The 70,506-nt window shown below is 53.8% G+C and overlaps 3 protein-coding genes across 3 annotated transcripts; 2 read left to right on the top strand and 1 right to left on the bottom strand.

Annotated features, from left to right (window-relative positions):
• Positions 1-25,746: 25,746 nt before the first annotated feature.
• LOC311187723 (protein EOLA1-like) lies at positions 25,747-27,596 on the top strand (the record flags this gene model as incomplete). The annotated part of the gene is made up of 3 exons (XM_084259047.1): positions 25,747-25,999; positions 26,751-26,976; positions 27,290-27,596. The coding sequence occupies 3 exons, from the start codon at positions 25,747-25,749 to the stop codon at positions 27,594-27,596; spliced, it is 786 nt and encodes a 261-aa protein (XP_084115173.1).
• A 596-nt stretch (positions 27,597-28,192) lies between these two features.
• Positions 28,193-29,370, bottom strand: LOC311187722 (heat shock transcription factor, X-linked member 3-like; the record flags this gene model as incomplete). Its single annotated transcript, XM_084259046.1, has 2 exons — positions 28,193-28,783; positions 28,903-29,370. The coding sequence occupies 2 exons, from the start codon at positions 29,368-29,370 to the stop codon at positions 28,193-28,195; spliced, it is 1,059 nt and encodes a 352-aa protein (XP_084115172.1).
• A 15,581-nt stretch (positions 29,371-44,951) lies between these two features.
• Positions 44,952-55,151, top strand: LOC311187721 (melanoma-associated antigen 10-like; the record flags this gene model as incomplete). Its single annotated transcript, XM_084259045.1, has 2 exons — positions 44,952-46,123; positions 54,785-55,151. 2 exons carry the CDS (start codon positions 44,952-44,954, stop codon positions 55,149-55,151), a joined length of 1,539 nt encoding a protein of 512 aa, XP_084115171.1.
• Positions 55,152-70,506: the final 15,355 nt, after the last annotated feature.

Below are 70,506 nucleotides of genomic sequence, written 5' to 3'. Positions count from 1 at the left end.
AATGTAGAAATCTTAGCTGGCTGGGTGAGGAAAATGAAAATCAGCTTTGTTTGTGATAGACACAGATTTGGCTACGTGGAAGTGTGTCTGCTTTCAAGATGAAGCCTCTGTCAAAAAGGCCAAAAGACAAAAATACTCCTTTGGTAGTGCAATTAAACAGGAAATTAACCAAGAGTGGTAATTGGTAGCGCTCATAATCTGCAAGAAGTTGGGTGTGGGACAGCTAGGCAAATGAAGTCAGCAGCACTCAGCAACTGCTCCCTTACTCCCTCCTTTGGAAAATGGGTGGCCAGCCTGTGGTGAGCTATAATTAAGGCCATTTTTTTTTTTTACAATTAAGGGCTATTTTTTAAATCTTCGAGTCTGCCGCAGCCCTTAAGTCTCGTGTCTCACTCCGGCAGGACTGAGGGGGCGGGAGCAACAGCAGAGGCCCTCCGCCCTACCGCGGCCCTCAGCTCAGGTGCCTTGTGTGACTTTGGCAGAGGACTGAAGGTCGCGGGCTTGCTGGTGGGGCCTATCAGCAGGCCTCTGCCTCGCTTCTTGTCTGGAAGTGATTGCACCTGCACTGGCCAAGGAGCGCAAGCTCCTATATTCTCCATTTGCTTTGTGCCATTTCTGCAAATGCCTGATGGCACCCAGACTGGCTTCCATGCCCCTGGCCCTGACAGGCTGGGTAAAGGAATTGACAACGGTTTGATTTGGACTTTCAGGCTTTCCACAGGTCCTCCTCAAATGTTGTGTTCAAGGGTGTACTCATTCCCCTCAAGTCAAGGCAAGCTAGGGGCCGCAGAACTCGTTTCTATGATTTAGAACTCACACTTGATGGGCCAACAAGCTCGCTTTCCCTCCTCCATCCTCATTTTGTATCTGAAAAAACTGAGGCTCGGAAAGTTACAATGGTTCACCTAATGTTTCGTGGCCAATTAGTGCCTGAGTACCAAGGAAAACCCAAGTGTTTGCCCCCGTCCGCCCTCACCAGTATTCTACACATCACCCCTCAACTGTGCCTGCTCGCCCGTGTCCAAGCAGTGAGCCGTTTGCAGTGATTTGCTGGTGTAAAGAGAAATCTCTGAGGTTAGAAGTGAATGTGTGCTCGGGTTCGCACAGAAGGGGCTGGGTAGCAAGCTGCCCAGCCTGCCCTGCAGCCAGACCAACACCCACCAGCTTAAGGACACCCACCAGCACCCACCAGCATTAAGAGCGACACTGAGGTGCCACAGAGAGGTGGGAACCATGGCCCAAGAGGGTTTGACGGGCTCACACTTGGACTATGTCCCATCGTGCCTTGCGTCCAGTACCCCTAACTCTGGCCCTCTTCCCTGTGGTCTGGCTCATGACCTAACACACCTTGGCTGCCCACTTGGCTCTTTCATAGACTCTTGCTTTTCCTCCCAACTTTCTTGATACCATATTCGCTTGTTTTTGACTCTTCTACCCCTACTGCTGCCCCACCCAACCCTGCCATCCCAGGAAGTGAAGGCCACATAGGCAGGCCCTCCTTCTCTCTTGGTCCACAAGTTCCTGCAAAAGGAGAACGGGGCAGAGAGTGAGGTGGGGCAGGCAAGAGTATTTAACCACTCTTTTCCCCAAAATATCAGCTAGAAGTTTCTCCCAAGAGCCCCTTGGCATGGCTCCAGTGCAGTGAAAAAAGATCGCCAAAGCTGACCCAAGGATTTGCAAAGATCATGAAGGGCCTACTGAATGAAAAGATGAAATTAAAGCTACCATATGATCCAGCAGTTTCACTCCTGGTTATATAATCCAAAGAAAACAAACATGAAAAACTTGAAAAAATGTCCGCACCCCCATGTTCACGGCAGCATTATCACTCGCACTAGCCAAGCTGTGGAAACAACCTGTGTGCATCGATGCATGAAAGGGTAGAGCTGCGGTAGATACAGAATGGAGTATTATTCAGCCATGCAAAACCAAGGAAATCCTACCATTTACAATCACATGGTTGGACTTGGAAGACAATATGCTAAGTAAAATAAGTCGGAGAAAGACAAATACTGACTGTATGGTCTCACTTACATGTGGAATCTCAAAAATAACTCATTAGACTTATGGTGACCACATGTGTAGGGGAGGGGGAGGGGGATTGGAGGAAGGTGGTGAAAAGGTACAAACTTCTTATGAGGTAAATAAGCACGAGGGATGTAACGTACAACAGAGGACTCCGGCTACCGCTGCTGTGGGGCAGATAGGAAAGTTGTTGAGAGCAAACCCTCAGAGTTCTCATCACAAGGAGAAAACTTGTCCTTTTCTTTCCACTGTGTCCATATGAGCAAATGGGTAGTGGCTGGACCTGCTGTGTCATCGTGTCACGATGTGTGGCAGCCACGTCACGCGCATGCCTTCAACGTATGCAGGGATGGGCGCCAACTATTTCCCAGTAAAAGTGGAAAAATACATAAAAATATGAACAACTCAGACTATTGGTAACTGTGACAATTCAGTCAGGATCTGGCATATTTTACCTTTACCAACTCAAAACAGCAACCACAGGTTTCTGAGTAAATGAAGTGTCTCAACATGAGCTCTTAAGGGAGCGTTTAACCCAGTTCACAGAACAACCCGTTTCCTAGTTCTCTGACAGCGTTCATTTGTGTATACACAATCAGTATGCTGATTTTAGAAGATTGTTACCTGCTCATCAGCACATACTCCATCAAGGTCTCTACTGGACGGTATTTTGTTAGCTGTTTATAATAACATTTCTGTTTGCAATCAATCACTTTAAAGTAACCTCTAATTTGGATTTGTCACACATCAGAGTGTCTATCCCCCACCCCCGTCTATGTTAGACAGGCCTGGTTACACCCCACAGGCACACTTAACATCCACCGAGTTCCCACTAAATAGCAGTTAAAAAATGTGTCTAAGGGCCCTACGCACGGACACCTGCAGCAGTTTGCCTGATTATTAGGGGGTTAATAAACCAAGACTTCATGTAGGACCCCAAATGCCCAGGATCTCAAGAGATTTTAAAGGAAAAGAAACAACCCAGCACTTGTATTCTTTGACCAAAAATTAAAAAATCTTAGTAAAGGATTTCAGGAAAGGGGTAGAGTATCCTAGTAATCCAAGCGTTGAGTCATGAAACCAGCTCAGTGCATCCGGCAACTCCTCCCCTCGCAACAAAATCCTCAGCACAAGTCTAGCAACCCGGCGTCTGCTCAGAGACCTCCAGAGCCTCAGAGTCTCCCATCTCCCAAAGCCCTGCCCTGCACCCAGCAGCTCAAGGCATGAGACAATGTTTCCTTGCACTGGGCCAACCCCCACCCCCCACAATTCCTACATATCCGGCCAAGATTCGGGTTGGGGGGTAAGAAGTCGAAAGTTTTTATGGTCCTCTAGAAGCACTTTTCACAAACATGTTCTCACTGGACCGTCTCAATAACCCCATGAGGCAGTTATTTCTAGTCCCCTCATTTAGAGATGAAGCCACGGAGGCTAAAAGGCTCAGCTACTGCTCAAGGAGGCAGCTCAGCCAAGCGGCAGAGGCAGGGTTGCAACTCAGGTTCCCAAACTTGGGTTTTTATGCCAGCATCACCTTCCACCCTGTCTTGCTGACATGTTGAAAATATTTCTTAAAAATAAGCTACTTTTGCCTCCCCATGAGGACACCCTTGAAGGTAGCATGATTGAAGGTGCCTAATAACACTCTCCCAGAGCTATTTCTGCTACTCAGATAACTTCAGCACCCTCCCCACCCGCCATTCACCCCTCCCCCCAACACGGAGGGACCCAGATGTGTATCTCCAGCCAAGACACTTATCCTAAGTTCCAGAACAAAACAGCTCCCCTCCTATCTGAATGTCCCACAGTTCCTCAAATTCAGCAGGTTCCAAGTTGAATTTATCAATGGGTCAATTGGTCTCCATTCTCTGCCCACCCTCCATTCCTGATCTTGGTTAGAAATATCACCCTCTACCTGGGCAGCCATGCCAGAGGCCTGGAGAATCATTCTAGACACTTCTCCTTCCCTCACTCAGCCCCCCCCATCATAAAAATTTTATCACTTTGAAATCTTTTTTGACCTGCCTTTCGCTCTACATTCCTTCTGCTATTGTCTTATTTCAGCCACAGAGAAATTTCATTGAGACAGATCTAACAGGCTGCTGCCGCCCTCTCTGTGTCCAGTAGCATCCCTCTCGAGTCAACCTGCCTCCAGACAGATCGCCAGGGGAGTGATCCAGTGTGATAAGCCTATGTCTCTCCCTGCAAAAGGGCTCCTCCAGCCCCGCTGCCCAAGAAAACACTGGAGGCAGAGGTGGTAGAGGCACAGGTGGTTTGGGGGAGGGTGAGTAGAACACATGTGCATATGGAAAAGCAAAAATGTAACCCCAAAATTAAAATATTTTTTTAAAGCAGTGTGTGGGTGGGGCATCATTATCATGCTTAAGTTCCCCAGGTGACTTGAATTAGTGGCATACAAGGCAATGCTGTATGCCAAGAGGGTGTCACCCTCTTGATAGGACTCCTGCCCACCTCTCCAATCACCATTCCTGCCACTTCGCCTTGGCAATGACCATTCCCCAAACCCTAGAAATGCCATTCTGGCTCGCACTTGAGGCTGACCTCGTTGCCCAGAAAGTTCTTTCTGCCCTTAGCCAACTTCCACTGAACCTTCAAATCTTAATTAAGTGCCACTTCTTTCAGATACTTTTAGTGACCTCATCAGACTGGGTTAGGGGCCTGCTTCTGTGGCCCTGCAGCACCACATGCAGTTCTCTAGCACAGCAGCTGGTGGACTGTGCTGAAATTAGGTGCTTGAGTATCTGACTCCCTGACAAGCTTTTAAGCATCTCAAAACCAAGGAACATGTTTATTCATCACTGGCAAGTGCCTCTCAAATAACAGGTGCTCAGTAAATGTTGGCCTGAAGAGAGCCTTATTCCAGCTCCAGGCTCTACATTGAGTAATGGCAGATATGAATTTTAGGAAACTCACTTCACTTGCTTGGGCCTCATTTCCCACATCCGTAAAAACAGGATAGCGAGTCCCCGTTTGCTGGTACAGCAAACATGTGCCTGTGCAAGCACTGGGGGTCGTGAGGAATCACAAAGATACTTCTGCAATTTGAGTGTTGGCTTAGTCTTTCTGAACTCTAGAAACAACAACTTAATGCCACAAAACAAAGGCTACTAAGCTTGAGTCTCCGTTAGCGTGGCCATGGAAGCAGAGCCAGGGGACCACTTAGCCCATAGGGACGTGCACAGGACGCATCAGGATGGGAGGTATATACTGGAAAACATAACAGTGAAAACGCGCTCTAACGGGGCCACTGCTAACCTCCCAAGGGCATGGGCTTCACAACTGAGCATCACTGAGGCCCAATCCTGTGCTCAGGTTTCCAGGGTTAAGGGCCCGGAGCCGGCTGCACCAGGTGAGGCCAGACTTAACAACCTGACTTCTTAAGACTCACCCAAGTCTTTCCGAAGCCTGCCTACTCAGGAGAGGACTGGGTTCCCTGAGGTTTTCCCCTGAGGATGTCACTCCCAGGGGTGGCAGTCTTAACCTTCAGTTCCGCAGAGACCAGGGAAACCAAATTGATTTGCTGGCCCTGAGGAACTGCATGCTTGTCCCAAAGGGGACCATAAACTCCCCAAAGTCCTTGGACTAGAGTTTCTTGGGTCTGTTCTAAGCTCCCACTCTCTCCCATTGAGCTGTTCATCTTCTAAGGGAAAGACTCAGTCCAGATTGCTTCTCAGAACCCCAAGGCCTGCAGGTATCTAGCAATGACATTGTGGGACAGAGTGCCCATTCCCCTAAAGGAAGCTTATCTCTCATTAGTCCAGAAATAACTTCTAGAGTGGTGGAGCCCTCAAAAGTTGAGCCAAGAGCCAGGCAAAAGGGATGAAAGCAATTCTTCTATGTACCCCCTCCCCCCAAAGTATAAGTCCACATTCACTGAAGCAGGTTCTTATAGACCCTTCCCTCTGGATACCAGCCTGGTGATGATACCTGCCTCCAGGAGATCCCAGAATTTGAGGTCTTTGAGTAGGAAAGACAATAAGAGCTGACATCTGCGTCATGTTATTCACACTCAAGGCCACAGAGAGTTACACTCCAGGTCCCATGAAACATCTTATTCATTCAATAAATATTCACTGAGGGGCCTCCCCGGTGGCGCAGCGGTTGAGCGCTGGGTTGCAAAGCTGCCCGCAGCCTCTGCAGTGCCGGTTCGATCCCCGGCTGCTCCCCGGCCACCGGAGGAGGGTCCCACATGGTGCGCAGACCTCTCCTGCCGCCCGCTGCTCCCCTCAGCAGTGTCCTTCGGTCCTTCTGCCTGTTCTGCTCCCCGCTCTGGCTCTGGTGAATTCTCTCACCCTCCCGCGCTTCTGACTGTACCCAGTGCTTGTATAAATAAATAAATCTTTTAAAAATAAATAAATAAATAAATATTCACCGAGCACCTATGAGGTGGGAAATTGTGGGGGGGAAATCAGCCACAATCTATCCTTGGAAAGCTTAGCAGGGAAGACAGATTAAATAAAGGAGTTGCAATATGATGTTGTATGAAGTACAGAAGAATCCCAGAATGGGATATAGTTCATTATGTATCAGCCTCAGAGAAGGCTTTCTCGAGGAGGCGACATGTGGCAAGTGGTTTTAAGAATGAAGGCAGACAAGGCAGGAAGTGGAGTCTGAGCAGAGGGAACATGTTACACGTCCCCAAAGAATACTGCTGGGCCTGAGATAAGATGGGGTGGGGAATAACGAGAAATGAAACTAACACGGCAGGTAGGAAGCACCCTTCCATACCAGGCCGAGGAGCGGAAACTGCAGCCTTTACAAAAGTGAGGCGTCACCAGGCAGACTCTAAACAGTTTCCTGTTTTTATTTTCTTGTTATTGTTGATCGTGTTTTTGCTTGTTCTATGCAGTGAAGCAGCCTGACTAACTTGGAAAATCACTTGGTGCTGGAGGCCCGTGGAAGGGAGTGAGGGAGCACTGTGAGAGATGAGGGACAGGAAGATAAGATTGAAGGTCAGCGAATTACTCTCAACGAGAGAGAACAAAACCTTGAACGAAGACTAGAGTAGGGGTGAAAGAGCAGACTCAAGAGAATTCCAGGCCAGAGTAGACTATGTGGATTTGGGGGAGGAGAGAGGAGGAATGAGGCCGGAGTTCTGGTCTTCAAATCACAGGTGGACACTGTCGACTTCGCCTGGAAACATGAGAGGCACCGCTGGGATGGCAAGAACTCGCTTTGGCCACACTGCGTCTGAGAAGTCTGAGGATGGCTGGGTTGATGTGTCTGAAGTTCTCAAGAAATGTCAGGACTAGAAATACGTATCTGGGAGTTGTAAGTACGTGAGTGATAGTTTGAAACTCGGGCCTCCATGAAGAGAACTGCAGCATAAGGCATATATTGCTGCAGAAGAGGATGGTCAAGAAAGAGTCAGGTCATTTGGGAATGGAGAATGACTGCTAATGGCCATGAGTTTCTTCGGGGGGAGTGAGAACGTTCTCACATTCACTGTGGTGATTGTGGTGCTAGTTGCACAGCCCCGTGAGTACACCAGGAGGCACTGTAAATGTCTCAGTAAACCTTGAAAAATGCTAATGAATTTGAAAATCACAATCAAAGGAGTGAATTTCTAGGAAACCTAGCAAACTGGAATCACAAAGAAGTAGAAAACATGGGAAAAACCTGTGCTGCTTAAAAACATTTCCTCCGCTGACAAACGAGTTTTATGAGCAACTTCTTTCCAACTGAGAGGGAAAAGATAATTTCCATGCTCTAAAAGTGGCTTCCAGGATAAAGGAAAAGAAAGCAATAATTCCCTTTGCTTTTACAAAAGTAAAGTTACCCTGTTCACAAAAGCCGATGTCCACATACATACACCCAGAGAAAGCAAGCTGACAACTAACGTAACTAGAAACTATTTCCAAATATGTTACCAATATAGATGCAAAAAAATCTACATAAAATGTAGAAAGAAAATGTAGAAAAGCTGACATAACAAAAATACTACTCTGAAAGCAAAGGGATTACTCCAGGAGAGCGATTTAATATTAGGAAACCTAGACATATAGTTCATAACGATTATTCAAAGGACAAAGTCTGCATGAGTGCAAAAAAATGAATATCTTAAATTTATTTTTAAAGTTCTTAAGAAAATAAGAACAATATCAACATCAGAACAGAAAATTGGGCAAAGTACGAGTAAAGAAGAAACATGTTCGGCTTCGCTAGTAATCAAATAAATGTAAATTTAAAGATATACTAATTCTATACAGTCAAATTAACCAAAAAAAACCCTCAGAAATATCAAGAATTCTGACCAAAAGTACCCACCAAAAGCCTGAAAATTGTGCATACATGTGGAACCAACATTTGCACACCGAGGAATTAATTCAAAGGAAGCAACCAAAGATTTTTACATTGACCCAGTCACAGAACATGTACCTCTGCATTATTTACAGTAGAAAAAAAAAACAGAAATAAATGCACAACGGCAGAGTTGGTCAACTAAATCATGGTACTTTTATACAATGGAATGCTCTGCAACCACTCAAGGTGGAGAATAATGAACTCAAAAGAATATTCAGAGTACATTAAGTAAAAAGCTTATGAAAGAGTATGTGGAATATAAAGAAAAGACTGAATGGCTGTAAATGGTGAGAATGTGGGTGACTTTTACCTTCTCCTTTTTGTACGTCTGTGTTTTCTACGTGGTACATAATAGACGTATATTCCTTCACTAGAGAAAGAATACAAGAGTGCCTGATCCTACTCATACTCCCCACCCGAGGAATTTCATTTCAAGAAATGTATCCTGATAATCAGACAGTCACATCAAGATTTATGCACAGGAACACACCTCATTATAATAGCAACAAGAGTAGCCCAACTAAATGTCTAGCTGTGGGGATTATAAAGCACGCTAGGGCTATAGGAGGGAATACTGGCCACTGTTAAAAATCATGAAGTAGAAGAATATTTAAATACAATGAAAATGCAGGGAAAAGGGCAGACTGCAAAATATGAAATACAACACAAAGCTGATTTTTTTTTAAAAACTAGGTAACAAACGACTGGAAGAAACTGCACCCCAATAAACAACACCAGTTCCCTCGAAGAGGTGGGACTATAGGTGATTAGTTTATTTTCATCTGTCTGCATTTGACACTTTTTCTACAATGTCGTTTTAAACCCCAGAAAAAAATTACGTTTGCATTGAAGGAGCAAAGACAGAGAAAAAGTAGAAAAACATGGTAGTCGGCTCTGTGGGCGTCACACTGTGAGGTGTTTGGGCAGAGCACGCGGACAGCACATGACTGAGCCCAGGCATTGCTCCTGCGTGCAGGGGAAGAACATAGATTAAAGCAAATGAGAAAGGAGGCGAAGTATTAATACGCTGTGCGTGCAAGTTTTTAAAGTATGAACACAGAAGGCTGGAAACCGATATATCAGATGTTTGAGGATGGTTATTTCCCGTTGTCAGGGACATGGGCGATGGCTACTCTGGAGGGTGTGATTTTCTATTATTTTATTTTCCAAAAATAAACAATAAGATAACAAAACCAAATGAGAGAGCTACAGATCTTTTCCACTCGCTGGTCTGGAGCGGTGGACACATTGATCTTCTATTTCTGAGGCCGTGGGACCGCCCAGTCAGGAAGGCAGCATTTCTAGTCTCTGGGGCTGGACAGAGGGTGCTCCCAGTGAAGTAACACAACCACACCAGGCTTTCGCCCCTCACATGCTGGGGATCCCCCATCCTAGGCCAACAGCCCCAGAATCATGGGCCTCTAAGCCCTCAGACCTTCAAAGCATTCACCCCACTGCCACGACCCTCTACACCAGCTCTTAGGCCCCGTGCCCCACCCCGCGCTGTGACTCCTGGAGGGCTCGCACCTGCACAGGACAGATGTCTGGCTAACATCTGCGAAACTCGGAAAGGCAGGCAGTCTGAGACAGCACCTCGGCGCGCAGCTTGGAGTCAGGGCCAGGATACCGCCTACCCAGACGCAGATCACCTCACAGGGAAAGGACACAGCCCCCCCCTCCCATCACCACCACCACCACCACCACCACCACCACCACCACCACCACCACCACCACCGCTTGGCCTCTTCAGCAGTGTGCCGGGCTATGGCCTTCTCACGGGTAAGAATGCCACCTAGTGGAATGGGGCCGGCATGGGCAGGGATGGAAGCAGGTCAAAAGGGAAATAGATGGTTTAAACAAAATGTCTTTGAAATGAAAATATACAAATCACAGTAAGTGGAAAGCAGGGAGCAGGTGACCTGTCTGGTCAGTGTGTGAACCTATCCCGACGCCCTAGGTCTCCTTCCTTCAGACAGGAGGAGCACGTCCCATCTCTAGAGGTGCGGCATGAGGTTCAGGGTATCCACTCAGGTTCCTATGGATGCTCCCCAACTTTACAATTAGTCTACTGCTTTTCAGCGTTATTTCACTTAGCTGGGGGCGGGATGATGGAATTTGTCTACCATCAGCGTATCCCAGGAGGGGCTGGGAGGAAATATGGTCAGACACCAGCGCCGGAGCTCTGGTGGAGGGCGACTGAGGCAGGTGCACATGTGCAGGGGTGAAGCTGTACCCCCCAAGTCATACAATTATCTAAACAACTGACAAATCAATAAAACTTGATTTAAAAAGGATATGAAGGGAGAAATCCCCTTTGCTAAAATCTCATATAATGGAAGATATGGAAAAATAACTCCTTTCCATTAAAACAAACTAATCTTTTAAATATTTGCTGGTGTCCTTAGTTTGACTGGCGTTCACAGAAAAAAACTTTTACATGCAGAAAAATTTGCAGACCGAAACTGCATATTTCCCCCATCAAATACAAGCCAAACAGTGGCTGTCAAGCTGAGCACAGGGAAATCCCTTCACTTCCTCTAAATCTGAATGGAATGAGGCCTCACTGCTCAACTCACACATAACAAGTCTGAAGCACGTGTGGGTTAAATACCTCAGACTTGTTCTGTGTGAAGTGATAGCCTCTCTTTCTACACAATCAATAGGAGGCGGTGGGTCTACACTGGGAGCTTCCTAGAACATGCAGCCCTCTGATGCAAGAGCGCTCCACACAGCTTGAGAAGCCCGTTCTCAACAAGTACCTTTGAAAGACAGGCAAAGGATCTATTTTTTCTTTTAAGTTGAGCCAGGAGAAATCTTAGCAGCCTAACTAGAAAGTCTGTGGAATTCAAAATGTAACACCTCACCCACTTCTAAACACTAGAGAACCAGAGCACACGACGACGCTGGAGCACCTCCATAGGCCTTTCACCCTGACGGTGGCAAGTTTCTGACTGAACCGTCTTCATTTTTCCCAATTTGGCCAAACCTACATATTCTAGTCACATTCCAACCCCTGTGGAAGTGTTCGTGGACCCATTTCCAACCACAATCCCCTCCTTGGGTTGGATGAATTTGCTAGAAAGGCTCACAGAACTCAGGAAACCCATTCTCTCACTAGGTGACGGATCTATCATAGATGATACTGAAGGATACAAACCAACAGCCAGATGAAGAGATACACAGGGCAAGATCCCAAGCAAAGGAGCATCTGATGCCTGGAGGTGGGGCCCAGCATGGTGAAACAGGACTGTGTTCTGGTCCCCAATCTGGAAACTCTCCAAACCCAACTCCTCAGGGGGCTTATGGAGGCTTCATGCCACAGCCATGACTGACACACTCATTGGCCGTTGGTGATTGATTCAACCTCCAGCCCCTCTCCCCTGCCTGGAAATTAGGGTGGGTGGGATTCAAAGCCCATCTCCCTATTCTTGGTCGGTTTCCCTGGCAACCAGCCCCCACCCCTTCTCTGCCTTTCAAAAGTCACCTTTGTGAACATCAGCTCCGCTGGGGTGGAAAGGCACTTGTGATGGATAACCTGACCCCCGCTTCACCCTTCTGGCTGGGAAGTGATTTCAGGGACTGAGGACAGAGAGCAAATATTACAACACAATATTTCACCCATTTAAAAAACCGTCAATACTTTCAATGTACCTACTGAATATAGTTAACCTCAGCATATTGTTCAAGGTCCTCAAAAATATGGCTCCAAACTACCTCACCAAGCATATTTGACGTAATTCTCCATCATGAGTCTATGCTTTACTGTCATGTGTGTGACTCCCAACTGCTGTAAACAGTCCTTCTAGAAGAGACATCTCTTCAGAGGGGCCATCACATGTAATGCTGCCTTTGGAAATACAGATCCATGGAAGACAAATGCTCAGCTGATGTCTCTCAGCACCTGCCCTGGGTTACACTGGTCCTTGTTCCAGTACTGACTTGTCCACTGCTGCCCAAAGACGTTTGGAGTTTTGAAATTTCATTGCTTCTATTTGTTTTTGTTTTTTTTTTGTATTATTTTTGCATAATTCACCTGCTCCAATGCCCTAAATAGTATAAATAATTAAAGTCAATTAAACTGAATTTGAGGCATTTTGAAACTCTACGAGACACTGTGAAATGTCTCAAAATCAGAATTGAGATTCACTGTCCTGGGAAATATACTTGCCTACTGCATGTTTTGTTGTTTCCACCTGCAAAACAAGATAATGTTGCTTTACTCTCTCTGAAGTCTTTCAGTCTGGATATGATGAGAGTACATTGTAGAGTTTAGTTTTCCCCAGGATGACGGAGTCATATATAATCCAGACAAAACAATTTAACCAAATTCCAAAATCCCCATATGATAATAAAATGCTAAATGTTACCAAAGCAATGAGGCAGTATCACATTTGTCGATAACACAAACATATAAAATTCTTTCAGGTTGCAGACAGACGTACATGCTACTGAACTTACACTCAGAGACCACATGCTTGGGAAGGTGTGTGTCCAACATCCAAACAGATTTGCCCTTGGGAAGGAAGGCCTTCGGGCTTTAACTTCTGTGAGCAGAGGAGTTCCTTCTGAGGGAGGGATGAGAATTCAGGACTTTGAGAAGACAACTCTTCTCAATCTCTACTTGGTTCTCTGGCGAAGTGTTTCTTTCTGCAGAGAGATTAGAAATGAAGCACCGGGAGGAGAGGCTGGGAAGTAAACAAAATGCTCCCTTTCCAGGATCTGGGAGATGTCTCGTCAGCATATGTGCTGACAAAGGAAGGTAAAAACTATCTCCAATCTCTGAAAGAGCTCTGCAGGCAGAAGCAAAAAGGTATCTGTCTGGGACACTGAAAAGAATTTTACTGCATTGGATGAAATGTAGAAGTAAACCTCTTCCAGCCCTTGGTACCCCAGGAGCACTAAGGGGGTGGGGGGTGAAACAATGATGACACCAGTCCCTGACTCATTTATTGCACTTTAAAATGTATAAATGATTTTCTCCCCTATTATTGCAGTAGACCGGTGCAACAGTCTTTTGAAATTGATGTTAAGGATGATTTTAGAGATGAGGAAATTTAGGCACGAGAGGCGAGTCAGTGGCCCATGCTGTGTGAAAAGCTGGTAAAGAGTAGAACTAAGACCCAAACATCCCTTTCATGACAGTACAGGGGCCATGAACAGAAGATAGTTTTCAGTTTTTCTGCAACCCTATCACCCTTTCTGAAAGGCTTCCAGGATGAAGACCTTGCAGAAGATACAATCCATCTTCTCTAGAAACTTTCCGTACAGCTGTGGCATATATACGGTCAAGGATATCTAAGACATTGTGGCAGGAAGCGTGATAATTAGCAGAGTAAATTCCACTCTCAAGGGAGTTCCTCTTCCCTGGTCAAGTCCTTCACACAGAGCTCTCTATTTCTAAAGAGACACATTGCACCTGTGATCTGTTGTGCGTACCTATGTCTGAGTCCTTAAAATATGAGGAGATGATTATTTGTGTTTTACTAGAATAATTACACACTGAAAAGAAATAATTTTGAGTAGCAGCACTATTATGGGATTTATAATGACCAGAGAGAGGCACTGCCTTGTTCATTCACACCCTAAAAGTGCAGAAGTTAGGACTGAAATCTCTTTGCATTTGTCAATGAAAAACAAGCTTTCTAGTCCAATTAATCTGGTTCTAGCCTAGATAATTCCTCACCTTTTCTACACTAAAACAAAGCTGAGGGAGAGGATGTAATAATCTAAATCTTCCTCAGTCTCAGCCAATTTTGTTCCTCTTTGAGAGTGTTTCTTCCTGGGGAGCAGTGATGAATATCTCTGAAAAGGAATCTCCTAAGTGTCTCCCTTCATCAATTTCTGCAGTTCATGAAGAAGATATTTAGTTTGCAAATATTTAATGTATAGGACTTTTGATTATGAATAGGATGGAGTAGCTTGTAGCAGACTAATACTTCCACTTAGAATAACTAGGAAAGTGAGATAAACACTTTAAAACATGTGTTTAAAGGCACTAGAGCAATGATGAGGCAACCCAAACTTTGGGAGTAAAAGGTGGTGACACTCTACAGCCATTCTTTTCCTCAGGATGTTTGTTGATTGAGACAAATGGGTGGGACTATAAGTAAGGGCCTGGACTGAGATCTTCTACTAAGTGGAGAGACACCTGAATAACTTTGGGTGGTCTCTTGAAGACAGGAAACAATTAGAGACATGAAGACCTAGAATTCTGGTGAGAAGAATGAAAGGAACTGAGGCCAAAATTTTTCTGGTTTTTCCCTCAGGGTATTTACGAGTTCTTAAACTGCATTAGTCAAACAACTAAGAAGATGACTGTCAAACTACAATTTTATACGTAGCAAAAATACCTTTTAAAAAAGGAAAGCAAGCGTTTAGGGAGAAAGTGGTAGCAGTGGCCTCACTTCTTGAATTGCTCTAAATCACCCATGTAAACCACCCAGACTAGTAAAATGAAAGCACATAGATAACATTTACCACAAAACTAGGTGACAGGATATCCCAGTGAAACCCAGAAGGTGACTGGGTGGAGACAATCCATAAACAGCCACCAGACACTGCAGCATCAGCATCTACTAAGAAGCAGCAGAAGGAATAAATGGGAGTCTCTGAAATGCTTAAAAATAAGAGTACTCCAAAAGCATCAACGTGTATTCACAGCAAAGCACAGCAGAATGTTTGAGAACAACGGTCTCAAGAAAGAAGCATGTGAGTAATTATCAGCGTCTAAAGATCTGAGCGGTATGGACTTGAGGAAACCTAAAAGATGGTCAGCCAACAGAGAGCTTCCGCTCTGGAATGCACTAAGCTGGAAAAAATCATCTCCGTAGTTAACACAAACACACAAAGAAAACAATTTCAAATTCATGAACTGTTTTCTAATCTTATTGGAGAGCTAAGGTTACAGAGCAACAAACTGGCCCCAAATCTGAGGAGATGCAGTCTTTGCAGGAGAGGACATGTGAGCACTCACTTATTTGAGATAGGGTTACCAATAACCTGTAAGAAGAAATATGATTCAGCTATAAATATGACGAATTGGTGAGGTAACATGTTAGACTCACAGGGCAGCGTGAAGGCTCTGAGGGTCAGAAACCAGGACAGTCTGTCCCTTTTGCAGGATCTGTCTCTGTGAGCCCTACTGGGTGCTTTCAGAAAGGACAATAGATTAGACAGAAATAGATCCACATGAAGATGTGCCATCAATCTAAAGCATGACCCATGAAAGCAAAAATTAGCAAGTGGAACCTCATCAAATCGAAAATCTTTTGCTCTCTGAAAGACTGTAGGGAGATCAAAAGAAATATTATAGACTGGGAGAACTTTTTGTATATTTTATATCCCATGAAAGACATGTCCTAAAATAAAGAACTCTGAAAACTGAACATTTAAAAAAGCCCGACAACAGAAAAACTCCAATCAATCCCATTAGGATAGGGGCAAAAGAGATGAGGAGCTATTTAACCTAAGGATACACAAATGTAAATAAGCACATGAAAAGATAGGGAACTTCATTAACTGTCAAGGAAATGCAGGTTCAAACCACAGTGAGATACTCCCACAAGTCTATCAAAGTGACTAAAACAAAAATTTGTGACAACACCAAATGCTAGCGAGGATGCCAAGAAAATAGATACTTAACACATTCATGTTTGAGACATAAACTACTATGGCCATTCTGAAAAACAGACAATTTCTTCAAAACCAAACATGGACTTACTGTGCGACATAGCGATTGCTTTCTTGGGCATTTATCCCAGAGAAATGAAAACTTGCGTTAGTACAGAAACCTCTACGTGAATGGCACAGCAGTTTAATTCATAATAGTCCAAATCTTGAAACTACCAAAATGTGTGAAGGGATAAACATTCAGGGAAGCTGAGAGAAGCGCACTGGAACCGCCTGTAGATTTCTTTGCGACTTCTTCTGAATCTACTGATACAATCATTTCAAAATAAAAAGATTGTTTTAAATATCAATAAAAACAAACACCCCAAGTTTTAAATGGGCAAAAGATGCAACCTTTTGCATCTTTTGGTGAGAAAACTCACCAAAGCAGTTATATGAATGGCAAATCAACATATGGGAAGAGGCTCGAAATCATGACTCACTCACAGAAATACTCACAGAAATACCAGTTAGACAGAAATACCAGTTAGAAATACCAGAAAGACTCACAGAAATACCAGTTAGACAGAAATACCAGTTAGAAATACCAGAAAGACTCACAGAAATACCAGTTAAAGCGACACTGAGGTACTGCCCCCCACCCCAGGGCCTAAAGACAGAACAAAACAAAAAGCAAGTCGCAGTAGCACATGCTGGCAAGGATGTGGGGTCTGAACCGCTACTAAAAGGCTGGTGGGGTTGCAAAATGGGAGAGCCACTCGGCAAATTCTGGCAGGTTCATGAGGAAAGAGGAAGTGCTAGCAGTGACAGCAACATGGAAGGAGCTGGAGGAAGCGATGTGTAGTGAAGCCAGTCCGAGTGATAAGGACAAATATTGGATGTTTGCTCAGCTTATGATCTGCCAAAGCAAAATACTTATAAACACCAGCAGACACTAAGAAATGAAGTGAGGCTTCTGAGGTCAACAGGGAGTCGGGACAGAGAAATGGTCCAAAGGGGCACAAGGATATTGGGGAGGGGGAGAGAAATAGGGATCTTTCTCAAGTATAAGAAAAATAGTATGGAATGCACGACACAAAACCAAGAGAATTAAATTTTTTTTTAATAGAGGCATGTTTTATTTATTTATTTGTTTGTTTGTTTATACAAGCACTGGGCACAGTCAGAAGCGCGGGAGGGTGAGAGAGTTCACCAGAGCCAGAGCGGGAGGCAGAGCAGGCAGAAGGACTGAAGTACACTGCTGAGGGGAGCAGCGGGCGGCAGGAGAGGTCTGCGCGCCACGTGGGACCCTCCTCCGGTGGCCGGGGAGCAGCCGGAAGGGAATGAACCAGCACCGCAGAGGCCGCGGGCAGCTTCGCAACCCAGCGCTCAACCGCTGCGCCACCGGGGAGGCCCAAGAGAATTAAATTTTAAGGGCTAAAAGAGGAATAAAATGGGGTATGTGAAGCAAAAATAAATGAAAGAACAAGGAAGTTTGGCAGGTTCTCATAACCCAGCAATCCCACTCCTGGATATTTACTCCAAAGAAATGAAAGCCCATGTTCACACAAAAACTTGTATTCAAACATTTATAACAACTTTATTGACAACAGACAAAACTGGACACCACCAAATGCCTCACAACTGCGGAATTAATAAGCAAAGACAGTACAACCACAGAAATGGACCCCACTCAGCAATGAAGAGGAGGGAACTACTAACACACAGCCAGCACAAGGAAGAATCTCCAAGGTGTTTTGGTAAAAGAAGCCAGATCCAAAAGACTGCATAACATACTGATTCCATTCTCTTGACAATCTGGACAAGGTGAAAGTATAGGGAAGGAGATCGGATCAGAGTGCCGGGCTTGAGGAAGGGGGCAGGCAGGCTGGAGGGTGAGCAGATTCTCCCCTGTCTTGCCTGCGCTGGGTATACAGCTCTGTGCATTAGCTGAATCACGAAACTGTATACCACAGATGCTTGCTCTCTGGTAAATAAATAAACTAACACCCCCAAGTAAGATCCCCCTACACGCCCACATAAGTGACAGTTGGTGCTGTGAAGGATGAGACTAGAACTCACACACTGAGGGTGTGAGTTACAATCACTTTGGAAAATTATTTGGCAATATCTGCTAAAATTAAACAAGCACATCCTGTAAGTCATCAATTCCACCTCTGACATACATGCAACTAAAACACGTATTTACTAAAGAGCAAACACAAGGGTGTTCATAGCAGCTTTTTTTGTAGTAGCAAAAACCTGGAAGGCAAGCCAGTACCCACATGCAGCGGGATGACAAATCAATCAGGGTATAGGCATAGCATGGGACGCGGAAGGCAACAAAAACAAAGGAAATCATGTCCCCCTGAGAACATGGATGAATCTCACAAACATAAGTCTACAAACCCAGGCATAATAAGAGAACATAATGTAGGATTCCACTTATGCAAAGTGGTTAAAGATGTTACAAGTGAAAATAGTGCTTACCTTGGGCAGAAGTAGAGACTCGGAGGGGATCACAAAGGCCTTCAAACAATATTCTACTTCTTATAAGAGCTGATTCATTAATATGTTCTGTTAATATTTGTGCATTTTTTCCTGTTTGCAAATTATACTTCCATTTTACAAGTTTTTAAAACAGAATATCTAGCCATATATTTGCATAGACAGATAGATAGATAATTTCAGTTCCTTTTCTTCTTAAAATTTAGGTTTGCTGATCCAAGATTCTCTGATTCCAAGGGGGGGTCTGAGAACTGTACCTGAAAACCTTTGTTCCTAATTGGACAGAAGGATGGAAGCAACTCACACCCGAGATGATACACATCCTCAACTCAACTAGGGCTGTGTGACTCCAACATTTCTAGAATGACAAAGTCAGGGAACATTAGAGAGCGAGGGCCTCTAAAGAGCATGGAGTTGAGCCCTTTGTTTTATAAAAGGGGAAATGTGCCCCAGAAGGGAAAGGACTTATCCAAGGTTACCCATCTACTGAAAGAAGGAATTAGAACTTCAGTTTTCTAAGTATCACCCAGCATATGTCCAATGCGTCAGAATAATCACTTACAAATCATCACAACACCTATGAAACAGGGGGCAAAGAACATTAAATTGGGCGGTGGAAGGCCTGGATCCCAACCTGGCCACCTATGTCGGATTTCCCTCCTTGGGTTCTAGTTTCCTCGCCTGTGAAATATAGGGTGACAATAACAAATTCAACAAGAGGGTAGGAAGTCTTGGAACCAAGTCAGAGGCAGACCTGGGTTTTCTGGCTTATAACACTTGGGACCCTCCTTGAGGATAAGAACACAAAATTGGGAGCCAAAGTAAATACGTATTAAAAATGCAAAGTACAACAGAACACACATTTGAAGAAGCAGCCAAACGTTACATAGCTCAAATTCCGAAAAAAATACCGCAATCAGTAAAGCCACTTTCAATTCACGAAGTGCCTGGCGCACTGCTGTAATGTGTTATTCCTACTCTTCTTGTCTGTTACAGCCCGAGGGTCCCGGGAATCAGCGCGGGCAGCACAGAGCTGGGCTCTCAGCTATGAGGGATGACAGCAACTCAGCCAGGACACACGGGTGGTGACTAGGAGGAGACAGGCGGGGCCTGGAAGAATCCCTGTGCAGACTTCCTGCTGCTCTCTCCTCAGGAGAGAACGCCTGCTTGTCTAGTTTGCATACCTGATGCATGCCCAGAAGACGGTCCTGCAGACTAGCTTCCGGCTCCTTAAATTGTGAACCTGAGTTGTCCTCCACTTCCGGCATGGAGCGCCAGAGGACACCGCAACAGCACAATGGCCCCTCCAGCCTCACGCCTCTTGTCCGTATACCAGTGCCTTGGCACAGGAAGCGTGCGCACTCCCGGAAGTGAGCGCAAAAACAGGGAAGCTGGCAAGGAACTGACCATGCATGGAATTGTTGGCAGCCCCTAAAATACATCTCTCCAAATGCAAACTAAAGGCACCCCAGTTTAACGTCCCCTTAGCCAGAGTGCCAAAAGCCCGTGACCGCTGCACTGCCGCCACAACCCAGAGCAAGAGTGATGGAGAGAGCAGAGTGGAGAGACGGGTGTCCTGAACCAACCAAGATATCGTCTGTAGAATTTACAAATTATACGACTAGCAAAAGCCATAATGCTGGGGCTCCTTCCACCGGCCTGTGTGAGCCAGTGACCTTGAATCTTAATCTTAAACTTCATTAGTTTCACTGTGCATCTGTGTCTGGTTTAGAGAATTCCAGAAGAGAAACCAAACACTGATAAAAGGTTGGGGATCCAGTTAATAGGGCAGACAGGAGGAGATGCACAGCAGAAGCCAGTAAGGACACCGAGACGAGTGCCAAATAGTGCAAAGTGGCCAGGAACAAGGAGAGGGCTGTGGCCTAGGCGTGGAAAGACGACCTGAGCTGGGACACGACACAGGGGGAGCAGACAGTGGGGTGGTGAAGGGTAGAAGCGAGACGTGCGGTGGTAAACATGACGTAGCACATACAGATGTGGACTTATAATGCTGACTGTTGACTCAGCATTCTATATATCTATATCTATCAAGAAATTTATAAATCTGAAACTTGAATGTCATAAAGTAATATTACAACTTTTTTTTTTAAATAAATGAACGCAAGCAAACAAATAAAATCCATACTGACCACTCCAGCTACTGGTTTCCTTGTCTCGGCTGGTCTTCTGGAGGCACACGGGAGTCCCAGCAAGGAATGCAGAAGGGAGGGTGCTCTATGAGCACTGAACTTGGGGCACCTGACTCAGCACTGGCCACAAGGCTGGAGGTCATTTACATGACGGCTTCTTCCTAGGTGCCACGGGGCTAAAGTTATCAAGAAAGCACATGATGCCAGAAGCACCTAGAGCTATCCACCATTCTAAACCCTCACGGAGACTCAGAACATGGAGACAGGCCTTGGCCAGCGTCTGAAAGCAGATCACGTGTTTCTGCCAGAAGCTCCCTTGAAAAACTGCCCATGAACTCACGTAGTGAGGACTCTGTAGGATCCACACTGTCCCCACACCAAAGTGCAGCTCTTCCTAATTGCGTAGATAACTCAACAGCTCCTTAGGGCACATCGCGCTCTTTACAAAATAGTTTACAGATGCTTCGTACACTCAGAGTTGGGAGGGAAACAAATACTTGTTGACTCTTTCATGTTCCAGAAAGTTAGTTTCCACATCAAGACTTTGCCCTCAGTAAAAATTCTTTCGACACAAAATTTCAATTTCAGAGTATCTGCAAATAAAGACAAAATCAAGGGCTGTGAAAGGTGACTGGTAGTCGGTGATCAGACTCGTGCTTTTCCCTTACCAGCCACGGAGCAGCCACGTCACCACCACCAGGAGCTGGTGATAAAGGCAGAGTCTCGGTGGCTCCCCAGAAATCCAGAACCAGAGAATGCACCTGACAAGATCACTGAGGGACCTGGAAGCACATTCCAGATTGAGAAACATTGCTTGAATTCACTGGTTTTCAAACTGTGTTCTGTGGTGAGCTTTCTGGACCTCTATGAGGAAGGGGCCAAGAAAATTTGGGGAGGGGTGTGGGGAGCAGACCTTGCCTTCAGGAGGCATGCTGCTTTTGATGTGGTTTACATTTGAACCTCCAGACAGACTAATGGCTCAATGGCCACAAAGAACCATGATTCTAGATAAACCACTACATTTTTACATGGCACGAGAGAGATCCTCCAAAGAACAGAAGAGGTTTTACCATGATCACATCTCATTCCCTGAGTATTGATAGAAAACTGAAATTTACAAAGATTGGGAATCAAGAAGATTCTTCAGAGTCAGCATTGCTAGAACATTCTCCGACCTCCAAATGCAGAAGCACAGAGCTGAGCCCCACCAGAAGGAGGCCGCTGAGCAAGGACGTGCTCTGCAACGGCCCTGTGATGCCAGTGGCACTTATACCCCCAGCTTACAAGAGAGGAGACAGACACACCGAGCCAGTCAATGCCAAGGGCACACAGAGAAGAGCTGACGGGAACCCAAGCACCCCCGGCCTCCTCACCCAGGCTCTGGGTGCTCATCCCACAAGCTCGCAGTCTCTGCTCGCCAGCCCCATTGTGTGCCCTATGCCCCGGCCCAGCCTGCCAGCTCCCTGGAATCCGTCCACTCAGAGAAGGGGTTGCTTCCACCCTCAGGGCCTGCTGCATGCAAATGACAGGCTCCCAGGCCAGTGCCAGGACGCCCCAAGGGGCCCTGCAGGAGGAAGACACCAACTGCGCATGTTAACAGGCTCCCTCTTGACGAGCAGGAGCATCAGGACCTGGGTTGGCTTCACTATGCATCCCCACCCATCTGCCAGCCCTTTGCCTCGGGAGGCTTGAAAGACCAAGAAGGCAGGAAGGGTCAGGGCAAGGAGAGAGAGAAGAGGGACTTTGCAGGGTATGGGCCTGTTAGGCCTAGCACCTCTTTTCATGCGCCCCCACGCTGCTTGCAGCTTTCTGCCTTGGAAGGTACCCCCTGATCAGGCCTGTGATGCCCACCACCCCGAATTAAAGGGGAAGCTGCACGAGTGGCCAGCAGATGGCGCCGGTACGCGCCGCAGACACAGAGCGGCCCCTCAGCTCCAGCATCTGCCCAGCGGGTGCCACATGCCCAGGCCGCCCTTCCTAGTCCTCCCATCTCCTGGTCTTCCCCACCTGCCCGCCTCCTTCAGGGCAGCTTGTCCACAGGCGTGCGCGGGAGTCACTGCCACACGCCTCCTGTCCCTGGACGCTCCCGGGGCTTGGCCACCGGGGAGCCCACCTGCAAAGCCACTTCCTCCAGGGGTCGGGCCGGAGTCAGCTGACTCTCCCCAGGGCCACTATCCCGACTCCCCACAAGACCCGAGCTGCCATCCTCCGTCCAGCGCCCTTCTCAAGGCCCAGGAGGGGACCCTCAGCACCAGCCTGGAGAACCAGGCGGCCTCCAGCGAAAGGCCTGCGGTGCAGGACAGTCAGGAAAGGACCAACCAAACCCAGGAAGACCAACCAAACCCAGGAGGCAATGCGCGCTTCTCAGGAAGAGAAGCAAGAGTTTGCCTGTAAAATCGGCCTCCTGAAACTCCAGGGCAGGTCTGGGCGGCCACAACCCCTGCCCAGCCCACTCCTGGGGCAGCCCCTGCCTCTGCCCTGCTGGGCACCACCTCCTCTGCCAGCCTCTGCCAACCTCATCTGCCAGCCTCCTCTGCCAGCCTCCACTCCCAGCCTCCTCTGCCAGCCTCCACTCCCAGCCTACACTTCCAGCCTCCTCTCCCAACCTCCTCACTGCGCACAGGCACCTGCTCCCGCCTCAGCACTTCTCTGGGTTCCCTGAATGGGTCTGGCCCTGTCAGGCCTCGCTCCTCCCACTGCTGCCTGAGGAGACCCTTCTTACGTTCAGACCCACCTCACAGGACCCCTGGCCCTCAAGCCGCCCAGCCCCTCGGCCCATCAGCGTCCCTTACTGCCCACCTGGACCTTACCTCCTATGCCACGGTTCAGCCCCGCGGTTTCCAGCTCCTCCAGAAGATGAACTGCCGGCCCTGAGCACTGTGAGGTGCGCGTGCCCTCCAGGGGCCTCTGACAGGCCTGGCGCCCCTGACTGGACCGGCCTGGCCTGATGATGCTCCTGGACCCAGCTCTTCTTGCTTCCTGACCGCTCCCTTAGGGCACTTCTCCCCCTCGGCCCCCACACACCAAGCTCCCCCTCCAGTTTGCTTCCCAGAGGACCCAAGCTGCGGTGGCTTCGGGGCGTCAGGAGCAGGCGGTAGATGGGCCTGGGCAGCGCTGGGCCTGGCTACCCCGTGGGGAACCAGGGCCTTCCCGAGGACCAGGGTGGCAGGTATTCCCGGGCCTAGGCCCCAGCCCCTGTGCCAGAAGGGTCCGGGTGGACCTCCCGGGGCTGGTGGACGGGCAGCCCTCTCAGGCCGGGGGTGAGAGCTGCTGGGCGAGCCTTGCGGAAATGACCACACAGGGCACTGGGAAGGGAAGGGGAGTCACTGCCTTGCCTAGGTGACCTGCAGGGCAGGGTGGGGCGAATGCAGGCTGATTAACAAAGTGAAAACCAAGGGGACCCTACTGTCCTCGGTGACTGACGAGTAGCCTCACTGAGGCAGTGGACCAGGGTCACAGGCAGGATTTCCCGGGGTGGCTAAAGCAGAAACACCCTGAGAGCTCAAGCAGGGCGGGCCTGTCGCACCCACATCAGAAGCCCAGCGCGGAGAGCCTGCTCCGCGGAAACAAGGAGGAGACACAGGGAGAGGGCCTGGGCACCACGGACTCCTCAGACAGGTCTCCACCCTCTGACGCAGCAGCAGCCGCCCAGGCGCCCCAGGGAGACCCAGAGCGCCCAGGCCCTGCCACTGGGGAGCAAGGCACCCCCCAGCTGCACTCCCAGCCTGGAGGCCGGGTAACCCCTTCCTGCTTTACCGCCCCTCCCAAAACTGAAACCAGGCTCCGCCACAGCCCCGCCCCCAGCCAGCTCAGAAGCTGCCCCGAGCCCGCCCCCAGCTCCTCTGAGCCTCTGGCGCTCCTGCCCCAGCCCGCGCCGAGCTGCTCCAAGATTCCCCTGGCCACGCCCCAGCGGGCGCCCCGCCCCGCCCCCAGAGCGCCCAGCCCCGCCCCCGACCGCCTCACAGCCCCGCCTCCTCGCCGAAGCTCCGCCCACGCTCGCCCCGCCCTCCCGGGTCCCGCTCCTGGCCGGGCCCTGGCACCCTCGCCCCACCCCGTCAGGGTCGTTGCCCCTCAGCCTCTGCCAGGGCAACCCAGTCGCTTCTCCCGGGGGTGTCGCTTCTCCCGCGTGCGGGGTGACGTCATCACGTGGCTGCGTAGCCGCCGGGCGCCTACCCGCGCAGCCGCCCAGCCGGCACGGTGGGGGTACGCCCCGCCCGCGCCGCGCCAGGTAGGGGCGTCCGTCTGTCCCTCCGTCCGTCCGTCCTTCCGGGCCGCGCGGCCGCCGCAGTGCTGAGGTGGCCGGAGCCTGGGCCTCGGCCCGCCCGCGTCCCGGGGCGGCGGCGCCAGGGCACACAGGCCTCGGCCGGGGGCGCCGTCCCCACGCCCACCTCTGGGCTCGCTGGGGCCGGGCAGGAGTGGCCGCGCGGGCCGCAGACGGGGCACCGCAGCCTGGGGACCGGCCTGTCTGCGGCCGCCGCTGCGCAGGCTCAGCGCCGCCCCGCGCCCGCCCGGGGAGGCGGGAGGTGATCCCGGAGCCAGCGTCCTGCTCCTCTCCCCTCTCCAGCCTGGGGTCGGCCCCGCTGCCTGCGGACCATGGAGAGCGGCGCCGGGCGAGGGCTGGGGGGGGCGGGCGCCACAGGGGCCCTGGAGGTCAAGGGGGGTCCCAGGGCCAGTCTGGGACCCTCCGAGCCTTCTTGGTGGCGCCTCAGGGAGCTGACATGGGGCCGGGGAGGAAGCCGAGCCCAGGATGTCCCTGTTGTGCCCGCAGACTGGGCTGGACAGCCGGGGCTCCCTCCTCCGCCGGCCTGGGGTTCGTGGCCTCTGTGGTCCCACGAACCCCAGGCTGTGCCGCCCGCGCCCTTCTCCAGCTGCCGCACCCCCTGGCGAGCTCCCCCAGATTCCTAGAGAGGACGGAGTCAGCCCTGCGGCCAGCCCGGTCCACGGCGCTTGCCCCCTGACAGCCTGGTGACAGCGGAGCGGCCAGTGTGGCTCCCTCCACTGCCCAGGCCAGCGGGGTGTCCGGCACAGGGCCTGTCAGGCCCACGGGCCGGGAGCTGGGGGCCGCCGACAGGGGCGCGTTCGGGACCCTGTTGCTGTTCCCTAGGCCACGTGAGGCCCCCCGGAGCCAGCGGGGATGAAGTTCCACTGCCTGTCCTTCCGGCAGCCCTACGCGGGCTTCGTCCTCAATGGGGTCAAGACCCTGGAGACGCGCTGGCGTCCCCTGCTGAGCGGCCATGAGAACGGTACCATCGCCATCCACATTGCCCGCAGGGACTGGGCAGACACTGCCTGGAGGGAGCTGCTGCTGGAGAGGCTGGGGATGACCCCCGCTCAGGTGCAGGACTTGCTTCGGGAAGGAGACAAGTTTGGCCGCGGAGTCATAGCTGGCAAGTGGCCCTCTGCCCAGCCCTGCCCACCCCTGCAGGGCCACCCCAGGGCCCTACTCCGGAGTTTGGTGGCCCCTGGTCTTTGGCGCGGGCGGGGCGGGGCTTCCTTGAGAGCAGCTTCCAAGGAGTAGCCAGGGGCCCTGAGGGTGAGGGTGGAGGCCAACATTTCCTTGTTGGGCCTCAGGTCCCCCTTGTGATCTGAGGGGCGGGGACCGTTCACGCTGCATCTGTGCGTGCATGTGGGCTCCACCGTGTGCGTGTGTGTGCCACAGGCCGTGAGGGAGCACAGGCACGGCGCGGGGTTGGCTAGGGTGGCCTCTGACTCAGCCACCTGGCTGGCTTCACCTTGTCTGCCCGCCCTCCTGCCCGCGGGTCCTGGGAAGGCCCCCGGGGCCTTGGTGGAGGAGGTCTCTGTCAGTTCTGTCACCTGGGAAGTGCTGGGGGACAGCACGGCTCCCGGTGGTGGGAACCTCCGCCTGTGCCTGCTGCCCTCACCTGGCCTGACTTGCACCCGCCCGGGCCCAGGGTGGGTCGTGGAGGACAAGACCCTCTGCTCTTCTGTCTCGCCACCAGCCCGGCCTCGCACACGCCCCATCCCCTGGGAAAGGCTCACTGACAGGGACCACCATCACCCCGTGTCCCTCTGCTGGCCGCCTCTGGGTCCCCAGTGTGGTGACTTTGCAGCCCCTGGTTGGGGGGCTTGGTTTTCTGGGCGGGACAAACATGTGTGCGCCTCTGTCTTCGTGTGCAGGGCTCGTCGATGTCGGGGAGACTTGGCTGTGCCCAGAAAACTTGGCTCCCCCTGAGCTGCGGGAGCTGGAGAGTCAGGCCGTCCTGAGCGGCCTGGGGCAGAAGTACCTGACGGCGCTTTCCAACCCCCGTTGGTTGCTGGAGCCCATCCCGAGGCCCGGCGGGAAGGGCGTCTTCCAGGTGGACGTCCCCGAGCACCTGGTCCCTGCTGGCCGCCGGGGTGGGAGGCCTGAGGAGAGGGCTCCTGAGAGGAAGCGACAGAGACTCAGCGGTCAAGCTGTCTCCGTCAAGCGACAGAGACCCAGCCACCCGCCGTCGTTCTGAACCGTCTCCCGGCTGCAGAGAGCGCCCCGAGTGCTGGTCACGAGCCCAGCCCTGCACGGGGAGCAGGGCAGGGGACTGGGGAGCGGGCCCCCGGGTGAGCACCTTCCTGCGTCGTTGCCTGAGCTTCCCGGCCTGGGGCCTTTAGGAAGAGGCAGGACCAGTCCTCGTCCGGTGTGGCCAGCAACTCTGGTCCCCGTCTCCGGGTGGTACCGACAGAGGCGTCTGGGAGAACTCCCAGGGCCTCCGAGCGGCGGCAGAGGACCTGGCGGAGAGACTGGCAGCGCCGCTGAGCCAGGGCCTGAGAGGGACGGCCTGCATGGCCTCCTTCCTGATGGCATCAGGGACGTCAGCCTTGGAGCCAGAGCCCCCCTCCGTCCTCCTGACGCCGCTGTCGTCGGTGTGCCCTGCTTCCCGAAGCCTGAGTGTCCAGTGCGTCACACAGCAGCTTCCCGTCCGCGGACAGGCCCCTCAGTACAACCCTGAGGTCCTTCCAGAGCCCGGTTTCTCCTGGTGCCGCCTCTGAGCACGATGGGCTTTCCCCCAGATGTTGCTGGTAGGGCTTTGCCCCAGATGTTGCAGTCTTCCGGGCAGGCGCAGTGGGCCTGCCTCCCACGCAGAAGGGAGACGCCACTTGGAGGCCGGCCTGCTCGCCAGCCCCAAGGTCTGGGGCTCGGGGTTCTGGACACCGCGGGGTGGCAAGTTCCTGGTGTCCTGTCCGCTCCCCCCCCCGCCCCCGGCAGATGCTGCCGCTTGAGCATCTGTGAATGTGGAGCACCAACCCCCAGCTCAGGAGCCAGGCTGCTCTGTTCAGTCAGCAGCCACAGCTCGGGGCCCGACCTCCTGGGCTGGCCTCCCTCCTCCCCGGCCAGACCCTGGGCCCGGGGCACGCGCCACCACCGCTCCAGCAAAGGACAGAGGGGCCGGCAGGTGTGTTGGGCCCGGCGCCGCCTCCCGGCCATCCCGGGCTGGGGCGTGTGTCGTAGGAGCTGAGACAGGCACAGACTCGCAGTCCTGCTGAATTTCTTTATTTCCTCCCTCAGACTTGCATTTCTTTATTAAAACTGAAAAGCTGCACCGTTACTGAGCGGCCGCCTGTACCGGTCAGCGGAGGCCGGGAGATCAGGGGTGCGGGTTGTCCTTGAACTGCTCGCAGAGCGTGCACTTGTAATCCGAGGGGCCCTCCTGCTCATCTTCCCCGTCGGGGTCCTCGTCGGGGGCCATGGCTGACAGCGCAGCCAGCAGGATGGAACAGCAGGTGTTGTACAGGGTCAGCACCGAGGCGTAGCTGGCGCGAGCCGGGGGGCTGCTGGGCAGTTCCCCCGCGCCCTCCTGCCCAGCAGGCACCCGGGACGCAAACAGGACATTCCCGGACGTGCCCTCCCCGCGGGGGCCGCCTGGCTCTCCGGGGCAGCCACCTCCCCCGGGGCTCCCCTCCACGCCGCTCGTGGGCCAGGCGCCAGAGAAGAGCGTTGACGGGGCGCCCCCGGGCCCCTGGGCAGCTGGGGCCTCCTGGGTCTTCTTCCAGGCCTCTTTGTTGGCGTTGAGCTGAAGGAGTCTCGGGGAGCGTCTCGTGGCCACCTGCGAAATCTTCCTCCTCTTGGGCGCGGCCCCGCGGAGCCCCCGGTGAGCCATCCTTCCCGCGGGGCCGGCGCTCTCGAAGCTGTCCAGGAGCTCGGGCCTGCCTCTCAGGAAGCGGCTGTTGCTGTAGATCTGGGGAGAAAGGGCCCCTTTCGCCGCGAGCCCTGTCCGCCCCCGCCCGCCCCCGGCCCCTCCTGCGCTCCCCGGACGCGCGGGGGACCGAACCCGGGGCCTGGGCGCCGCTGCGTTACCATCAGGCCCTTGTCCCTCAGAGAGCGGATTTTGCTGAATCCGTGCAGGTGCAGCTGCCGGATGAAGGTCTTCAAGCTGTCCGTCTCGAAGATTCTGTCCGGGCCGCTCCGCTGAAGCACCTCTGTCTGGAAGAAGCCCTCGTCGATGACCACGGCGTCTCCGGCGTCGTTCCACTGCACGGACGCCAGGCTGCTGTCCTCCACCATCATCCAGAGCTTCCTGGGGAAGGGGAGCCCCAGAACGTCCTCCCCCAGGCCGGCGGCGCCTGGGTTCGGGTCCTGGGGCAGGGGAGCACCTTGGGGCCCCGGATCCGGTCCCCGATCTGGGTGGCCGTCCTGCCCCGACGCCCGCCCCGGGTCCCCTTCTGGCTCGGGGTATGCTTGCGAGGGGACCGCCGCCGCCAGCCCCGCGGCCACGGCCAAGGCCCGCTGCCCGTCGCGCGCCTCCTCGGCGGCCGAGCCAGCCATCGAGCTAGTCTCCTTGGGGGTGCGCGCCCCAGGATCCGCCCGCGGTCCTCGTGTGGGAATGCCCTCGGCCCGGGCGGCGTGCCCAATATATGCCGTCCGCAGAGTTCTAGAGTCTCCGTAGGGCAGCAACCGGCTGTGCGAGTCACCACCCCCTCTGCTGGCCACGTGACATCACAAAGGGGCTCCCGGCCATGTTGGAGAAGTCCATGGATTGGGGGGGGGGGGGCCGTGCCCCCAGCTTCTCTGTCTTCCCAAAGTGTGGAAGGTGGCATTACGGTGCCTGCCCAAGTGCACTGGCGGGCACGCTGTTCCACGGGGCCGGGCCAGGAAGGGTTGAGAAAACACGAGCCCGCGCCGCTCCCCCCACACACACAGTCGGGGAGTCCCCGTGCCGGCCCCTGGTTTGCACAGGGGGACAGGGCCTGGCAAGTCCCACCTTGGGTGGCACGAGGACGGCGCGGGTCAGAGGGACCCTGGGTGCCAGTCGCTCCCGGAAGACGGTGGTCCCGGCTGGCTGGCCGGCCTAGTCGAGGTTGGCAGCCCACCCTCCACCCCCGCTGCTCACCGTGGTCTCTTCCAGCTGCTCCCGTGGCTGGTCCTGCTCAGGGGCCCAGACTCCTGTTCTCAGGCCCTGGTGCAAAACCCAAGTCCTCGCCTTCTTTCCCATTAGGACAGGAGCCGACGATGGTTTATTGGGGCCACACGTTCTCCAGCTGCTGCAGACGTCTGGGTCCTGCCCTTCACTCTGTTGGCCGGCGGGATGTGCACCGTGTGCCCCAACTCTCCCTGCCCCCTTGAACCCCTGGCTCCCTCTGCCCCCCTGGCTCAGGCCTCCTCCTGCTCCTTGCTCACAGCCTCTCCAGAGAAAGCGGGGACGCACCTGGGATCTACGCTGTCGATCTTGATCATAAGCTCCAGGACGTCCATCTTGTCAGTCTCAGCGTGAGCCCTGGGGCCCCGCAGGAACTCGCAGCGGGCGGGGTCACTAGCACACACCTGCCGGTACTCCAGGTACTGCTCCTGCACCCACACTTCAGCGAGGAGCTCCCTGGGCTCCCCAAGGATAAGGTGCGCCATCCCAGCACACACCCCCATCCCCCCGAGCACTCGCCAGATACTCTCCTCGGAGGCACCTCTGTCCTCCAGGAAGTCACGCCCGAGACAAACACCAGCAGGCCTGTCTTAGGTATGAGCTGCTCAGGGCTCAGCAGCCCATCGTAGGAGAGGCCCAGGGGGGTGGCCAGGACATGGGTGTCGCCACTGGGCTCTGCTTCGGTCACATCGATGCCGAAGACCCTCTGCAGGCCCTCGCAGGCTTGGCTGAAGAGCACAGGGAAGTGCCCCTGGCCCTCACCAAGGACTTCCCTCAGCATTTCCCCCTGGCTGGTCGGCTCCTTGCTGCTCTACTCGAGCAAGAACCACACCAGCTCAGCCAACTTCTCCTGCAGTGCTGCGTTGGGGGGAGTGCGGGGGGCCGGGCTTCTGCTGACTCCTGGGAGCTGCCCGGCCCCTCTGCTTGTTGGGTAATGTCCTCCTCCGGGGTTATGTTGCACAGAGAGGCAAGACAGGCCCTGGAGGGGCGGCTGACACGGCAAGGGACCTGGGAAGCACTGGGCGTCACAAGAGCAGCCTGCTCTGGATTATCCTGGACAGGGTGGCAGTGGAAGGCAGAGGAAGACACGAGGGAGGCGACCTCCTCGTCCTCCCAGCCCCGGGCAGCGTTAGGACAGGGCCATCCTGCAGGCCATGAGCCTCGCTGGGCCCCTGAACGTCTTCCTCGAGCTTCAAGGGCTCACTCTTCTGACCCAGAGACATGGTGACACCTGTGGGGAGTTGGCAGGACTGGGAACAGGAGGTGAGGGCAGTGCTGGAGGCGCCAGCTGAGAAACGCCCCCGGTGGCCGTGACAAAGGTGATTTACAGGCTCCTGTTTAGGGGTGCTCTTGGGCCTCACAGAGCTGGTCTCCTGGGTGTGACCCCCAAGAACCTGAAGGAGGGTGTGAGATGACTGCCCAGGGTGTGGCTGCCGCAGCCCCGACATTCAGGGCTGACAGTCGGGTGAGGTCAGGACCTGTGGGGTCCCCTCTGTTCTGGGGTCTCAGGTTCCATTTGTACTCGCTCTGGCCACACCTGCCCAAGGCTTCTAGGGTCCTAAAGGGGCCTCTAGGTTCCTAGGCCTCACCTGGAGCCCTGCCAGGCCTGACCTGCGTCCAGGCCCTCAGACCAAAGCCCTTCCCTCCTGCCCTCGGATCTGGAAGTGAGGAGGGCCCGGCCTGATAGCCCTGCCCAGGATTTCCAGGGCTGACAGGAGGGGCAACCCACACTTCCCTGAGCCCCCGTTCTGTTCTGGTCATTGAGATTCCCCGGGCCCTCACCTGGACTCTTGGCAGGACCTGGACTCCTCTCTGGTCACCAGATGTGGCTCCCTGGATGACTTGACGTCTCGGACCAACCAGGTCCTCTCCTCCCTGAGACCTGGAGAGGAACGTGAGGAGGATCCACATCCTCACCCCCACCCTACCCATGACCAGAAGAGACTGTCAGGGTGCAGCCCCTCTCTTCTGGGGTGGGGCGCCCTCAGTCCTGCTGTGGGTTAGTCATCTTTAATCCCATCAGGCCTGGCCTGCCTCCTGCCCCCATGTGGGATGACTTGACACCCCCCCCCAAGCAAGACCTCACCCCCTGAGGCCTCCCCACCTTCCCTCCCATTATCCGTGGGAGCCTGCACTCGGACAACCGCCTCTGGGTCCTTCCAGGCTGAGACAGGCCACAGCTGGACTCTGCGTGCTCCCTCCCTCTCTGGGGTGCGTGGTACCTCCCACTGCACCAAGGGGCTGTCCTCCTGAGGGGCCTCCCCTCCTCCCTCTGCCGACCTGAGGCCACACTCCACATGCCAAGGCCCCTTGACCACCAGCCCCCTCCCTCCCACATACACACCCTGAGGGAGAAGTCAGGAAACACTTCACTGCTCCCCTGCCCTGGGGCCTCCCAGACCAAGAACAGGGGCAAAGGGGCTCTCTCTGTTGTGGGACCTCAGTCCTCACTCACTCTGGGTCCCACCTCCACTCCCCATAGGCCTACTGCCTCCCCTCTGCTGCCCCAAGTCCTTGTCCCTCAGCACCCCCAGCCTCCTTGAGATTTCCAGGGGGAGCTCAGAAGCCCCATTGGAGAGTAGCTCCAGGGCCTCCCAGTGCTGACACTGTTCGGGTCCTCTGTCCCTCAGTCCTCGCTGGGGTCCTCACCTTGACTTAGGAAGGACCTGACACCTCTCTGTGCTGACCAAAGGCTCCTTATTCCAGGTGCCCAGTCTCTCTCACACAGACCCGGATGCAGAAGTCAGGATGCCACGTGCTCTCACCTCTTGCCACCCCAGGTCTGACAGCACTGCAGGTTTTGTGGGGTTCCCTCAGAGCTAGGGTTCAGAGTCCCTCAGTCCTCCCACAGGATCCTCACCTTTATTCCTGGTGAAGTCCATGCCCCACCCCCACCCCCAACCTTGCTGACCTGAATTCTTGCTCTATTACGCCAAGCCCCGGATCTCAGGGAGACCCGCATGCGGAGGTTAGGAAACAATGGGCTGGGTCCTCCCTCCCGGGGGTCTCCCAGCAATGGTGGCGGGGCCTGCTTGTGCGGGTTCCCTCCTTTCTGGGGCCCACTGCCCCTCTGTCCTCCCCGAGGATCCCCATCTTGACGAGCAGCAAGGTCTGGGCCCTCCACTCTGCGGACTCAAGTTTGCTCGTGTCACACCAGGTCCTTGAATCCCGCGACCCTGAGGACGTGGGGCCTGGGTTGCCGGGACAGTGCTCAGCCTGACCACGCGGCCTGCGGGCTCTCAGTCCTGACGCGGCTGCTGGACTGGATTCCGTGGGTCCCTCCAGTCTCCCTCTCCATCTCACCTGAACTCAGGCAGGCTAGTCAGCATACCTGAGCCTAGTCCACCCAGATCCAGTCTGACTCCCGAGTTGCCTGAGCAGGTGGATGGGAGCTCCTCCTCAAAACCATGCCTGGGTCCCTCATGGACACCATGGGGGAGGGGGAGGGATGGGTGGGACCCCTCAGTCTTCCCTTTGATTCTCACCTTGACTTGGGCAGGATCGTGCAACCCTCAGACCAAGGCCCCTACTTCAAACCTCCGAGTGGAAGTCGGTGGACGTCACATCGGCCCAATGACTCTGGGGCCCCTCCCAAGGCTTTCCTGAGAGGCAGAGATGAATCCCGTGAGGGTCGCTCTATTCCCTTTGGTCCTCACCTTGACTCGAGCAGGGCTGGGCCGACCCTCTGTCATCTGAGTGCGCGCCCCTCACACCAAGGCTCTGACTCCTCGAGATTGCTGACCACTCTCCCTGGGGTCCTTCAGAGCTTTCATCAGGGTGCAACTAGGTTCTGTGGATCCCCTGAGTGGCTGCAGCCCTCAGTCCTCACTCCCTCGCCAGCCCCTGCAGAGAGTGGCTGCGTCCCAGGACAGGTGCTGGGTGGGGACTGCCATGCCAGGACGGTGGGTGCAGTCAGAGCAGGAGCCCACCTCCCTGGGGGCTCCTCACCAGGTGACTCCCCGGCTTTGGACGCCTGGTGTCCCCACAGTGATTATCACTCAAGAGGTGCGCAGCAGGGCTGGGAGGCCGCGCTTCTGAGGGGACCTGATAATGCGCCATGGCGGACCGTGAGGTTCACTTTCTGGCGCCTTCCACATCTCCACCTAGTGTGTGCTCAGAGTGCACGTGGAGACGCCACAACCTGTCTTGGCAATATTTCTGAAATGACCCTAAATTAAATCCAAAACGACCCTAAAATTAAAAGTTCGTTTTTAAAAGGCACTGTAAAGAGTAAGGGAGAAACCCAGAGATGGGAGAAATATTTGACCTCCGGTATCTGATAAAGGACGCCCGTCCCAAATGAGGAAAGCACTTTGGCAAAAATGTGGAAACAATAAAAAATGAAGCCAGCAAATTGAAGACATTTCACCCCAGAGGAGATGCAGTCACAAAGGCGGCTTATAAAAGGACATTGAGCATCATTTTGTCTAAAGAAAAATACAAATATAAACTGCAACAAAGCTACACTACACACAACAGAAACCTGCTTGTGCAGGGGTTTGGGGGTGCATTCCTCTCGCCCCACCCCCAGGAAGAGCTGCCTGAGCGAGGGCCACGCCAGGAGAGAAGCAGAGGCCACGCACATGTTTGTGCAGCAGACAACGGCTGTTTCCAGCACTTTTTATTGACGGCGCTCGGATGGCCGCGACCGCCGTCATCTGGGGTCATCGGCACGGTCCGCGGGCCCGTGGGGAGGCGGACGGTATGCGGGACAATAACGGGGGCTGGGCCAGCAGAATGGACTCGGCAGATGAGGCACCGCCAAGCCGGGGCCGGCGGGCCCGGGACACATGATAGGCATGGAGCCCAAGGGGTGGCACCAAGTCAGCACGCTGGCCGTGGAGAGCTGAGAGGTGGGCGCGCTGAGGCCTCTGGGACGTCCCCCGGCCAGGCTCGCCACGGGCCAGTAAGGGCTGCTCTGCGGGGCGGGCAAGGTAAAGGGGACGAAGGGGCGCAGGTACAAAGGGGCGGCCTGTGCCCCCAGCGGGCCGGGACCCCCGGCGCCCTGGTACTGGCCGGAGGCCCACGGGCCCACTGCAGCGATGGGCCGGGCGGCGGGCCGGGCCGGCCTCCCGGCAGCGGTCGGCAGGACGGGGTCCCTGCGGGCCGGGGCGGCAGCCGCGTCCAGTGGCAGCTCGGCGCGGGCGGGCGTCTGCAGACCTGCCGTCCGGGAGCCCGCGGCTTCGGGCCGCGCGGCGGTGGCAGCGGTGGCGGCCAGGGCGAGCGGCGGGGCCTGCGGCGCGCCCTCCCTCTGCTTAGGCGCAGCCCTGCTGCGGGTCCTCCTCTGCATGCGCGCCAGGAGCTGGGGGCTGTCTCTCCGGAACAAGAGGCTGCAGTAGAACTGTAGCTGCGAGGCAGGGCGCCCCGGGGAGAAGAAACCGCCAGTCACACACCCGCCGCGGCCCCAGCCCCCGGCCTCTGGGCCCCTCGCTGCAGCCGCCCGGATGCCGCCCCCGGGCCGGGCCGCCGCTCCCCGGGACGCTGTCCCCTCCTCTGCCCGCCTCCAGGTGCCCTAACTCGGGACTCGCCCTTTCTCCTGGAAGGACAGAGGGCCGGTGACGGCCGCCCGGGGCGGAGGCGAGTCCGGAGAAAGGGGCTTGGCGGCGGCACGGGCAGAGGAGAAGGGGCCCTCCCAGGAGGCGTCAGGCGGCCACCGCGGCAGGCCCCCCTGGCCTCGAGTCACTGGCCCTGGGCCACCGGGGCCCTCCAGCTTGGGTGGCGGCCCGGGCACCCCACCTTCCACAGCTGCTGGGGCTCCCCCACGACTAGCCAGGGGACACATGGTCTCACAGGAGGGGACCCGGGGCTCCAGGGCCCCGATGTCCTCGGTCACCGAAAGCCCAGGGCACGTCTGTCCCCCAGCCGGACACCGGGACGCGGCGCGTGAAGGGCAGCCTGTCTTCCTGGAGACGCCATGGACGCGCGGGCTGTGCCGGTGGCGGGGCGTGGGTGACTCGCCTCCCACGGGCCCTGAAGCAGCAGCCCCGCAGCACACTCCCCCGGGGCCACGCACGACGCTCGCACCCCCCAGCGCGCCTCCTGGAGAGGGGCCTCCCGCGCCCGTGGGCCTCCCTCCACAGCGGGCCCGTCCGCGCGGCCAGCGGCACTCAGGCTCCTGCTGGCACCGGGCGCCAGGCCCCACCGTGCCCTCAGGGAGCTCTAGTCACTCTCGGGGCCGTCGGGAACTGGCACCCCGAGCCCCCGGTCCCAAGAGGGCTCCTGGCATCCCCTCCCCCGCCTCTCCCCCCCCAGCCTACCTGCCACCCAGGCCCCCAGCTGAGCCCCTGCTCCTTCACCTTGCTCGGCTCATGGGAGGGCGCCTCCTCTGTGGAAACGTGGTCCAGGCAGGCGGGGGTGGACTCGTCCTGCCATATTTTGCTGAACCCGTAGAGGTTCAGCTGGCGGAGGAAGCTCTTCATGCAGTCGGTCTCAAACACCTTGTTGGGCCCTTGCCTGTCCAGGATCTCCTTCTCGAACAGCTTCTGGTTGATGACAATGCAGGTCCCGCTGCTGTGCCAGCGGATGGACTCAAACTGAGGGCTGCTGACAATTTCCCACAGCTTTCGCGGGAAGGGCAGGGAGAGGAGCGAGCCCTGGGCCTCCGACAGCGTGACGCAGGCGGCCCGTGGCCGCTTGCACCCAGGCCGCGGGGTCACCAGCTGGGAGGCAACTGCCCCTGGCGGCGGGCCACCCTCAGGCCCCCCAGCCAGGGCCAGCTGGCGCCGGATGAGCGAGGGGTCCGGTGCCGTGGCTCCCCTCCACAGGCCAGGAGGGGCTGCCCTGGGCTCTGGGGGCAGAGGCCTCCATCCCAGGCCAGGGCTCTGGCCTCTGGGGGGGGTCTTCTCCGCCGCCATTGGGGCGGTGGCCGCCCTTCCTCCTTGTCCACGCGAGAGCCGGCGTGGCCAGTGCCACCCGCGCTGACAGTGCAGCGGCCACGGACGTCACACAGGGGCTCTGGTCCCGGGGGCTGACATCACAACGCCGCCAGCTGGTGAGGTCACAGAGGGCCCACAGAGGCCAGCCCTCTCAGTGACCGGTTGGGCCAGGCCACTTCTGACCCCGCAAGGTCGCTTCCCTGGCAACCATGACACTGCTGCAGGCCTTAAAGTCACATGCCCAGCACGGGGATGGGCTGGGGACCCTCGACTCTCTCGTCCTGAGGCCCCCACTGAGCTGCTGACCCCGGGCCACGCCCACCGTCAGTCCTTCGGCCTGGAGGGCCCAGACAAGACGGTGAGGCTTTTAGAAGTGACGTCCAGGGCAGGGCGCGGGTGGCCACCTTTCCTGGGGACCCCCCCAACCGGAGAAGCTATGGCCCTGGCTCCCCCCGCCCATTCCCGTCAGGCCTGTTCTGGCCAAGGGCTTGCCCTTGGAAGCGAGGGAGTTCTGAGGCTGTGAACAATCTCCCATGGGCGGTGGGGGTGTGCGGGCGGGAGGGGGTGCTGAGCGCGCCTCCCGAGTGTGCTGTGGGCGTGCATTGCTACCTGCAGGTGGTAGTGCCACCTTCATTTCAGGGTCAAGCCCTGACAGTGGGATGACTGGCATCTCAGCTGCAGGCCCCGGCAGAATTTTTCTTGCCATGTTCTCTGGACAAGGGCAACAAAAAAGATAAACTCATGCCATTTGCAGCAACATGGATGGCGCTGGAAGGGATCATGCTCAGCGAAATAAACCAGAAAGAAAAAGGAAATACCGGATAGTCTCACTCATAGCAGGAATCTAGACAACCTAAATAAGGGACCAGGAAAAGGACTAATTATAATAAAGTAAAATTCAAAATCAGCAAGCAACTATAAACCAGAGACACGCTACGGGGGGGGGGCGGGGAGGAGGGATTAGGGTCAAAATAAGGGGGGTGGGAATTGTATGGGGAATATAACCAAGTGAAAACGCATACATTGTGCAAAAATAAAAAATGATGTAAAAAATAAATGAAATAAAATAAAAAATAAAGCATGTTCATGAAAAAAAAAAAAAAAGAACGCCTGTTTGGAGGCCGCGTGGCACTTTCTGTGAACTCAGACTGTCCTGAGAGAAACATCCCTGCGTCGGGGGTCCACGCTCAAGGGCGCAGTGAGACCGTCCTCTTGGCACCCCTGGAGCCAGGGAGCTGAATCCTCCAGAGAACCCAGAGGCCCCTGCTGTCCCCTGAGGGTGGAGGGCCCACTGCTCAGAGTGGCCGCTGAGCTCCTGCGCCACGGGGCTGAGCAGCCTCAGGAGGAGGGGGTGGCTTCTGGCTGCCTCTGGAGCCGCAGAGGCCTTGGGCAGGGACACACCCGCAGGCACCTGCGTCCTCTCTAGGGGCCACCTGCCACTTGCTGTCATAGGCGCCCCTTTTCTAAGCCGTGTGCACAGACGGAACTGGCCTGGGCCCCGCGATCCTGCCTTCGGGGTACAGGGCGGCTGTCAGTCTGTTTAGTGTTCCTTATGGGTTATTCTTTTTTCTCTTGATATTTTTTAATATTGTCAATCTCATTATTTCCCAACAGCTTTATTATTATGCATCTTGGTGCATGTCTGGCGGGTATTATTTTGTTTGGAACTCTTTGGGCCTCTTGGATCACAACTTCTGGTTCATTTCAAGATTGAGACAGTTTTCAGTAATTATTTCTTTAAATAGGTTTTCTATCCCTTTCTCTTTTGTCTTCTGGGATACTCAAGGTTGGATAGTATTCTGTGTAAGCTGTCCCAGAGATATGTTACACTTTTTTCATTTTTTAATTGTCTTTTCTCTACCTTGTTCTTTTATGTTGCTCATCAGCCTCTTTTTTTTTTTAAGCCCTTTTGTTCTCTCCATTGCTTCTGTGTGTCTGCTGTTGAGGCCCTCAACTGTATTTTTCAAATCGGCTATACCGTTTCTTAACTCTATTACTTTGGAATGTAGCTGCCTCATGTCCTTAACTTTCTCCCCTTCTATTTTTATCATCTATTTTTTTAAGTTCCCAGGGGCTTGAAAATTTAAGCAACAATATATATAATCATTGTACTGAATTATAAGCAACGGAATAAAGAATTTCAGTCTTCTAATTTTTTAACATGACACTCTCTCTTCACTTATTTTGGTCTTTAATTTTCTGAGCAATGTTTTTTAGTTTTAACAGAGGTCTTGAGAAGGTGAAGACTGTGTATGCCCCCCTCTCAGAAAACACTGGAGCACCTGGAGTCAGCTGTCTGGCTGTCCCATCTCAGCCTGGGAAGCCCTGGTCAGCGGTGGTCCAAGTGCAGGCTCCCATAGGCCACAGGCAAGAAGGTAGGGAAGCCGCAGGGAGTGAGCTCTTGCTCTGAGGGGATGTCAACTAATTAGAGGTGGGGCAGGAGGCCGGGAAGGCCTGGTGGGAGTAAAGAGGACTACCCCACAGCAGGACTGAGGGGACCCCATGCCAGAACAGAGGGGCTGCCCTGCTGACAGTCTATTCTGATCACGGGTGGGGTGGATGTGGTGCCTCCACATTTCCTCAGGACCTCAGGAGGAGAGGAGCTAGGTCCGACATGACAATGTCAGGTCATTGAGGGGGCCACATCTGGTCACCAGAGAGCAGAGCCCCAAGACCTGCCAGGACTGACAAAAGGACCCTCACGAGCACAGGGCAACAGTGGTTACCTCCACCAGCCCATGTTCCCAGCCTCCCTTGATCCCAGCCCTGGAAGGCAGGAGTAGCCACTGTGGCCTTGTCGTGCATCTGTCCCAGCAGGAGAGTTCTCACTGAGGTCAGATCGGCGGGGTCAGGCCAGGTGGCCTACTGAGACTGAATTCCACAAAACTCTGGAATCTTACCAGGAGGGGGACATGTTCACTTGAATTAAAAAAAACCAAACTGGGCCTCCCCTGTGGCACAGCGGTTGAGCGCTGGGTTGCGAGGCTGCCCGCAGCCTCTACGGCGCCGGTTCGTTCCCCGGCTGCTCCCCGGCCGCCCCAGGAGGGTCCCATATGGCGCGCAGACCTCTCCTGCCGCCCGCTGCTCCCCTCAGCAGTGTCCTTCGGTCCCTCTGCCTGCTCTGCTCCCCGCTCTGACTCTGGTGAATTCTCTCACCCTCCCGCGCTTCTGACTGTACCCAGTGCTTGTATAAATAAATAAATGAATAAATCTTTAAAAAAAAATAAAAAAAATAAAAATAAAAAAAACCAAACTGCCACCGGTGATAGCATGGATGACCTTGAGGACATTATGTTAAATGAAATAAGTCAGACAGACCAAGTAAATTCTGTATATCACATATGTAGAATCCAAAAAAGCCAAACTCCTACAAAGAGAGAGTAGTGTGGTGTCCAAGGGCAGGGATGGGGGATGGGGAGTTGTGGTAACACTATCAAAGTACCATTGGAAGATGAATAAGTTCTGCGGACCTAACATACAGATTATAGCTGGGGAGCACTTTGGAGCCTCTAATATGAGCTACTAATCCCATTCATGAGGGTTCCACATTCATATTTAAGCCCCCCCCCCAAGGTTCCACTTTCTACTACTACCACAGTGGGCATTAAGCCTTCAGGGGACACAAACATTCAGACCATAGCAAAGGCTCTGTTCTGCTGAAAAGTGGAAGTAAGACTGAACATTAAAAAATATTTCCAGATGTAATTCCCTGAGTTTATAAGTCTGCAGAGAAAAACTTTGAATCACATCAGTGGATACAGAAGAAACTGTTGAAAGATACTCAACACAAATTCATGGTAAAAACTTTTAGCAAATAAGAGGCAAGTTCCCTTTCTTAAATTTGGCAGCAAATATACTGAAATGTGAGATGTTAGAAGTATTCTTCTCAGGGACAGTCACAGACATGCCCTCTCATCTGCTTTTCCAAGCTACACTGAAACAGAAAGAGCCGCGGATAGCAAAGTGAGTAAGTATGTAGACCGAAAAGAGAATATTTGATATTAGAATAGGATCCTCTTTCTAGCATAATCAAAGGAATGGGCTCATGGAACGGTCAAATGAAAGAGACTTCAAAAAATAGTGGGTAGAAAGTCACCACTACAAAATCACCGACTTCGCCATGCAATGGCAATAACATGTCATAGAGCGTACCCCCGTTCACAAGCGCACCAAACCGGAGAGCTGCCTAAGAAAAAACCTAACAAAAATGTACAAGGTCTTTATGGAGGCAATTGTGCCAACTTACTTACCTTCAGGTCAGAGAGTTCCCAAACAGAGCAGTGTCCCAGGGGGCCCAGAATGTTGTACAGATGCCAGTTCGCCCCTTTTACAGATTTACACATTTAGTGTCTTAAGCAGTCAGTCTTGGGCTTCTGTCTTCTGTTTCCAAAGTCAATCCTGGAAAACTATAGAAGAAAGAATGGAATTTTTTTAAAAATGTAAAAGATACAACCACCCGGGAGAAAGTGAAAAAATGCCTTGAGGTGGTACTAAGTTTGGGCCGTGGCAGTGGCAACCTGGGCGCGTGACGCGTACCCAGGATGCAGAGGACAAGAAGTATAGGAAGAGCGTAAGCTTCTGACCAACTTCATGATGGAAATGTAAGGCAGGAGTCCTGGGGTCATATCATGAAAAGACAGGACAAGTGAGCCAGTGTAGGGCTCAAAATTCTGTGCTCATAAGCCCCTGAAGTCACCTTTGTGGGTGAGGACTGACTTTTTTCAAAAGCATCAATTTATCTTAATTGGCATTCTTAATCTTGGTAGAAAATAAATAGGGCCTTCCTGGTGGCACAAAGGGTTAAGATGCAACCTATGAAGCTATCCGCAGCCTCTGCAGCATGAGCTCCATCCCCAGTCAGGGAGCTACCCACATGGCGCAGCAGACTCTCCTGTCTCCCTGCTGCTCTTCTCAGCAGTGTGTTTCCGTCAATCCGCCTGTTCTGCTCCCCACTCTGTCTGTGGTGAATCCTCTCGCACCCCGCATCTCTGACCTGTACCCCTAACCCTAAATAAAAAAAAAAGAAAGAATAGATTGGAGGAGTATCCAGCCGCAGAGTGAATCAAGTAGGGTAAGGATGGGCATGGTTTCCCGAGACTTGGTGAGATGTAAAACATATTTTTGATGTTGGATAGGAGAAATGTTGCATGATTGCCAAAGAGCAGGGCCTCCCCCGATGCTGCGCTCGGCGTTTTGGAACAATGTTTCCAAGGCCTTGGCGACGGGAAGTGCCGCCTCCGAAGGCTGCCGCTCCTCTGCCCTCTGGTCGCAGCCCGGGCGGCCTGGCCCGCGTGGCAGCTCCGTCTCAGTCCGGGGCCCCAGTCCTTCCCCGCCCGGGTGAGTGCGCGGGGCTGGGCGGGAGGCAGCCTGCCGGGCTAAGGCTTACTCAAGGGCCGCAGCAAGGGAGGGGGCCCCGAGTGAGGGCCAAGGGGGGCGCCGGCCCCAGCACACCCCAAGGGCCCAGCTCCGGCCCTGCTTCTGGCCCGGGAGACCCTGAGAGCGCATCAGCCGAGCGCCCTGTTTCTGCCTGGGGTTTTCTGCCCAGTCGGGCCTAGGCCTCGGGGCTGGGGGGGCTGGGGTAGCGGGGTGCATCTTCTGCTCCCTCAGCGGGGAAAGGCATCCCGGGGACCTCGGGAGTCGAGGGAAGGAGCCTGTGCCGGCGCAGGCGGGACCCTGGGCCTCAGAACAGAGGGTCCTGAGCCCCCCGCCCGCCGCCCCCTCGGTCACTCTGGAGGGTCCCGGGAAGACGCGGCCGGAGCCATGGCCGCAGCCGTGGGGGGCGGGGGCCCCCAGGAGGGGACGGCCTGGGCCGGGAGCTGCCGTCACACGGCAGAGGGGCGCCCAGGCCCGCCAGCGCGCGAGGGGAGGCCCGAGGGCCACCGAGCCTCCAGGACGCAGGCCCCGCGCCAGGCCCCGCGCCGCCCCTGCCGTCCGGGCCGGGAAGCCCCGCGCGGCGCGGCCGGATGTCGCCTTCCCTCACTTCCGCCCGCCGGGCCCGGGGGTGCAACGTGGCTGGCTGGCGGCTCCCCCTCTCCGGCCCACGGGGGGCGGAGTCCGGGGCCTGCCCGGCCTGAAGGTAAGAAAGGCGCCCCGGCCGGGACGGGGGGGCTCCTGAGCCCCAGAACAGAGGAGGCCCCTCAGAAGCCCGTCCGACGTAGCTCCCCGAGGGGGGCTCCTCGCCTTTGCGCTCGGGAGGCCGAAGGCGGTGGGGTTTTACTCCGACGGACACGGAGTGAGGCCGGCAGAGGACACTCAGCGGAGGGAGGACACTCGGGAGTCAGGGAGTGGCCCATGAGGGAGGAATTCGGGGGGCTTCTGCTTCAGAAGAAGCGCCTCACAGAAACGCCCCACTTCCGCCTGAGCTCGGAGGCGCCAGGCTGCGCTGCCCAGAAGGCGCCCTCCGTTAGGCCGGGAGGGGTGTCTCAGGAGGCGAGAGCCTCGGATGGCTCAGCAAGGGGGCGCGGGCTCCCCAGACCTTGCCACCTGTTACCGCGAGAATCTGAGGGCGGCCGGGGTGACCCTGACCTCCAGAACGCAGCCAGCCGTCCTCCCCCCGCCCATGCCATCTGCTTTGGGAGCCCCTGTGCTTGTGTGGCCTGCGGTAACCCTCGCTTCTGTCTCAGGGGCCTCGGGGGCCAGGAGCCGGGTCTGAGGGGCAGCATTAGCCGAACAGAGGGTGGAGTCCAAGATCTTGCCCGAAACCCGGGTGAGGACCCCGAGAGAGGCTTAAAGGTATCCCCACCCCAGAACACAGAGGGGGACCACCGAAATCCGCTCCTGCCTCTCTGGCAGAGACCCCAGGAAGGACTTTCAGTCCGAGGCACCCCTTCATTTCCTGGGGGGTGTCAGGGAAATCAAGTCTGAGAGGGCCGACTCAGGTCAGCCCAGCGAGGGTTGTGGGCCTTGCCAGGCACCAAGGTGAGCCCCCCCCCCCCCAGGTAGACTCAACCCCCACCCACCCCAGAGGAAATAAACCTTCTGGGCCCTTGTCAGCCCTGTGAGGCTCCAAGGCATGGCCGCCTGCTGTGTTGAGGGCGTTTCCATTTGAGCTTTCTGGGGGGCAGGGCGGGAGGGCGGGCACTGGCCCAAGAGAGGCAGCTCAGGGCGCAGAGGGGGAGTCTCGGGACTCGGGGTATGGACGGAGGGGACTCCTCCCGACAGAGCAGCCGCAGGCTGAATCCCAGCTCCGCTTTGCCACCTCGGTCAGCCACGAGAGGACGCGGAACACGGTGGCAGCGCGCACCCTCCTTCCTCCACTGGTGGTTCATGACGCTTAGATTTTCATGTCAACGAAGGTGGCCCCAGCTCGCCAGAGGGAATTATTTTTGACCCTCTCAGGTGGCAAAGGTGGGACCAAGGGGACGCAACCATTCCAGGACACGTGACCTCCCAGAGTTCAGCCGCATCTTGCTGTCCCCTCTGGGACGCCCTGGGCAGGTGTGACCAGATGTGGGGCCCCCTCACCTCCTGCCGTCTAGTCTCAGGCTGTGCAGTCTTGATCTGAGAGTGTTGCGTCAGGCCAGCGGAGGGCTGGGGCCCAGGCCCTGCCAGGGGAAAGGTGAGAACCCTGAGTGAGCACAGAGAGCAGCACCCGCCCCAGAACAGAGGGACCTCGCAGAGCCTGGCCCATCCCTCCTGTCACCTCTGGAGGCCCAGACATGTGCTTGCTGCCTACATCCCAAGGTGCCTCTTCCTTTCTTCTCCCAGGGGCTCCAGGACCCTGGAGGTGAAGGTCGTGGTCTGAGGCACGCAGCTCAGGTGACAGCAGGTGAAGCCCAGACACCACCGGCGTCAAGGTGAGGTGCCCACCCAAAATGTAGATCTGTGAGTGCCCCCTGCTCAGAACAAAGAGGACCCCACATGTCCAGCCACTCCCCGCCCCACCCTGAGGAGGCGCCATCTCTCATCCTCACTTCTGAGAAGCTTTGGGCTGTTGAGTAGGGCATCGCCCTGTGAGGCCCAAGGGCACCCCTAACAGGAGGCCGTTAAGTCGCCTTTCGGGACCGCCAAGGGAGCGCTTCTCAGCCGGGGCTGCTCGTGTCCTCTCTCCCCCAGGCCCGTGGGACCCGTCGGTCCGCACGCCTGCCGGCTGCTCCGAGGCCACACGCGTCGTCATGCCTCGACCTTCGAAGCGACGGCGCTACCTGCTTGAGGAAGAGCAGTCCCAGAGCCAGGCCCAAGGCCTAGGGGGTGTACAGGCTCCCGAGGCCGAGGAGGAGGAAGCGTCCTCCTCCTCCACCTGCTCCTCCTCGTTCCCGTCCTCCTCCTCTTCCTCGTGCTACCCTCTCTTCTCTAGCACCCCGGAGGAGATGAGTGCTCCTGGGACACCCAGTCCGTCCCAGAGCCCTCGTGGCGCCTGCCCCGCCACTGCCGCCGCGGCCTCTGCTCTGGAGAGCCCAGCCCAGGAGGTGAGCGCCGCCGGCCAAGGGGAGGAGCGTCCCAGCACCTCGGCGCAGGCCATGCAGGCCGCTGCGGCCACTTCCAAGGATGCGGTTGATGATGAGAAGGTGGCTGACCTGGTGCAGTTCCTGCTCCTCAAGTTTCGCACCCAGGAGCCGACCAGCCAGGCCGAGATGCTGAGGGAAATCCTCGGCGGCGACGAGGAGCACTTCCCTGACATCTTCAGCCACGCCTGCGAGTGCATGCAGCTGGTCTTCGGCCTTGACGTAAAGGAAGTGGACCCCCAAGACCACTCCTACGTCCTGGTCAACACCCTCGGCCTCAGCTATGACGCGATGCTGTGTGTTGGGCAGAACGTGCCCAAGACGGGCATCCTGGTTCTTATTTTGAGCATAATCTTCATCGAGGGCAACAGTGCCCCTGAGGAGGAGATCTGGGGAGCCCTGGAGGTGATGGGGGTGTTTGCCGGGGTGGAGCACTTCATCTTTGGGGAACCCAGGGAGCTCCTCACCGAAGTGTGGGTGCAGGAGCGGTACCTGGAGTACCGGCAGGTGCCCGGCAGTGATCCCGCCCGCTACGAGTTCCTGTGGGGCCCCAGGGCTCACACGGAGACCACCAAGATGAAAGTCTTGGAGTTTTTAGCTAGAGTCAATGGGAGTGACCCCAGATCCTTCCCACTGTGGTACGAGGAGGCTTTGAGAGATCAGGAAGTGCGAGCTCAGACCAGCATCGCCAGCCCCCCAGATGACTCCGCTGGCATGGCCGGTGCGAGTTCCAGTGCTGGCGCCAGTCCCTGTGCTGGGGCCATTTCCAGTGCCAGCGCCCGTGCCCGTTCCAGTGCCAGGGCCAGTTCCAGTGCCGGGGCCAGCGGCTTCTCCTGGCCCCAGTGAGTGGGGAGCAGGTCCTCCACGGTGTGGCCCAACTCGACACAGAGGGTCAGCGAGGCTGAGTGAGCCGCGGGGAAGCGTCTTGGGGTTCCTGTTCCATAGGGGTGACTGAGAAATTTATCTTGAGGTTATTTTGTTTTGTATTTTAAAATGTTGTTACTTTTGCTAGAAAGCTGACTGGCTTCCGCACCTGCTCCGCTGAGGGAGCAGGTTTATGAGTGACATTGGTCACCCGTTTGTTGCTGCTAATACAGTTTGACTGTTTTACTGTTTTGTAAAACAAATCGGGAAATCTTCCATTTTATCTGTAGTCTGTGACAAAATAACAAGGCATTGGAATAGTAATTTCCTGGAGATGTGGACGATTTAGCTGTCATGGATGGGGTCCAGAAATAGAGAAATAAAACAGAAGAGAGTTAGTTCTTGGTCTCTTTCCTTTATGTGGTTCTGTAAAAGTAAAGAGCACATGTGTCTGTGCTTTGCTCGGGTCATTCAAGAGGGAGAGATGAACGTGGTAAAGAAGCCCTTGCTCGTGGCCGGTCCTGCCCACGCCGGCCCCGAGCCTCTGCTCCTTGGAAGCACTAGGAACATGGAACGTCCTGGGGGGACATAAGGCACACTGCACCCCACAGAGGGCAGGTGCGGGAGCTGCCGTCCCAGGAGCAGGGTGGTGAGCCGTCCCTGTGGGGCAGAAGGCGCGGCGCAGGATCTCTCTGACCTGAGCAGACAGGTAGAGCAGAGAGTCCGAGGAGCCCTCGGTGGCTCTTTCAGGCTTTCATTCTGTTTACCAGGTACCCGGCAGGCAGCGGGGCCGGGGCCCAGGAGGCTGGCAGGCCCCCTAGCCCCCAGCGAATCTTCACTTTTCTGGGCTCTACGGCGTTCTCTCGTGGCCTCTACTTCTCTGTTCCTTTCGCGCTCCACTGGCGTCCCCGTGACGCCGCCCTTATAGGCCCAGTCTCAGCCCAGGTGAATCCCACCTACGCATGCCCACGCCCTGCTCCAGGTGCCCGCCATCAGGCATGCATGCAGGAACGCAGGGATCCACCATCCGTCCTAATGGTGGGAGGGCAGAAAAGCCTGACACTTGACTTAGCCTACAGTCCCCCAAGAGACAGAGGCAGGAGGGCAGGGGCGGGACCCTGGGGAAGAGAAGTCAGGGTAAAGGCCCCTCCCGGGGCAGCTTGGGGCCTGCAGTCCCTCTGGCCGGTGACTGCCCTCATGTGGGGTGACTGCCGCCATGTGGGGGGAGGGGGAGGCCCTCAGATGCCGTGTCTTAGAGATGGAGCAAAACCTGCACAGAAAATCTCGGGCAGCTGCTTTAGGGTGGCGGGGGCATCTGCAGGCGGGGCGGGCCGTGACCGGGCCCCGCACCCTGGTCCAGAGGCGCTGCACAGCCCAGGAGCCCGGTGCTGTGACCCGTCCCCTGCCCGGGCTTCCTGAGAAACAGGGGGAATCGCCATGAGGGAGGCCCAGAAGTCACAGCCACGCACCCTTCCCCGGGCCTGGGGGAGCCGGAGCTGACGCCACAGCAGCGCGTGTTGAGTGGGTCCCCGGCCTGTGATTTAGCTAACGCGAAGCAGTGCTCAGAGGGGGTGGGGGTGAAGGAAAGTGGTGGTTTGGGTGGAAGAGCAGCTGGGAGTGAGGGAGCTGGTCCTGGCCTCCAGTTCTGGGAAGTGTGAGATGCCCGCCGCGAGGGACGCGCCCCACCTCCCCGTAAGTCCAGGCGCAGCCTGTGGGAAGGAGAAAGCTCGGCGTGTGACGTCCGGGCAGCACCCTGGACTGGCTTGGAGTTCCGCGCCCGCCCGGGAGCTGCGTCCCCTGAGAGGGCCTGGAGGGCTGGCAGGAAAGGCTCCCGACGGGAGGGGCGCGGGCCCTTCAGAGGCCAGGCCGCGCGCGGGGGGCTCCCCCGCAGGCCACGCAGCCCTGCCTGCCCCAGCGCGGGCTCCCCCGCGTCGCGCATGAAGAGTGGGAGGCCAAGGAGCAGCTCGTCGGCGTCGCGTGCCCGGGGAGGGGGGAGGCAGGAGCCCCACGCGAGCGCCCACCGGCCCCGGCCTGCCACCGACCTGGGCGCCACCTCGCCTCCGTTCCCGCTCCGCCCCGGGCCTCCGCTGCTCCCAGGCGCCTGGCCAGGGCCCCGGCACAGGGCGGCGGGCGGAGGGCGGCGACGCAGAGCCAGCGCGGGCTCCGTCGGGGCTTCACCGGCCAGGACCCTCCCGCCCGAGTCCCGCCCGCCGGGAGCTGAGTCTGCCCGCGGCCGGCATCTGCGGCCGGTCCCAGGACTTGCCCGAGCTCTGGCGTCCCTGCCCTGGCGCTCCCCAGCGCCCCCGGCCCAGCTCCCGCGCCTGCTGACCAGCGTGCCCGCTGCTCCCCGGGAGCCTGGGGAGGGCCCGCCCGCCCCCCACGCGCCACAGAAGCCCCTCGTGTCCCAGCCCCCTCGGCCCCCCCCCCCCCCCCGCCTCTGAGCTCAGGGCGCAGTGTGGGCAGTTTCCTCGCCTTCCTGGGGCCCTGGGGCAGCGCTGCCCGCCCGCTCGCGCTCAGGAAGGGCCCCTGACCGTCCCCGAGCGGGGGGGCTCGCTCCCCGACCTGCCCGGAGGCCGAGGCCAGGCCCGGGCTGGCGAGAGGAGAGAAGCCTCGCTGCAGCGGGCGGGCGAGCAGGCGGGAGGGCAGCTGCACCTGCTCTCTGGCGGAGCGCCGGGGTGAGCTCGTGCGGGGTGTGGGCCCCAGGCTGAGCGCCCAGGCGCTGGGTGCTTCGGGGCAGGGGTGGGCCCGGGCAGGGACGCCGCAGGGGCGCGCAGAGGCTCTGGTCAGGCCCCGGCCCCGGGCTGCGGCGGGGAGCCCGGCTGCTGCTCCCGAGCTCTGCACGTGTCTCCCGGCTCCAGCGCCCTGGGCCGCTCGGGCCAGCCCCGCTGAGCCTGCTCGGGTTCCTGCACCTGCCCGCCCGCCACCAGGCTCTGCTTGCGAGGCAGTGCCCGTCTCAGAAGAGCTCGGCCCCTCCCGGGCCTGCGCTGGGGGCCTGACAGCTGCTGAGGAGAGGTCTGCGCGCCATGTGGGACCCTCGCCTGGCAGCTGGGGATCGAACCGGCACTGCAGAGGCTGCGGGCAGCTTTGCAACCCAGCGCTCAACCGCTGCGCCACCGGGGAGGCCCGAGGTTATGTTTTTAGGGAGATAGATCATTAAGCAGTGCATCATTCTTGGATTTTCTGTCTCTCAATTTTTTTCAATTCCAAATAATCAGCATGCCACTTGGGCACAACCTAGGTGAGCTTGTCCTTGGTCCTGACAAATGTATTATATTAATAGAGTAAAGGACAAAAAACATGATTACCTCAATAGATACAGAAAAAGCCTTTGGTGAAAGCCAACACCATTTTATAATTTTTTTTTCAACAAACTAGAGCAGAAGAAAACTTCCTTTCTCTGATAAGGACATCTATGTAAAACTTACAGCAAACATTATACCTAATACTACAGTGCACTGAACTATACAATTCAGATGCGTGAAGAGCAAATTTTCTGGGACATAAAATATGTGTTCATAGAGCTAGTAAGACATTGTTCGTCTTGGCTTCGTGGGTGTGTTTCTCATTGGGAGGGTGGGGGAGAGCAGCTGTCAGGGATTTATCCCTTGCCTGGGCTGGTGAACTTAGTCCAATCACCATCGAATTTTCTTTTCCCCACCTTAGCGGCTGCACTGATGTTCTTAGAACTTTAGAAATGGGAGGAGTGGCAAGTGACTCTCCCTGCCCCATCCACCCCCTCTCGTCCACAGGTATCCACCTCTGCTGGCCCTGGGAGAGCAAGGGCAAGGAAAAGTAGGGGGAGCATGGTGAGGGCAAGCAGGGAAGGAATGTGATCCTGTGGAGAAAAGAAAGATCTGGTGCTTTGGTCCCTGTCATAATGGTCGCCCGCATGTGCCATCAGGAGCTGCCGTGTCAAAATCTGGATATATGGCTTGATCTTTTCAAAACATTGGAAGCACTGGCAACACTCGGCCCCTACCCAGCTCATTTTGCCCCTGCCCGTGAGGGTATCTGTAATCCTTTTGCCTGCCCTGGGCCCACGCACTTCAAGTTCTGGCTGCAGCTGACCCTGTCAGGAATTCCCGAATAGGACCGGTCTTCATGCATCTCTGGTTTCACCCACAATGACCTTCCCCTCTGTCCCCTGCTGCTGCTGTCTCCCATCTGCCACTGAAATGCATTCGCTCCCTTGCCTCTCCTGTTTCTCTTTGCAGCACCTCATTTGCACCTGTGCAAGAGAATCCCGTGCTAGAGAATCCCGTGCTGACCCTGCCTCGGGGCAGGGCCCACCACACTCTTTCCTGGCTCTCTTTCAGACAGCTGTACCCTCATCTGCCGTACCCCTCAGTACAGGGCACACAGTAGGTGCTTCATATTTGACATATTGGATTGTCCCAGTAGCCTGGTCTGAGACTGAAGAGGAGAAGTTGCTGTGACACGAGGAAAAGATTGAGTACAGAAAATCAAGATAAACGAATTCAGACAAGCTGTGAGAACCGAAGGAATTCCTCAGCAGAGACGGAGAAGCACTCACACTAGTACTGAGCCAAGCCCGGTCAGAGACACTCACTTTCACAGCTTAGAAATTGCTTTTGACACCCCTCAACATGGTCGGGGTGTTAGTTGTTCCAAAAATAAAGCTTTCCTGGCGGTGGCTGGTAACTGAGGTTGGCAGCTGTAGGAGCAGCAGGTGTCGTGACATGGCAGCCTGCATCTTCAAACCATGTTTGAAATGTTCTCTGACATTTCCATCTGTAAAATGTCACTTCTCCGTCCCACTAGGCTAGGCCAGGCCACAGGTTGATGTGTGGAGTAGAGAAATCACAAATTATTAATTTGCCTGTTTCCACCTGATAAGCCACCTGGAGAGCAGGAGAAAAATCCATGCCAGAACCATGGGATCGGGCTCCCCAAAAGGGTTCAGATAGGCTTTTTCTGTGATGTACAGGTGTAGGGTAAGGAAAAAATGCCAGGCTTTTCTGCCCTCCCGCCATCAGGATAGATGATGGATCCCTGCGGTCCTGAACGCACGCCTGATGGCGGGCACCGGGAATAGGGTGTGGGCATAGGTAGATGGGATTCACCTGGGCTAAGACTGTGCTTTTTAAGGGCGGTGTCACGGGTATGCCAGCAAAAGCTGAGAAGAAGCCAAGAAGGAACAGAAGCTGAGAGAGAGAGCGAGAGAGGGCCGGAGAGCCCAGATAGAGTGGAGACTTGCTGGGGGCTGGGAGGCCTGCCAGCCTCCCGGCCCCCCAGCACCCCTGCCTGCCGAGTACCGGGTAAATCCCAATAAAAGACCTGCAAAACCCCTGAGGGCTCCAGAACTCCTCCTTTACCTGGTCTGCTGGATCCTAGAAAACCTGCACAGTGTCCTGTCCTGCCTCTACAGCAGGGCAGGCTTTTCTGGTGCGTGTCATCTTTGCTGTGTGGCACTAATGTCACTCAGGGCTTCAAGAGAAACTGTTAGCACAACCTCATAGAAAGAAAGAAGATTGCCTAGATTTAGGGTCTCCTCAAATAACCTTTTGTGGAAGAAAGCTATCTTAAGGCAGGGCCAGTGTAAGGGCAGGACCGGGCACTGTGCAGGTTTTCTGATCCCATGCAGACCGGGTAAAGGAGGAGTCAGAGTCCTCAGTAGTTTTGCAGGTTTTTTATTTGGGGTTCACCAGGCATATGGCAGGCAGGGGTGCTGGCTGGGAGGCTGGCAGACCTCCCAGCCCCCAGCAAGTCTTCACTCTATATGGGCTCTCTGGCGTTCTCTGCTTCTGCTTCGGCTTCTCTTTCAGATTCTGCTGCTGCTGCTGGCTGGGGCTGCTACTGGCGTCCCCCCGTGACGCCGCTCTTAAAAGCACAGTCTTAGCTCAGCTGAATCCCATCTACCTATGCCCACACCCTATTCCAGGTGCCCGCCATCAGGCATGCATTCAGGACAAGGATCCATCATCTATCCTGATGGCGGAAGGGCAGAAAAGCCTGACATTTTCCTTACCCTACAGTCCACCCCCTCAGGGTTTTCTGCCATACAGTCTATACATATATATACAATTTTCTAAGCAAACAAACAATGCAGCCATGGCCCACAAAAGCAAATACATCAAATATAACAAAATACAACAGAACACAAATAAGTCCAGGCAGGGCACCAACCTAGTGCAAAAGACAATTATTGGTACCAGCAGATGAGCCACCAAATCTGCTGCCGAAGGCACTGCTCATACGAGGGAGGGGAATCACTCACGGCATCTACTATATCACACCAGGAGCCGTCAGGCTTCCTGGCCTTCTCTGTCTGTAGTCTTGGCCACAAGGCACACACAGCATCCACCCCCAGGATGCACTAGCTCTGGGATTGGCAATTTTATTCTGTTGGGGGTAATCGCCAACCCTCAGGGTTTCTGTCTGCAGTCGCTCCAACACTTGGCCTTCATGGCCACCCATGCGACTCGCAGACCCCTGCACTCAAGCCAACCCACTGCACAAGCACATGGGTTGGGGATCCAAACTTTGCATTCGGCTTGGGCTCCACCCCAAGCCACATTCCCCACCCATCCCCCAAGGACAGGTTCCTCAGCTCCTCACCCTCGCTCAAGAATGAGCAGGGCATCACCCACAGGTGATTTTATGAGACTCACAGTTCTTCAGCATACCCAGGCTGCTTAACAGCCGCTCAGGGCTTCTCAACTTATGATCAGTACCAGCTTTTGCTTTCTTAGTTGGCTTTTCTCCTCCACCTGGCTGCTGGGCATGCACAGGCTGCTTTTGGCCATCTAGGCCCACTGGCCACCCCTAGATTCCCATCTCCTGGGGTTTACAAACAAAACTGTTCCACCCCCAGGGTCCCAAAACATATCAACCTGCAAGGTCCTCCGCCTTCTGGCGGGATTGTCAGTCCAAGTCCATCAGTCCATCAGTTCAAGTCCATTGGCCTCTCCCTGCGTCAGCAAGGCCTGCTGCCTCAGGGGTCATTGGCTGGTCCTTTCCGGTGTTGGTGGCTGGTCCTTTCTGGTGTCGTTGGCTGGTCCTTTTGGGCATCTCCTTCACGCCAGATCTCGTCCTGTAGCTCGTGGAAGTTGTCCACCTTCTGTGCCACCATGGCGCCTCCAGCGTCATCAAAGGCAAACAGTCTGTTCTCCTTAGTCCCTCCAGGTCTTCGGAGGGCTCCAATACCCGTCTGCATGGATCTTGCCGACTTAACGCCAATTGTAAGGGCAGGACTGGACCCGGTGCAGGTTTTCTGATCCCATGCAGACCGGGTAAAGGAGGAGTCAGAGTCCTCAGTAGTTTTGCAGGTTTTTTATTTGGGGTTCACCAGGCATATGGCAGGCAGGGGTGCTGGCTGGGGGGCTGGGAGGCTGGCAGACCTCCCAGCCCCCAGCAAGTCTTCACTCTATCTGGGCTCTCTGGCCTTCTCTGCTTCTGCTTCGGCTTCTCCTTCAGATTCTGCTGCTGCTGCTGCTACTGCTGCTGCTGGCTGGGGCTGCTACTGGCGTCCCCCCGTGACGCCGCCCTTAAAAGCACAGTCTTAGCTCAGCTGAATCCCATCTACCTATGCCCACACCCTATTCCAGGTGCCTGCCATCAGGCATGCATTCAGGACAAGGATCCATCATCTATCCTGATGGCGGAAGGGCAGAAAAGCCTGACATTTTCCTTACCCTACAGCCAGCATCTAGAGCATGTGGTGTAGCATCCCTCTCCTCACATGAGCACCTCTGCTCTCTCCCTGATGTTCTAGGCCCCATCCCATTCTCTGATGTAGGAGGTAAACCCTCTGTCTGCCATATTTACTTGAGCATTACAGGCTTATGGATCCTCCACAGGTAAACACTTTTGCTTTTCTACTCATCAGTCTGACAGAGTTTTGTTTGGTTAGAGAAAAACCTAGAGGGGGAATTTTGTCCTGCCACTGGTGCCCCGCAGTGGAGTGCAGAAACCAGCCTGGTGACTACTGACCCCACACAAGCAATTTCATGTCCTTTCAGGGCAGGGGGACGGGTTGCTGCAGAGGAGGAAAAAGTGGTTAGTGTAGCCTGGCTTCCTCCAGGCAGATGCTGCGATGTTTCTTCAGAAGGGCAGGATTTGATCACAAGGCCCTGGCCAGGTACCCCGACACTAGGACACTAGGCTCCTCCCTGTCTTAAAGTTGACCTAAGGAGGGGGCCTCCTCTGGTGGCGCAGAAGGGTGATCGCTGGGCTGTGGTGAAGCTGCCCGCAGCCTCTGCAGCGCTGGTTCGATTCCCAGAGGGTTCCCACATGGCGCGCAGACCCTTCTGTCTCGCTCGCTGCTCCCCTCAGCAGTGTGCTTCGGTCCTTCTGCCTGCTCTGCTCCCTGCTCTGGCTCTGGTGAATTCTCTCACCCTCCCGCGCTTCTGACTGTGCCCAGTGCTTGTATAAATAAATAAATGTTTAAAAAAAAAAAAAGTTGACCTAAGGGATGGAGACAGGCAGCGAGGAACCACGTGCAGGACAATGTTTGTGTGTAACGCGGGGGGGGGGGGGGGGGGGGGCGGGGCTGGCATATGCTCTCCCCTGCAACGTGCTTTACCGAGGGGTCCCCACCGCTCCCCAGAGTTGGGTCCTCAAGGAGACCTGGGGCCACTCTGGAGGTGCCGCGCTGGTGCCGGACGGCTGTCGCTCAGGCTTCAGCTCCCAAGGACAGAGCTTCCTGGCTGCGGCCCCCGCAAGGAGTCGCGCGCCGAGGGTCGCGGGCACGTCGGCTCCCGCGCACGGGCCAGCCCCGGCGGAGCGCTCCGGCGGCGGCGCACTGCGCAGGCGCGCCCTGCAAGTTTGCTCCCGGCCGGACTCCGCGCGGCGCGCAGGTGGCAGCCCGCGCCCCTCTGCTGGCGCTTCCTTCGGCCCCGCGGCGCCCTCGGCGGGACCATGCAGGCTGTGGTGTCCCCGGTGACCAAGGCCATCTTCGTGGCTTTGTTCCTCTTCGCCATCCTGCTCATCCTCTACGTGATCCTGTGGTACATCTGCCGGGACGTGGACAACGACTACATCTGAGGCAGGTAGAGCGCTGCCCGGCCCCGGGGATCCGTCCGCATCCGCGTCGGGACGGCTCGCGCGCGCTTGCTCTTGAACCTACGCTTCTTCCCAGGAGCCCACCGTGGGGAGGGGGACGGGGGCTGCTGCAGGGCGCCTTCCTTCCTGGCCCCGAAGTCCTCTCCCCTTGGCTCCCAGCTTCCCACTTCCCCGCCTCTACTCCTGCGCCCCCTCCCCCCTGTGCTTATCCGCGACCCCAGACCCTGCCCCCACCACCAGCACGCGTCCTGCCCAGCCCCTCCGCAGATCCGTGCAGGGGCCTCCCAATCCCCTGGCTCAGCACCCACTGCCCTTCCCTCGCTCTGCACCCCCTCTCCTGCAACCCGCTCCCTCCCAGGCCACATCCCTTTCCACACCCCTTGCCTCCCATTGCTCTTCCCCAAGCCAGTGCTCTCCACAGATCCCTCTCTCCAAGCCCCTTCTTCCCCTCTCTGGCCCAGAGGCCCTCTCCCCACCCCCTTCTGCTCATCACCCCCTTCCCTCCACCATGACCAGGACCTGACCCCACTGCTCTTCTGAGCCCTGACCACATTTTCTCCAGGAGCCCGCTGCAGCCTGTCCCAGGCCCCTCCCCAGACCCTTCCCATGACCCTGTGCCTGTTCTGACCCTGGGCCCTCCCAGCCCCCCTCAGGCCTTCCTTAATTTCGTGCCCTGGGGATCCTAGCCCCCCCCCCAACTCTGTCTCCCTGTCCTGGCTCCCCTCCCTAACTTCCAGCAGGTACCCCAGCCAGGCTTAGGGCACTGACCCCCCCCCCCCCCCATCTGCCATTCCGAGTCCATGTCTGAGCAGCAGGTGTCTGCAGGACAGGAGGGACTTTTGGTGGCTACTGAGCCTCCTGTATCCCTGAAGGTGCCCCAGAACCCCCTTATCAGTTCATGGCATCCAAGCACCTTCAGCCCTCCAAGACGCAGGACTCCCGAGTGGCTTGGGCCTACAGATCAGCCCAAGAGTAACAATTTGCCATGACACACCTGTTCCCTGAGTCTCCTTGAATTAGATTTGTTCCCACAAAGAGGCCCCCCAGCATCGGGTGGGGCACTGCCCTGGCGATGAAAGGGTGCTGTGGATGAGCCTTTGGGCATGGAGCAGTAGAAACTGGGCCCCACATATCCAGCTTCCTCTGGTTTTCTCCTTTGGGTGTGGCAGGTCCTTCTGCGGTGAACGGCTAGTTGGGACTGGACCAGCACCTATCTGCCGCATCAGCCAGCGAGTTTGCTTCCGGGCGCCGTGGTTATTGTGGGGGCGGGCAGTGCCATGGTAGAGGCTGAACCTATGGTGGAGCGCGGGCTTGACATGAGTTCACCCCCCAGATTCTCCCCCAGAGAGATCAAGGGCATCCAGCAGTAGGAACAGCCCCCTGGGACGCAGAGCACCATCTCAAATGGACCATAGTAGAAGGTTGACGCAAGATGGGTGAGCCCGACTCACAAAGGGGGGTTTACGTTCCAGACCGGCTGCTTCAGGGCTCTGTCGCGGGGCAGATTACGCTCTGAGCATCTGTTAGTTCATCTGTAGAGTGATGTTGATGACTGTCGAACTCAGTGGGAGGAGCACATGAAAAGGTGTGTTTAACCTGATAAACGGTCTTCCGCGCAGCAAGTCCTGAAGTCGAGATGGCACTTATTTGTGGGCAAGCGGCCATCTTCTATGAACAACCTATTGTTTTACTTACCTGAGACCTGATTTATAGACAGTAAAATTCTCCGTATTTTAAATGTACAGTTCTGAGTTTTGACAGTGAGCTTTGTAACTACACCTCACTCAAGACATAAGTGCCTTCTCTTGAGAACCTATTATTACAAATATCTTCCTATTGAGGTCTTTAAATTTGAGAAAGCCAGCATCTAAAACTTGTTTTGCAAAACAAAAGAAATCCTCAGATTCTAAGGGGGCTGGGCGGAAGTGCACTGGCAGGGGCATCATAATGCAGCATGTGCAGAAGTCGAAATATAAAGCTGCAGGCCCGAAACTTAAAAAAAGGAATAGAAAGAAACAAAACAAATGAACGAACAAAACAACAGGAAAACAAACTCTGATTATGAGAAGACATGGTGTTCAGCAGAGGGGCAGGGCAGGGTGAGGGAGGTACCTAAGGGGGTTGCAGTGTGGCCGTGGGTGGGGAGGGACTTTAGGTGGTGAGTGAGCCGTAGTGGATACAGACAGCGAATGTCACACTGGCCACCTGACACCTTCATGTTATAAGGCAGGTCACTTCAATGCAAGTTAAAAAAGAGAAGCAAGTACAACATTCATTCATATTTATATTCACTTGTAAGTAGACTTGCATTATGTCATGTTTTTGAGGCTGGAGGTTTGTATGCACTGGGGTACTCCCCACCAAGATACTTCACTACTTTTCTTAATTTATTTATGCATACAAGAACTGGGGTACAGGCCACAGGTGTGGGGGGTGAGAGGACTCACCAGAGACAGAGTAGGGAGCAGAACAGACAGACTGACCAAAGCACACTGCTGAGGGGAGCAGTGGGTGACACAGGAGAGGTCTGCTGCGCCATGTGGGTTGCTCCCTGGCTGGCCGGGGATCGAACTCGTGCTGCAGAGGCTGCTGATAGCTTCATAGTGCTGAGACATAGCCCCTTGCACCACCAGGGAGGTCCCACTACTTTTTTTTTTTTTTACCTGATAATCAATTTACTTTACATTGTTTTTTTGACCTTACCCAAACAATAAATAACAACACTTTCTGGCAAAAAGAAAAATCATGCAGCCTGGAAGTGAGTAGAACAGTCTACCCCCAGCCCATTCTCCTCCCTGAAGACCACCACTGTGAAACATTTAGCCCTCTGCTTCCTGCCTCTATTTGCGCCTCTCTCTCTCTCATACACACACATACACACACTTTCACACACACAGTGCTGTTCGTTTCCTTCATATTAGTTGGGATTCTACTTTAGATTTCATAGGGCCAGGAGGGAATTCAGAAGCAGAGTGCAGGCCTCTCAAAGAAGCCCAGAGCTTTCTGCCCTGTCTTTTAGCATGCCCCAGGCACTGCTGGGAAGGGGTGCCTAGTCTGCGAGGAGCTGTTGTGAGCGCCAGATCCCCTGATGCGAGGTGTGACAGAAAGTGCAAAGACTATTTTTAAGAGTTAAGTGGAAAAGCACTGGGCATTTGCATCGAGGTCACAGGAGGTAAAAGGCCCACATTTCTGGGTGTTCCACTTCTTTGTCCACTTCTTGGGTGCCCAGCCCTCTAAGGATGGGAGCCAAAAAGGTCCCTGTTGCTGGGCCCCTGGAATGCTGGGTGGAGCGTCAGTATGTCTGCCCAGAGGTACTGCTCCTGTGGGCAGCTGGAGCTGAAGACCTCCTCTCCATGCCTAAAGAGAGCTCAGATCCTGTCTTTGATGGTCCTGTCAGTGCTTCTAGAAAGTTTCCCGTCAGCAGTGTGCAAGAAGAATTAGGAAGGTCTGAGAGTGGCGACCTGTTAGAAAGACAAGGAAGGATGAGCGGCATGGGAAGAAGGGGGAGGAGATGTTCCAGGCTTGAACAGGGGGGGCTTGGTGACTGGAGGAGTGTGAAGGCACCATCACCAGGGTGGGTAGAGAAGAGGAGTGGGAGGGAAGCGGATACTGTGCTGCCCAGCCCCACCGAGCGGCAGTGACGTCATTAAAGTATCAGTGGCACCTGTTGGACATGGACAATTTCCTGGGCTGGGATTCCAGGCCCTGCCTGACCTGAAAACACTGCTACCTGGATCTTTCTTTCCTCCCACCAACACTCTGATGTGGACAAATGTCTTCCCAGGGCCTGGATCACAGAAAGAGCTCAAAACATGGTAGCCTGTTTATCTCATGAGGCTCCGCTTGTGGCGTGGGCCTCTCTAGAGGCCACTTGGCTTTCTTCTCAACATTGTGCCCTGCTCGCAATTCTTCCAGCCTCTCTAGAAACCTTCCTGCAGAGTTTTTCAGTCTTGTATCTTGAATATTCCTCAAGAATATTTCTGCCCAACTCCTTCATAGCACCCATTCTTTCCCTCTGGCTCATATTTTCTTTTTCTTCTATCTTCTGTCATTTGCAGCATCTGCCTATTTGCTCCTTAATCCTTTGCGTTGACTGCTTCCACCATACAGAGAAATCTATGTTAATAGCCTGGAAAGAATAGATAACAGTAAAATGTAGGAAAATAATAAGGAAGTGATGAGTTTTGTGTATTCATTAACTATGTAATTGTCTCCGTCAACTGTCATGGAACCTTGGTCCAGTAACATAAACTCACTGTTCCTTAGTTTATTTTTCAAATGGATCTAGTGATATTCCCAGAACCTCTTGGACTTTCTGTGAGGAGTCCTGTTTTTTACCTTCTATTACCAAGCTTGCTTCCCCAGAGTTTGTTTTCTGGAGCTCAGATCTCTGGACCACTCTGATTCCTCTGATTCCTGGCTTCTAGATCCTTCACCAGGGATAACCTAATATTGTCAGTATTTCAGCTTGTCTCCTCAGCCTCACACCTCTTCGTGTCACGGTTCCTTGGATTCTGATCAGAATTCGTAACACTCCCAGCATCCTGCAATAATCTTCACAGATATTCACAGTGGTGTTTGCCTCTAATCTTCTCACACTGTTCATTTTTTCATCCATTTGGTCAACAGACTCTTCCTAATTGTGGCTAGTCCACACCAGTCACTGTGTGCCAGGCACCGTGCTCAGTGCTTTACATGTTAATTCTTAGAGCATTCCCAGAAGGAATTTTTAAATTTTGGTAGAATTTACTGGAAAAGTTACCTGGTCCTGAGCTTTTCTTTGTGGGAAGGTTTCTTAATTATTAACTCAGTTATTTACTTGTCATAGGTCTATTCCAAATTTCTATTTCTTCTTGAGCCAATATTGGTACTTTGAGTCTTTCTAGGAATTTCAACATGCTATTCATGTTATCTAACTTTTCAACATACAGTTGTTCCCAGTATTCCCATAAAATCCTTTGTTTCTATAAGGTTAGCAGTAATGCCTCACTTTCATCCCAGATTTGAGTAATTTTAATCCTTTTTTCTTGGACCATCAATCTATAGGTTTGTCACTTTTGTGCCCACATATCAGTAAGTCAGTGGCTGGCAGCCCATCTGAGAAGTGTGTGGCCCTAACTGGCAGCCACCTCAGTAGACCATGACTTTGACACTATAGTAAAAGCATATATAGGCAAAAGATCGATACAAGAACTACAAGATGTCATGAAAGGACTTAACGACATAAGGAGAGAAAAGGATCTCCCGTGCTCATGGGTGTGGACCATCAATAGCATTAAAATGGCTATCTTGCCTAAAATGACATATCAGCTTAATGCAATGCTCATCAAAATCCCAGCAATATTTTAAAAAGAAACTGAACAAAAATGTATTAAAATTTATATGGAACCACAAAAGGCATCAAATTTCAAAAGCAAAATGCATTCCTGAGAAAAAAGGAGGGAAAGTGAAGGAACACATTACCTGACTTCAAGCCTGACTATACAACAGCAGAACTGAAAACAATATGGTTTTGGCACAGATAGAGATATCAGTACAGAGAATGAGAGAATAGAGTCAAAAGCCCAGAAATCAGACCACATGTTTATCAGTACCTAATCTATGATCAAGCAGCTGTGCCCCTGCTTGGACAGTCTCTCCAACAAACTGTGATGGGAAAATTGGAAAGTCACACAAAAGAATGAAGTTGGACTGCTCTCTATCTCCACACACAAAAATAAACTCCAAATGGATTAACAATTTAGATATAAGAACTAAACAATAAAATAGAGGAAAACATTGGTGATGCATTCAATGATACCAAAGAAAAAAATTTATTTTTTTTTGGTGAGTTGACCCACCCCCTAAGGCAAGAGAAATAAAAACAAAAATAAATATTTAGGATTACCCCAAGTTTCCAAGCTTTTACACATTGAAAGAAAATGCAAGAAGGTTAAAAAGGTACCCTATTAAATCAGAGAAAATATTCACACACACACACACACACACACACGACAGATAAAGGATTAATATCTAAAATATGCAAAAAGTTCAACAATAGAAAACAACCTAATTAATTATTGGGCAACAGATATGAACAGATAGTTCAGCAAAAAGGATATCCAGAAGGTCCATAGACACATGAAAAAATGTTCATCGCTGCCTCCAATTAGAATCATTTCCAAATGACAATGAGACACCGTCTCACACCTGTGAGAATGGCACATACTCAGAAGCTACCCAACTAGTGCTGGAGAAGATGTGGAGAAATAGGAGCCCAGTGCAATGTGGGTGGGAACGTAAGCGAGCACAGCCATCGGGAAAGCAATCCGGATTTACCTTAAACAACTAAAAATGGAAATGCCCTAAGACCCAGCAGTCTTGCTTGGAGCATCTATAAATATGAGACCATCAACATAAAAACTACGTGGCCCACAGCATTCACAGCAACATTATTTGCAGTGGGGAGGACATGGGAGAGCCTAAAGGTCCATCAGTAGACAACTGGATCAAGAGGCCACGCTAGGGGGCATGACTCAGCCACAGGACACCTGCAATGCAGTCATTTTCAGCAATATTGAGGAAGGTTTGAGCGAATTGTGTGTAGCAAAGCAAGTCAGAATGATAAAAACAAATAAATACTGGACATTTATATAGCACGTGACTAGATAATTAAAAATTTTTACTGCCAGTATACATTGACTCTTCCAGAACCGCAGAGGGAGAACTCTGGTGCCCCCTACACGTCCTACTAGTGCGCGAGCTCCTCGGGGCGAGGGCCACAAGCACGCTGGCACGCCTGCCGCCCACACGGCACTCAGGAGGGCTCAGAAAATGTTGGCTCAGTGACATTTTGCTTGACTTGAAGCTCACAAAGTCCTGTTGGGTCGATTTTCTTTGGCTTCCAACACACGTACCTTGTCGGCACAGCCGTCAACACAAACAGGATCGGCCACGCAAGGGCACGCTCCAGACACCCCTGGGAGAGGTGCCGACTCGCCACCAATAGCAGGCAGAGCCATTCCAGCCGCCGTGCAACTTTAAAAGGCCCGTTTTTCATGAAAACCAGTGCAGTGCCATGGAAGAGCAAGCCGATGGCGAGAGAGAGCTCATGCCAGGGCGAGGGAGCCGGCCCCGGCCGGTGCCAGGCACTGGAAGGACTTGGGAGCGCTGGGAGGGAATAACTGAACTTAGCAGATATATGCAGATGTTGATTTATAGGGACGCACAACCCAAACTTAAATAATGTTATGATGTGCTGTTACTTCAATAATAGATGCTAGCTAGAAAGAATGATAGATGATAGGCAGACAGACAGATAAAATATGTGAACATGTTTCTAAACAGTGTTATTTAGAGGACTCAAACTTGTGTTATAGTATCCAGCAATACCGGTGTTTGAAATCATTCTCTTAAAGAAGATTCCCATCAGTTACATGAAGCTGGCTCTCAGCAGTATTATTTCACAGAACAGACCTTGCATACATAGTATAAAATGTTTATTGGGGGCTCCCTGGTGGCGCAGGGGTTAAAGTCTCAGTGCTATCAAGCTATCACCAGCCACTGTGGCCTGAGTTCGATCCCTGGCCAGGGAGCTACTCACATGGTGCAGCAGACCTCTCCTGCAGTGTATTTCATCAGTCTGCCTGTTCTGCTCCCCTCAGCAGTGTATTTCATCAGTCTGCCTGTTCTGCTCCCCACTCTGTCTCTGGTGAATAATCCTCTCACTCCCCACACTTCTGGCCTAGACCCCAGTTCTTGTATGCATAAATAAATACAATAAATCTTTTTAAAAAATAATATAGTATTGTTTCATAGCGTTCTCTAAATGAGATCCTAACAGTTACATGAACACCATCCATCCTAACAGTGAAAGTTCAGACTGGAATTTGTCTTCATAGTATAAATCATTATTAGTGTTTGATGAAGCTCTCTAAATGAGATTCCTAATAGGTACATGAGCACGGTTCTGAACAAGGTGAAAAAATAAATGACTATCCAGTTAAGCTTGAGAGGGCGCGAGCAGAGCACGTAACATCATTCTGCTGGCTCCAGAAGTGTGAAATCAAGCCCTTTCCTAAAATATTTCCCAGCCAGCTCAAATTTTTACACATCCAGTTGCTCTAAATGTAGTCTGTCTAAATCAGCTGATTTTTAGTCATTTAGACTCTGCCTGCTTTGCATACCCAGCAAAACTGTACTGAACATCTGTGTGTCATAAGTAAGATAATTCCAGGACTATAAGACTCCAAGAATCTGCTGCCTTTGGAGCTCGGGGCCCAGGGAGCTCCCATTGTGCTGACAAGCGCCATCACCTAGGTGCTAAGCCCACGTTGTGGGTCCCCTGGCCATGTTCCCCTTCTGGCTCATGAGCCATTTTCTTTGTCCCTACTGGGAGAGACTCTGTCACGCGCCATCCTGTCAAAGCACTGTGGTGAGGATCCAGGCCAGTGTGGGGTGCAAGGGAAGCCCCAGGCAGGGTGCCACAGGGCCAGGCCTCTGAGCCAGGGGAGGGGCTCCCACCATTGTGGCAGCCAGCCCCTTCCGCTCTCCTGTGGGATGGCATCGTGCTCCAGCTCGGCAGTCTTCATTCTTACCCAGAGTTTTCTCATGCTTAGATTCTGTTGTTGGTATTGTTTTTATTAATTGCATTTTCTCTTCTGTAGTTTTCTGGGGTTCATTCTGGAAGCAGAAGGCAGCAGCCTGCACTTAGCTCTGTCGTGTCCGCAGCTACGGTAAGGTACTGAGTCTATAAGTGAGTCACGGAAAAGCGGCACCTCACAGCACCTGTTGCCCGTGGACGGCAGGGTGCTCCGCCTGAAGGTGTGTGCTGCTCCTTTTAGTAGGGATTTTTTACCCGAATCTACCAATAACTTTGTGTACTAGTCCCCAGAAAGCCCTTGTGTGTGTGGTTGTTTTGAGACCCATGAGTTTGAAGGAGCAACACTTTCCACGGGGTCTCATTGTTCTTTCAGGCCCAGCTCCAGCCGGTGGCAGTGGGAGATCATGGCACCAAAGCCAGAAAAGCGCCAAATCTTGAGGAGGAGCTGCGAACGCCAGCCAAGCCCCCGCGCCGTGTGGGGCCAGCTCCCTCACCCAGGCCACGTAGGTGTTGCCTTCCCATCTGAGTTTCTGTCGTAGACTTATTTTTTTGCTTAAGTTGACGTCACTGGCTTGACCTTTCTGTCATTAGAATGGCGGGGTCACAAACCCCAAGTCTTAGGTCCCTCTGACTTAAGAATAACAAATGAATCAGCAAATACTTGCGAGACAGGTATTCGCCTCACACGCTCACCTCCCTGTAACAGTGACAGGAGCGAGCGCGGCCTGGCGTGTTACAGCTGAAGGGGCCAGACTGCTGACCCCGCTGGGAGGAGAGCGAAGGCCTCCCTCTTGAACGTGCCAGGGGTGGATTTAGGAAAGCACTTGCTTTTATACTTCTGGTACCCATCAGAACACCAGGCCCCCTAGAAACCTACTTGCCTGCCCATTGTGCCCTTTGTCCCCAAATCGGTCATTCCCTCCCAGCGCTCCCAAGTCCTTCCAGTGCCTGGCACCGGCCGGGGCCGGCTCCCTCGCCCTGGCATGAGCTCTCTCTCGCCATCGGTTTGCTCTTCCATGGCACTGCACTGGTTTTCATGAAAAATGGGCCTTTTAAAGTTGCACGGCGGCTGGAATGGCTCTGCCTGCTGTTGGCGGCGAGTCGGCACCTCTCCCAGGGGTGTCTGGAGCGTGCCCTTGCATGGCCGATCCTGTTTGTGTTGACGGCCGTGCCAACAAGGTACGTGTGTTGGAAGCCAAAGAAAATCGACCCAACAGGACTTTGTGAGCTTCAAGTCAAGCAAAATGTCACTGGGCCAACATTTTCTGAGCCCTCCTGAGTGCCGTGTGGGCGGCAGGCATGCCAGCGTGCTTGTGGCCCTCGCCCCGAGGAGCTCGCGCACTAGTAGGACGTGTAGGGGGCACCAGAGTTCTTCCTCTGCGGTTCTGGAGGCTAAGCACCTTGCTTCCATTCTTCAGGTAGCTCCCAGACAGGGTGGATGAAGGCAGCTCCGAGGGTAAGGTTTGTGGGCTCCCATGTCCCAGGACATAGCTGGGGGGTAGGGCAGGGAGGGAAGCAGGGGCAACTTATATGCCAGGAAACACCCCTACTGTTTTTAAGTTGCCTTTTTATGTTTGCAATGTTCACTTGGTTGCTGCAAACCTTTGACTGTTTTCCAGAGTTCTACGTTGGCTTTGACAATTTCTCTTTGATTTTTTTTTTTGATGGTTCTATGTTGTTTTTTTTTAAGATTTATTTACTATGCATACAAGAGCTGGGGTATAGGCCAAAGGTGCCGAGGGTGAGAGGATTCACCAGAGACAGAGTGGGGAACAGAACAGGTGGATTGACCAAAATACACTGCTGAGGGGAGCAGCGGAGAGACAGGAGAGGTCTGCTGTGCCATGTGGGTAGCTCCCTGGCTGGGGATCAAACTCGTGCTGCAGTGGCTGTGGATTGCTTCATAGGTTGTGTCTTAACCCCTTGCGCCACCAGGGAGGCCCTTAATTTGTCTTTTTTTGGTAAGTTTCTTTGTTGAGTTTTGATAGAGTTCTTTATATAGCCTGGATCCTAGATATGTATTGTAGTTATGATTGGCATTTTCACCCAATCTGTGGCTGGTCTTTTCACTTTGATGATGTCCTTTGAAGCACAAGCATTTTAATTTTAATTAAGTCCACATTATTTTTGTCACATGTGTATTGGTGTCTGCTATGGACTGAACTGTGCCCCCCTACGCTAATTCCTACGTTGAAGTTCTACCCTCCAGTGTGATGGTACCTGGATGTGGGCCTTTGGCAGATAATTAGGGTCAGGTCAGGCCATGAGGGTTGAGCTGTCATTATGGGATTGATAACCTTATCAGGAGAGAAAGATCTTTCTCTTTCTTCTTCTCATCCTCATTCTCCCCCCTCCTCTGTGAGGACACAGAAAGCAAGCAGCCAGCTATAAGCCAGGGACAGGGGTCTCACCAAAAGCTGAACGTTGACAGATCTTGTCTTGGATTTTCATTCTCCAGAGCAATGAGAGATACATTTCTATTGTTTAAGGCACCTGGCCTGTAGTCTTTTGCCATGGCAGCCAAAGCTCACTAAGACTGTGTTATTTATAGTAAGTTATTGCCTGACAAGAGTTCGTGAAGATTTACTTTTGGGTTTTGGTAGCTGTCATTCATCGTTATCTATCACATTTGCATATACTTGAGTCTTGACACTCAGTAATGCTCACAGGGCGCAATAGCAGTAAAGGGACTCTGGGGTCATGGGGGTGAAAGAATTCACCCGAGACAGTATGGAGAATAGAAAAGTATGGCAGCCCTGCTAGAGAAGCGGGGGGCAAAAGAGAGCCTGTGCAGGGAGGAGAGTTTGAAGCACACTTTATTCTCTGAACCTCTGGGCTTTCTCAGACTTAGGACACAGGCCTGTGCAGGCTGCTACCTACTGTAGTGTCAGAGTGCCTGTGTTTTTAGAATTTACATCAGCTTTGAATGGCCACAGCTGGCTGTGAGGGCCCAGTCTCAGTAACAATCATTTGGTTCCCCTCTCTCCCAAGGTCTAGGGCTTGGTTCCCATGGCAACTCTTTAGTGCCCTGTAACTAAGAGACTGAGTTTTTAACCCTATAAACCCCCACAACTAATGAGACTGTCCTGTGGAAAACAGGTGCAGAACGAGAATGAAGCACTCCAAAGAGAGCCCTCTGGAAAAGGCTCCACTCCGCGAAGTTCTTACCGAGCCCAGCAGATGTCAGGAGCAATATCCACATCTTGTGCCTGCGTGTGATGCGTCCGGTGGTCTGTGCCGGCAGCTAACAACCTGCAGCTGGAAACAAGCAAAGACAGTTATCCCTGTGTTTGAAACAGGATGCTGCCATTGCTTCCTGTATCCAATCAGATATTGAGGTCCCCTCCCTAGATTAAGTGCCATGAAGTGGAATTTCAAAATAAAACAAGCCTGTGGCAACTAGAAGTCCTTCTTTGTCCCTCTCCCCTGTGCTAGAGCTCCAACATGCTAACATGCTCTTGACTCCCCACTGGGGCACGGGTAGGAGGGTGCCAATCTGTCAGGTATCATGGTCCTTTTGTCTTGTTAAATGACGATTTCATGGACCTCTACAGGAAAGCAGCAGAGTTCTAGGAAATACATGAGAGCCACCCTCTCCTCAGCACAGATCTGCTGGCACTGGTATTTTATTCAGCACAACAGCAGCTGCCAACAATCTGTGGTAGACATGGCAGTTACTATTTTAGAGCTAATTTTTCATGTCCTTAAATGGGGGAGGCAATTTCCCCAAGGTCTCCCTCTGGAGAACGCACTGTGTGGCGTCTCCCACAGCTGGCAGTGGCTGGCAAAAAGGGTTGTGTGGAGGAAAGTGTGAAGAACCCACATGTCTCGGGAGGCAGGTGCGGTCCTTGTCCTGGCTTCTGTGCACTTGAACTTTGGGTTCAATTCTATAGCTGGAGAAATGGGCTGGGGAGCCCAAAGTCGGAGCAAGTGAGTGGGAGCAGAGGACGCATCCACATGAGTAACGAAGCCCCTCCAGAGAGTGTTTCCAGTTCATCTCAAAGATAGTTCAGTCGCTGTAAATATACAAGACACACTACACCTGCGGGCCCTCCACAAGCAGAACTGATCATGTGACATCGGGGGAGGGGGCGGAGTGCTATGGAGATGCTGTTAGTTTTCACCTGTGTGTGCTGCTGTGTTGTAACTTGTGTCACACGGTGCTCACCAAAATCCACTGCGTGGTCATAGTTGTGCACTCCTGTTTCTCTCTGAGCACTGTGGGGAAGAGGTGCACTTTCTGAGTAAATAAACTTTGAACCAGTAAAGCAACTAACCAGTAGGCATCCCCCGGCCCACGAGTCCCTGATAAAGTTTGCCTACTTAAAAAAATGGAAACAACCTGAAGAGGATTATGATCTGCAGGCTAGTTTCCAGGGTGTCATCTGGGGTGCTACGTAAGAGCTAGAAGGAGCACAGTAGGGATATTTAAAATTTTGTTCACAACGGTGAACTGGTTTTTGTGGAAATCTGGGAATGCGTGTGTGGGCGTGGAACCAGACTTGCAGCTAGGTCGGCTCGACAGAAGGAAAAGCCTCGCTGGCAGGGAGGCATGGAGGCAAGCCAAAACAGCCTCCAACCGGCGTCTGTGGAAGGAGGGTGGTTTCCAAGGAAAGCTAAGCCACACATATGCATGGTCCGCGATAATGCCCTCCCCATTTCCTCGCACCTGTCCTGCTCACACTGTCAGCAACTCACACCTGGACAGATATGTACTCTTTCTACTGACCAGTTGCTCTGCCTATGGCTGTTCCCTGGCCTCTGCCCTGCAGCTAGGGAGAGTGTCTTGGAGTGGCACGTGATCATTTCAATGGATGCCCAAAAAAGCATTCAATGAGAGTCAACATCCATTTATGATAAAAATTCTCAATAAAAATGGGAATAAACAGAATAAACATTATAAAAGTCATTGTGACAAGTTCACAGCCAACATAATACTTAAAGGTGAAAAGCTGAAACTATTTCCACTAAGATCAGAAACAAGGATGTTCACTGTCATCACTATTGTTCAACATAATATCAGAAGGCCTAGTCAAACCAATTAGGCAAGAAAAAGACATCCAGATTATCTAAAGAAATTTAAATTTCCTAAAATGAATCCAAACTGGAAAAGAAGTAAAACTGTCATTATTTGCAGACCACATGATAATACACAGACACTCCAAAAGGCACTACCAAAACAAACAAACCCACTGTAAGTGATAAATGATTACAGTAAAGAGGCAAAATTCAAAATCAGTACATAAAAATCAGTTGTATTTCTATGTTCAAACAGTGTATCAGAAGACAGGAAAATAAACATTTCCATTTATAAATACACCAAAAAAAGAATGAAATACCTAGGAGTAAACTTAATGAAGGAGGTGAAGTACCTATATATTGAAAAGTATAAGGCTGTTAAAGGAAGTGAAAGAAGACATAAAGAGATGGAAAGATCTACTGTGCTCATGAGTAGGAAGAATTGACATCATTAAAATGGCCGTGTTGCCTAAAGCAATTTACAGACAGCACAATACCTATCAAAATCGCAATGACTTTTTCAAGGAAATTAAACAAGCAATTATAAGATTGTTATGTGTAGGGTAAAGAAAATGTCAGGCTTTTCTGCCCTCCCGCCATCAGGATAGATGATGGATCCTTGTCCTGAATGCATGCCTGATGGCGGGCACCTGGAGTAGGGTGTGGGCAGATGTAGATAGGATTCACCAGGGCTAAGACTGTGCTTTTTAAGGGCGGCGTCACAGGGACGCCAGCAGAAGTAGCAGCAGCAGCAGCAGTAGAAGCCGAAAAGCAGCAGAACGAACGCCAGAGAATCCAGATAGAGTGAAGACTTGCTGGGGGCTGGGAGGCCTGCCAGCCTCCCAGCCCCCCAGCCAGCACCCCTGCCTGCCATATGCCTGGTGAACCCCAAATAAAAAACCTGCAAAAAACTACTGAGGACTCTGGCTCCTCCTTTACCCGGTCTGCATGGGATCAGAAAACCTGCACTGTGCCCAGTCCTGCCCTTACAATTGGCGTAGTCGGCAGGATCCATGCAGACGGGTATTGGAGCCCTCCGAAGACCTGGAGGGACTAAGGAGAACAGACTGTTTGCCTGTGATGACGCTGGAGGTGCCATGGCGGCACAGAAGGTGGATACGGTCCGCAGCTGTGGGACGAGACCGCACATGGAGGAGACGCCCGAAAGGACCAGCCAACGACACCGGAAAGGACCAGCCAACGACACCGGATAGGACCAGCCAACGACACCGGAAAGGACCAGCCAATGATCCCTGAGGCAGCAGGCCGTTGCTGAAGCAGGGAGAGGCCAATGGACTTGAACTGATGGACTGATGGACTGACATTCCTGCCAGAAGGCAGAGGACCTTGGCAGGTTATGGTTTTTTTTTTTTTTTTTTGAGAATCTGGGGGTGGCCAGTGGGCCTTGATGGCCAAAAGCAGCTTGTGCATGCCCAGCAGCCAGGTGGAGGAGAAAAGCCAACTGAGAGGCAAAAGCTGGTGCTGATGCTAAGTTGAGAAGCCTTAAGCGGCTGTTAAGCAGCCTGGGTATGCTGAAGCCCTGTGAGTCTCGTAAAATCACCTGTGGGTGATGCCCTGCTCATTCTTGAGCGAGGGTGAGTAGCTGAGGAACCTGTCCTTGGGAGACGGGTGGGGAACGTGGCTTGGGGTGGAGCCCAAGTCAGATGTAGAGTTTTGATCCCCGACCCATGTGCTTGTGCAGTGGGTTGGCTTGAGTGCAGGGGTCTGTGAGTCGCA

Source organism: Talpa europaea (assembly GCF_964194135.1).
Source record: "Talpa europaea genome assembly, chromosome: X".
NCBI classification, from domain to species: domain Eukaryota; kingdom Metazoa; phylum Chordata; class Mammalia; order Eulipotyphla; family Talpidae; genus Talpa; species Talpa europaea.
The sequence above is the reverse complement of the archived record's forward strand: the minus strand, read 5'-3'. Positions and strand labels throughout refer to the sequence as shown.